The 72,089-nt window shown below is 39.6% G+C and overlaps 2 long non-coding RNA genes across 4 annotated transcripts; both read right to left on the minus strand.

Moving 5' to 3' along the window:
- Nucleotides 1-6,788: 6,788 nt before the first annotated feature.
- Nucleotides 6,789-38,939, minus strand: LOC145660226 (uncharacterized). Its single transcript, XR_014126445.1, has 4 exons — nucleotides 38,770-38,939; nucleotides 9,950-10,256; nucleotides 8,957-9,080; nucleotides 6,789-7,280 (listed from the first exon to the last, which is right to left on the minus strand). It is a non-coding gene; the product is annotated as an uncharacterized LOC145660226 (long non-coding RNA).
- LOC145660225 (uncharacterized) lies at nucleotides 26,586-31,214 on the minus strand. 3 transcript variants are annotated; one of them, XR_014126441.1, is made up of 5 exons: nucleotides 31,109-31,214; nucleotides 30,967-31,034; nucleotides 30,778-30,810; nucleotides 27,430-27,528; nucleotides 26,586-26,639 (listed from the first exon to the last, which is right to left on the minus strand). It is a non-coding gene; the product is annotated as an uncharacterized LOC145660225 (long non-coding RNA). The 3 variants fall into 3 exon arrangements; XR_014126439.1 differs by lacking the exon at nucleotides 26,586-26,639 and having other exon boundaries at nucleotides 27,181-27,528; XR_014126440.1 differs by lacking the exons at nucleotides 26,586-26,639; nucleotides 30,778-30,810 and having other exon boundaries at nucleotides 27,181-27,528.
- Nucleotides 38,940-72,089: the final 33,150 nt, after the last annotated feature.

Raw genomic sequence — 72,089 nt, forward strand, 5'->3', positions numbered from 1 at the left:
CCTGCCTCCTAGAGTCCAGAATATGGCGCACTTCATAGATCGGGGCACAGTCAGAGCTGTGGAGGAGTGGCCTCAGGAGAGAATCACAGGCTTCAGAAGGACCAAATGAAACGACCTTGAAACACAAAAGTGAGCAGGTAAGTTGAGTTGATATGTGACTTAATTCATGTGCTTTGTAATTTAATTCAGACCTATAAATTTGGGACCCAGCTTGCGACATGACCCTGGCTTGCGGAAGTCACGCGTAGAGCCACACTCTGCCACCAGGTTGGTACAGCAGGGTCTCCCTCCCATGTCTGTCCACCACCTCCTTATATCTACGGTTCTGTTCGATACACAGGTGTGTCTCCTCCCATACTTTTTCAACTACAGTGAGGACCGTAGTGTTACCTTCAGAACATGGGAGGTCTGTAAGGAAATCTAAAGCAATGTGAGACCAAGGTCTGTCTGGTATGAGAAGTGGCATGAGCTTTCCTGTGGGTAGGGTCTTAGGTGTTTTACTCTGAACACGAAGAAACATATTTATGAACATCGCCGGTCATGGTCTCCCACCAGTACCAGTTAGCCAGAAGCCGTCGAGTACATGTCTTCCCAGCATGCCCTGAAACCAGCGAGGAATGAGCCCACGTCAATAGGCGGTCACGGCACGAGGTAGGAACATATTGTTTCCCTGACGGACACACCTTTGGGATGACTGTGTCTTGCATGGCCTGTTCTGTTTCATCATCTATTTCCCATTGTATAGATGACAGGTGTTTGCAGCTAGGAAGGATGGTTTCCATCTCCTGTCTCCTCCAAGAAAACACAGGATAAGGCATCAGCTTTAGTATTACAGGTCCCAGGATGGTATACGATCTTAAAATCAAATCTTGAAAAGAACAGAGTTGTTTAGCTGTAGGCAGGTATTCCAGATTCCTGTGGTCGGTGATAACAAGAAAGGGATGATTTGCCCCCTCTAACCAATACCTTCACTCTTCTAAGGCCAGTTTAATGGCCAACAGTTCACGTTTTCCTATTCCGTAATTACGTTCCACTGGTGATAACTTACGGGAACAATAAGATACTGGGTGTAACTTGGACTTATCTTGTCCTTGTGAAAGTACAGCTCCTACCCCGATGTTAGAAGCATCAACCTCCACGACAAAGGGAACGGAAGCATCTGGATGCCTAAGTATAGGAGCCGTGGTAAAAGCTTCTTTCAGTTTTCTGAATACTTGGTCAGCCTCCTGATTCCACAATAACTTGGTTGTTGCTCCCTTCAGGAGGGCTGTGAGAGGGGCTGCAATACTATTAAGTTCCGTATGAATCGTCAGTAAAAGTTTGCAAACCCCAAGAAACTCTGGAGCTTTTTAACGGTGACCGGAACGGGCCACTGAATGAAAACTTCGATCGTCTTGTCATCCATGGTGATTCCACTATGGCTAATCACATATCCTAAAAAAGTCGCGGTTGGAAGGTGGAATTCACATTTCTCTCCCTTGACATATAACACGTTATCCAGAGGAGTCTTCAATACTTTTCGTACGTGTTGGCTTTTAATGGGTGAATAGATTAGGATGTCATCAATATAAGCGATAACGAATTTTCCGATGCATTCACAGAGGATATCATTGATAAAAGCCTGAAAGACAGATGGAGCCACACTGAGACCATATGGCATGACTTTGTACTCATAGTAACCTCTGGTGGTGATAAAGGCAATTTTTCATTCATCACCTTTCTTGATCTTTATCAAATTAAATGCATTACGGAGGTCTAATTGGGTGAAGAGCTTGGCTTCTTGTAGTAGTTCCAGAGTGACGGGAATGAGAGGTAACGGGTATGAATATTTCTTGAAAATGTGATTTCAGTGGTCAATACAGGGACGAAGACCTCCGTCCTTCTTTTTTACAAAGAAAAATCCTGATACCATGGGGGAAGTGGATTGCTGAATAAAGCCTTGACTTAATACTTCATCTATATATTCCTCCTTGATCCTCTCTTCTTCTTGGGAGAGAGGATAAATACGAGCCTTGGGAAACACGGCTACCTCCAGGAGCTCAATAGCACAGTCGTAGGGAAGATGGGGAGGTAACAAGGTTGCTTTTTTCTTACTAAAGACCAAAGAGATATCCTGATATTACAGAGCGAGGGAAAAGGCTTGTGTATCAGCAGGGCTCTTAACAGTGGTGGAATATAACTGGACAACTGGTAATGTCAAACAATTTCTTAGGCATTGAGATGACCACTGAGTGATTTCCTTACGTGACCATGATATAATTGGGTCATGTTGTTCTAGCCAATGTAGACCTAAAATGACTGGAAATGAGGCATCTTCTATGATGAGAAATGAGATGATCTCTGAGTGGATTGCGCTTGTGGTAAGTTTTATGGGAGTAGTGTGGAGCGTAATGGAACTGGCTCCTACTGGTGATCTGTCCAGAGCCACCAGGTGAAGAGGCTTGGGTAATAGCTGCGATGTCCAATTCCCATATAAGACGTGCGTGTATGAAGCTTCCCTCGGCTCCTGAATCAACTAAGGCTGTAAACATAGAAGATGTGTAGGAGCCCAACATAAACAAAAAAAAAATGTCTTAGCGATCATCTTTCTTGATGGCAAGATCTCTACCTTGTTTTCTGATGTGGGTGGCCTGATCCGTCTATGGCTCAGTGATGCTGGATTAGGTCGAAGACAACAATCCCTGATAACATGTTTTGAGGATCTACAATAAAAACAGAGACCATCTTGGAATCGATGCCACCTCTCCTCTTCAGTCAAGCGTGAAGAATCACAATGCAATGGTTCCACTGTCTGCTCTCGTCTGAGCTCTGGTCTATAACTGGGAGAGGGATAGGTATGGCGAGAACTACTAGTTCTACATGGTTTTCGTTCCTGGATGAAACGATCCAGACGTATAGAAAGAGCTATAAGCCGATTCAAATCTTGGCAAGCCAGTTCATGTAAAACCTCTACATCGAGACCATTCTGGAAAGTGACGTTCAACGCCTCCTCATTCCAGCCACTGCCAGCAGTGACTGTATGGAAATCTTGTGCGTAGTCAGCCACAGAATGATTGCCTTGGTGTAATTTAAGTATCGCCCCACTGGCTCTTCCATCATGCGGGTGATCGGACACAGCCTTGAATTGCTCAATAAAATCGTTATAAGACGTCAGTTGTACGTTAGCCCAGATGGCAGTCACCCAATCAAGAGCTTTGTCAGTTAGACGAGAGGTAATGAAGGTAATTTTATCTTGATTGGAACAGGTTGGAAGGCTATTGAAATACAATGAATATTGCAACAAAAAACGTTGACACTTGGGTAGCCATCATATTTTTCAGGTTTCTCACAGGGAGGGTTGGTTGGATACTGCTCATGGCGGTAGTAGGTGCAGGCGTGGGACTGAACTGAGAAGGAGTAGTCATCATTTGTAGCTGGGATGTAAGTTCTCTGAGACTTTGTCCTAGTTCCAACATTTAAGTTTGTTGGTCTGCTTGTTGCTTGCCTATAGTATCCATTGACTGTGTGAAACCCTCAAGCAACTGGTGGTGTTGGTGGATTAGTTGACCCTGGTTGGTCAAAGCATCCTTCAAAGCATCTGAGGCTGCAGTCTGCATGGAGGCGAAGTATTCTGTTTTATGCGGAGCAGGCAAAATCAGACGCTCACGGATAAACAAGTAACAGGTAATGGAAACAGTCACAAAAAAATTACTAACTCAAAAGTAGGGAAAACAGCCCGTGTCAAAAAACCATAAAGACCATCAAATAATCCAGGCATCAGACTCCAAAAGGGGCAGGCAAAAATCAGAAATGGGAATCATTAAGTCAAGGTTCAGTACACAGAAAAACAATCCACAAGAGCATTCAGTATGCATAGGACTCTAGACGCAATACTTCGCAGTGTCCTAATGTTCGAGACAGGCTTAAATAATCAAGTACACAGGGGAGTTCAATATTCCGGTGATGACGATCTGACGTGAAGTTCATGATTGGTGGAGTCCTGGGTTGGGTGACGAACAGCCTGCTGAGTGTTATAGTGTGATGAGGAATCAGGCGATATGACACATATGGGCTGAATGCTGGAATGTAAATAATGACCAAAGCAGATATTAACACACAATGGTGCTTTTGCCAATGCAAAGATGGTGCAGATAAGTGTGAAAAGGTAATGAAGAGCTCAGACTGGAGAGACGACATTTCACTGAGGCATAAGAAAATAAAAAATGGCGTCCTTGGAGGGTGACACTCTATTTTGGTGGTGGTGGAGGCAACTCCTTTGTTGTAAACCATACTGGTGTCAATAAATACATCTGTTTTTATCTACCAGCCTGAACACTGACTCTCATTGCCTGTTTCAGTGCTTTGATGTTTTGCATGACTCATCAGCTCTGTAAATATCTGAGCATCAAAGTTTCACATCCGCTATTACCATCAGTCATCAAGCATAGTGGAAATCACAGACTACATGATCAAAAATCTGCTAGCTGCAGTTCTTTGTGAAATGCATATGATTCCTAGTGCAACCACAAAAGTGTCCCCTTTCAAAGTTTTGATGGGAAGACCATTTGAGCCAACCTCCTGCTAGCTGTTTGGCACACTCTGATCAGGTTGTGCCCTCATTAAGAGCCACCAACTCTGCCCCATAAACCAACTCCTAACCGACACTGAGGAAAACATGGAGGAGCAATGCAATACACCAAGTGCCCCGGTGTGGTTTTGTCTGCAGCCACAACTCGCACAACCCACCAATGAGAATTTCAACATGTAACCTGTGACTGTCAGGTTGATCAGGGGTGAGGCACCCTGACAGACGTAACACACGTGTGTCACAACAAGACTTTTTTAAGAGGGGCTTTTGTGAAGCTGATATGTAGGGTGATGCCACCTGAAGAAGATCAGGCTAACCAACCTTGATTAGCTCCCGGCTTGTGGCTTCGCTCTGGTAGCCGTGAAGTGCCGTTGCAAGCCACCCGTTACTTAACCAACATCACCTCAATTAACAACACTGGAGGATGCCACAACCGTTCAATGAACAGGTAGGTATTTCCATGACTTTTCAATGCTAAGCTGCACACCCTTGTCGGTACTCTTCAAATATCCTCTGACAAATGATTCCAGTGTCCTGTGTGCAGCTCAGGACTTCTCTCCAGGCACCTGAGGTTCACAAAGATGAAACCGGACTCCTCACTGAGGGTTGACCATCCAGATGCTTAACAAACTGCTTTGAGGGTAATAAGAATGCTCTGAAATTAAAATGCTCCTTAACATCTGTTCAACACTTTTTAAAAGTCTCAGGTAGCCAATTCTTTAGCTGCTTTAATTCCACCTGCTATTTTCATTAATAAGAAGAAAATATCCCTTTGAACTGATAGTGAAATGAACTGACCAAACAGGGTAGTAAAAATATTTGGTGTGTCTGTTGGGGTTAGAAGTTCGTCAAAATTTCATTTGAATACACTTCCTCTCCACTGTAAGTGTAGAACACTCAGTAGACTATATTTCTAAAGAGTGCGCATGTTACTGTGGGTTATTATGGAGGTCAAGGCCTGTTTAATACTCAAAAAGGATGGCAGAGGCCCTCATCCTGGCAATTTTGAACTGTTTCCATCGGGTGTTTTTCACAGACTGCACATTAACTGGGGGAACCAAAAGGGTCATGTGGGAGGGTCTGTTCTACTGACCTGCTTGATGTCATCAACATCACCCACATCCATGCTGCCAGAGTCAGTGACTGACTGATTAAAATATGAAGTTTATACCTGGATCACAGGAGAACCTAAAGCCCACAAAACCATGGGGGTGGGGGGTATCACTATGTACATTTAGGGTGTGTGTAAAATGATGTTTTTCTCCAGGTCCTTCAAATGTGGGTCTGGCCATCCTGAAGCAGCTGTGTGTGTGTGTGTATGTTTTTGTTTGTATGAATGTGCATGGATGCAGGTGCATGTGTTTTTATGTGTGTGGCTTGGCCACCTCCTGTCACGTCTCTGTTGTACTGGGACTGTCATGACCTTTCATTGTTACCCTACCAATGCCAGTGTCTGTCTTTGTCTGTCCCCATTACTGTCTGTGTAACTGTCCCAATTACAGTTGTGGTTCCAGTTCCTGTTGTCCCGCCCCTGTCCAGCCCATCTCCCATTCTGATCCTGTAGAGGTTCCTGCACCTCCTCTCAGACGACCTCCAGTCCATCCCACTGTCCAGCCTGGAATCCTGTCCTCTTCTGTCCCTGAGTCCTGGTGTCAGTTTCCTGTCCAGCCTGCTGTCAGGTTTCTAGTTGCAGCACAGGGTCCTGTTTCCACCCCTCACCCAACAGACTTTTTTTCTCTTTATCCAGATGTCCCTGTCAAGGTTTCTGTCCCCAGCCCAGACCCTGCCATGTTACACTGGCCTCGGGTTCGCTTGTCAGCTGGTACGCACGTCAGGAGCTGCACGTTGGGGTGGGGGCTACTGTAACACCCCTTCACCACCATCACACAGGGGTCCTGTGTCTCCCCTTTCACTTAGCTGCCCATAGGGTCTAGTCTCACCCTCATTATTTCCCATATAAAGCCTGAACCTTTCCAACCACTAATGTCAATTATTTTGCATTAATCGCATGTATTACTCTGTGTATGCAACGTTCACACCGTATGTTCACGTGTGCTTTCATTTTCATTAAAAACCACATCAAAGATAACTCACACTTGCATCCTACCCCACACTCGTTAAACCAATGCATGTTACCTCCATTGCTAGATGATGGACTGTTGTGGAATTTTGAACAAACAGCAAGTCAGACGTGATTAAGAGAGTAATTTAATTAGAAAAAGAATAAAATAAATGTTTGGCTCGCCTCAGATAGGGAGCCCCGAGTATACAAAAGCGTGGCTAGTTATACTACTCCTGTGCTGTCTTTAACCAATCATCTTTTCTTAAGCAGCTCTTCTTCCCTTTGTTGCTGTGGCTATAAGCCAATCAGCTCTCGGCTTGGTTTTTCCCACAAAGCAACCCAAACTGACTCCAAACAGTGTGGGTTGTATGTCGAGTTGACCTTGATGTTAACAGTTCCTGATACATGTTCAACTTAATCAGCAACAGGCGGATACAAATGTGCAAACAACATTATTAATTTAAGAACAAAAGGATCAGTGTGATTTTATATGAATCACATAATACATAGTTCCGTATCATTTTCCATCACATGGACTAAATGTCTTCTAACCTGTTGGAGACGTCATTGTAGTAGCAGGTTTAGTTGAAGCTGTTGGACTTGTTGTGTCAGCGTCCACTGGAGGAGGATTTACAGGTTTATATGGAGCCTCTGCAAGAATAGAAAAGTGTGATCAGTTATAAGTAATGAGGGTTCAGGGCTGTTATGTATTTAACAAGTTTAGATTTTGTACTACAGAACTGATGTATGTACAGTTTGGCCAAGCAGACGTGTTCAGTTGTCTGTGTGTCAGTGGTGGTGATACGTTGGCTACGTCTGAAGCTGCAGGGCTCTGTAGGTGCAGTGTGTCCTTCTGTCGTTTTCTGTGAGTGAATGAATTAGGGGCTCCTGGGTCGGGTCTCTCTCTCTCTCTCTCAGTGCATTTCAGTTCAGTAAGCTTTACTGACATGACCATATACAACTATAGTATTGCCAAAGTAGTATTACAACATGAACATTACACAACATTACAACCTTTGCAGTTATGGAAATTAAGAATTCTGTTATGATAAAGAACTTGAAGAGAAACTGTAATTGGTCTGAAATAATAATAATTGGAAAAAGTAAAAGGGAAGAAGTGAAAAGAAAGGGAAGTAATAAATAGTTAATAATAATAAATAAGTAACTTTTATATACTGGGTAATATAGTCTGTGTGTGTGTGTGTGTGTGTGTGTGTGTGTTTGGGTGGGTTAATCACTGTCCCTCATCTTACGGCAGGCAGATATGCATCACCCAGCTAAAGCGCTGCTTTCCTTCTTTTCGCCCAGTAGGATGGGCAGTTTGTCAGTGTTAGACAGACACTTAAAGTTGGGGTGGATCATCTCAAATTTTGTAAAGTAAATTTGCCATATTTGGATGAATTTTTCACATTCAATGAGGAAGTGCAGCTCTGTCTCTACAGTGTCATATTTACATTGCTGACAGAGTCTCTGTTCTCTGGGCAGCCATGACATTTATATCGGCTGGTCTGGACGGCCAGGCTGTGTTCTCTGAGTCAACGTGGTTCTGTGTTTAATGTCAGTCACTGTGTACAGGTCGTCTGCTACAGTGTACTGACGTTTTAGGGCCAGATAACGTTGCATTTTGCTTTGTGCTTGTGTTTGTGTTCCAGTGGGTGATGTAGTTTAGTTTGTGAAGTGTAATAATTTGTTTTGGTCTGATTGTTTGTACTTCAGACTGGTCCTAATGTGTTAGTGTTAGTGTGTGTTAATGAACTCAGTGTCATCACCAGCTGTGAGAGGAGACTCTTTTCTCTGCTCTTATTTTTTCTTTTTCTCTCTCTCCCCCTCTCTCTCTCTTTCTCTCTCTCTCTCACACGCATACTTATTACAACTCAAGGAGACGCGTTGACGTTCACCGCCTTGTTTTATTGTGAAAAGGAAGCGCAACGCTCCCCCTGCTGGTAGACAATTAAATCTATTTTGTTTCATAAAGTCAAACGTTTTTACCCCCATTCTTTATCTTTTTTTCTTTTCTTTTTCTTTCTATTTCTCCCTCTCTTCGACCCTCCTTCCTTCTCTCTCTCCATCTCTCGATCCCTCCCTCCCTCCCTCTATCTATCTATATACTGTATATATAACAGGGCAGCAGACAAGAGTCATTAACTAGAGGCATGAAATACAAATACAAACAGAAGATGTAACTAGAAACAGACAGAAGTAGAACTGCAGATCCTGCCGCTGGATAGATTTTTTGTTTTATGTAGTACAGTAGTTATTGGTACAGACCAGTCACTATATGCAGTCAGCCACATTTCATACATTAAATACACAAGAGGTTGGTTTACCTGTTACTTGAAGTTGGACCGCTATAAGATGATGAATGCTGATGCTACACCTGTACTGTCAGCAGGACAGACCCTCCCACAAATCCACTCAGCACTGTGGGAGGATTCACAACATCCTCACAGACTAGAGAAAGCAGAAACACTGACATGTTACACTACTGTTATGAAATAACCTGTACAACCAGTGACATTCATCTGTGAACCATCATATGAAGACAAAACAAATCCATTTGTGAAATGTTTATGCCCTCTGTCACATGCATTAAAATATAAATGGATTAGAAAAATCTTGTAGAGTCATTGGTTCTAGCCCATCTGCTGTAATACACAGTTAGTGTAAGCCATCCTCCAACTCCAGTCATGATCAGTGTCTGACCAGTAAACGACTGCTGGCTGGATATCTTTCACTGGCAGAACACTCTCAACCGACCAGTAGTACTGAATCCAGCAACACTGCTGTACGTGAACCACTCACATCAGTACAACACCCACTACCAAGCCTCCAGCACTGTAGTGGGACTGACGTGTGGAGAATGGTTCAGTATTCACATATACTGGGACATCTGTGGTCAGAAACTGACCAGTGATGTCCTGGGTGCAGGATGACACACAAACTGTGTAAGATACCAGGTGAACATAGTCTGTAATTATACCTACACATTCACTTATTAGAGGTACTGAACGTGTTCAGTGAGGGCAGGTGAAATGTATGTCAGTTGTGTTTGACTCTTCTAGACTGGTGACAGAGGGTGTCTGGTGACTAATATCTGAGGATAATGTCGTCCACATGTTAGATACATAAATATGTAATGGTGTTTCTCTATTTGTAAATGTCCTGTTTAGTGTCCTGTTAGTAATATGTGATGTTGTTTCTTATAAAGTGTGTGGTGCATGTATTTATATTACATTTATTTGTAAAGTTCATGGTGGACATGTACCAGGTGAAATCTACTTGTGAAATTTTAATTTGTGTGTTTCTGAATAATATATTACCTGAAACAAAGTTTGACGTCTTTGTGTGTATTCCCTTTAGTTTGACACCTGTAATCTCCCTCATCCTCCACAGTCAGGTGTAATATGAGTAGAGAGAGATTTCCTGGAGAGTGAACAGTACCCAGCTGAATCCTGTTTCTGTACTGTTCACTCTCACTGGAGATCACAGTGCTACTGGAGTCTTGGAATTTCTCCCAGGTGAAACTCTCAGGTCTGGTGTGTGGGTCAATACAGGAACAGGGCAGCAGTACTGAGTCTCCTGCATATGCAGTGATCTCTGTGATCTTGTGATGTTCCAGTGTACAGCCTGCAGAAACACACCAGTAGAAGACCTTCACTATCAATCCCCTCCTGTGCATGTACCAAAAATTGAATTTCATCTTTGGTTTTCTTTTTAACATGGCTTAACTGTCTCAAGCACACAGTGATTTGCTTTAAACATATTACTGTAAGTAGAAAGTGTAATTATCTTTTACACACTTGTAAGTTGCACTGAAATGTTACTTCCTACAACTACTAGAGTGATTGTTCAGAGTAACATTTACTATACAACCATGTACTGATTACTTACTTTACTCTGATTATTATGCTCTAGTCTGAGCACTGAATCAGATATACATGGGTTATATGTAATTAGATTTAACTGCACCACAATGATACATTGAGTTCAAGGTTTGGTTTATGACTGAAAGCAGCCTAATAACCAAATCTTAAATTCTACCTTACATGTTCAGATATAATATATAATACAAATCTCTTCTTGGGCTTGTGCGTGCTCATTCTCTCTCTCTCTCTCTCTCTCTCTCTCTCTCTCTCTCTCTCTCTCTCTCTCTGGTAACATTTAGAAAGTACTGTTGTATTTCTGTAACATATCATTTATTTAGTTTCATTATAATATCTATTCTATTCTAATGTATAACTAATTGTCTTGTATTATGTTAATTAACCCTTTGCTACATTGAACTCATATGAAGCTCAGCTCTTCATATAGTATTTGTAATCAGATTGATGGAGTCCAGATGTTCGCAGATGACATTAAGAACTCAAATTATTAAGAGGGGAACATCCACTGCACTGGTGGACTGCGACTGATGGGAGGCGTAGTCTGGGGCAGCGAGCATGACAGTATTAAATGCAGATATTTAAGTACTGACTGCAGTGAAGAACCAGCTGTATTTTTGTAGAGTGCTGACACTAGTTTCCTATAAAGTATCCAATCTCTGCACTGCACGTTTAGTAGATCAAATCCTATGTTAGGCTGGCTGAACCTCTGACAAAGCAGGATGTATTAAGATTGAGGAATTTTAGAAAGGTGGTTATGCATATTCTCATAACATGTTAGGCTATGCAGTAGAGTACTCTCTTCAGAATATAAATTGTAATTACAGGCATTATTTGGATTCAGATACATTTTATAAGTTTTATGTGCATTAGACCTTTGCCTGCACCTCTGCTGTTGGCTGTAGGTAAGTGGCACAGGGGTAAATAATTACAGTAACAGAAACTCCAAATATATCACTTGTAATATCAAATTGACATCAACATTGACTAAATCAACTTTTATGACTGTTTGTTTATGCCCATTTGCAACTTGTCATAGCAAAGCCTTGCTTCTTATTTTAGATGTTTCAAACCAAAAAGCTAAAATAAGAACACATTAGTGATTTTGGTCCAACTGGTGCACCAACATTAATGATCTGCACACTGTGCAGTTTTAAGAACAATAATGTAACGCGGAGGCAGACTGGACTTGACGCACATGTGTAAACGAAAATTCTTTATTTCCAAAACTGGTAGACAATGACGTCAGAAGTAACAAAATGATGCAAACTGACTAAATGGAACACCAAAAAAGAGACAAACAAGCTTCACAAGAACTTCAGAAAAAAAAAGTGTGATGTAACGTTTGATACTAAGACATCGAAGCTCGTATCACAGTGTCCCGAAAATTGTATCAAAGTTATTATTACCACTAATATTACCACTAAAGTTACTAATAACACGTGACTAATGGTGGTGGAAACTAAAAACTTCACCGAAGCACAGGATGAGAGTGAGACTGTTTCATAAGTTTGGCACTATCCTATAACTTGGAAACTATATATTTTTACTAAAAATTGGAAATGTGGAAAATATAGAATCCAAAAGGGAGAATAAATGTTTCACAATGTTAACCTGTCTCCCTGAATAGTTTGCAACATTTTACTGTACTAAGTTTTCACATAAAACGGGAAAAATGATTTTAAGCAAATTATTGCAGAACTAATGTTTAAGCAGCATTACTGATAATCCAAAAAATATTTCTTCTTTTTTTTTTATTAAATATGAAGGCGGTGCAGTGTTGTATTGTTTATAGTGCTGCGCACTTTTGAATCTATGGCTGCTATAATTTATGAGAACCACCAGGTGTCGCTGTTTTGTCACCAGCTTTCAATGCTCCAATGCTTCGAATCCTTTAGCAGTACAATAAGGAAGAACCTCAAACGCTTCACAGGACTTCGTCTGCACATCATTACCAAAAAGGAAGTAAACACACATCTGCAGATAAAAACACACCTGCATTCCACAACACACTACACACAGCTACAGCAGTAACGCTGCTACACATCTTATACACTCTACAAAACTACAGTGTACTGAACACTGAAAACTGCACCCCAGACTACAGTCTGTCTGTGGGAATCACCACACAACTATGACCTGGAACTCTACAACTCTCTCAGTAGAACTTCACTTAAATTCACCACCCACTAATATCCACAATAGAGGGGAAGTGTGTTCAAGTGCAAAATAAATTATTCCTCCACTTCTTTCTCTCTCACATACAGACTAAATCTAACAGTGAAACAGTGTCTTTCTAGTGTCATCACTTCCTCCTGAGCTGCCCAGTGTTCAGACCCCATCCTCAGTAAAGTGATCCTGCAGTAAGAAGTAGTGCTACACAGTGATCCCCCTCAGCACTGTTTGGTCACATCATTTCACTCCTGCACTTAGTGATCAGAGGACCAAACTGAATGTGTAGCTTAGCAAATATTAGACAGATCAGACAGGAAGAGCTCTAGACTACATGCTGATCAAAATAAACATTGATCATTTAATCAGGTAAACATGAGGATTGTCCGATAACATTCATATTATTCATAAAGTACAGGTGGAATGCAGCAGTCTATGATCATGTTGTAGTTTTCATACTATCAAGAAAAAACTACTTAAGTGAAGCTGTGAAATTCACCCACTGATACAGAACCACTAAAGGAGTCACCAAAGAAAAGATCACTTTGGATGTAAACAGTACAACGTCATCACAACCCAGTTATCACAGGAAGTAGAAACATTTTCTCTCCTTTTCTCTTTGTTACTTTGTTCTTTTTGTTGTTAAAGCTGTCAAAAGCTGTTTAACAACTGTTTGCTAAATGGTGAATATCTGTAAAGTAACTAATTGAGGCTGTAGGCTAGTGTGCACTGCACTGTAACAAGACAAATAAAATAAAATAAAAACTTAAAGACAAAAACCCCAAAAAACAAAAATAGTAATAAAAAATGTATAAATGCTAAATGGTGAATATCTGTAAAGTAACTAATTGAGGCTGTAGGCTAGTGTGCACTGTGCTGTCACAACAACAACAACAACAACAACAACAAATCATAACTAAAAAGACAACCCCCCCCCAAAAAAAAGCAAAAATAGTAATAAAAAATGTATAAATATAAGAACTGAGAACAGCAATAGAGAGAGTGGGTTTCCTTGCCTAGTACCTCTATGCACATTTTGTGATGTTATTACATTAATACTGACTGTGGCCTTAGGTGTGGTGTTACAGATAAAATGTGAGGAGAAAAACTTCCAGTTTTTTTATTGAAGGCCTTCTCTGCATAGGAGTTTCTAATATGTGGAGTGAGGTGTAACGTATTTGTCACGGTTGGCCGGGCAGCCAGAGGGAGGGACACACCCACTCCTGCTAGGGATCACACTAAACACCTGCCTCATTCCCAGTCTCCTGCCTACTAATCACCTCCACCTGTTCCTTGTTCGTTCTCTCTATTTAAACTCACAGGTCAAGAGAGAGTGCAGCACATTAGTGGCCCGTCGGACTGCTCACTCCCAACGTGTACATCGCTACAAGGACTATTGGAACAGAGTAGTGTTTGTCGTTAGTAGTGGTATCGTCACATATTGACAATTGAAAATAAGGAGCACTTTGGCGCAACCTTGCCTCTCGCTCCCTCTGAACTGCCACCGTCACAGTATTAGGTTAAGTAGTCTACCCTGTTAATGGTTGAGTGTCTCCTTTGATGAAACCAGTTTGATCAGTGATGGAATAATATGTTCTAATCTAATGGCTAATGCTTTGCTATTTTTTTTCCCCATTTTTTATTTCAGTGATTCCAAGAGATGATAGTTTTACTTAGAGATGGGGATTGTACTTGGATATGTAGATTTCATTAAAAGGACCATATAAGGACAGACTTTAATAAAATATGTGCAGAGTAGACCAATACCACAGACCAAACATCTTTCATCTCCAAGGCAGCCTGACTGCTGTCCAAGGTGCTGAAACTGCACTCTTCAGCCAAGTTCAGAACCTGTGCTGTACACAGCTGCTCTGCATATGGCTGCCCAGTGGGACCCAGACAGAAGCCCCTGGTGCTTCCTCAGCTGTAGTTGTAGCCACTCACCTTCCCACCTCACCAAATACACCAAAAGGTCTTTAGAGGTCGCATATCCTACATTTTTCCTTTATTTTAGAGTTTTCTTAGGTGTCTTCTTACAATGTTTTTGTGCCGTTATCTTCCAAAAAGAGTCATAATTCAATTTTACACAACTATTTTCCATCCTCTCTTTATCCCTTGGAATTAAACAGGCAGTTTCTGTAGCTGTTCCTTTAAGATGTAAGATAAATGAGCTCTGTTCTGATTGGCTGCCCTGTATTGTGCTTCATTTAAAAAGCACTAAGAGCTGAAATATGTCTGAGAACTGCAATGTAGGTGTTGGGGGTTAAACTGCTGTAGGCCAAAGAGGCAGAGATAAGTAAATGAGCTGGTTCTCATGACATCAGAGAAACAGTGATTTCAAAACAGGCTATTTTTACAGATTATATTCTATATATAGACTGTAAGGAATTGGAGAGTAAACAATGTGTTTTGAAAATGTAACAATATTTACATATTACTTAAAATTTTTTTATTTCAATAAAGTGAGTGACATTCAGTTTTTCATGGTAGGGGCCCAGATATGACTTTGGCAAAACCAATAAGCAGAGTCAGTCTGCACTGTTTGTATTCGGTATCTTTTGTGGTGCTGTGGTTGTTAAGGTGCAGTTCCATCTCTGAATCAGCGTCTCACCTACTTCCCCTTCAGTCTTGTTGCGACATTTGTATTCCACATTATGTTTGATTTACTGTTTCTTTTCAAGAACACAGAAGGGAAACGTGTGCTACAGTTTACAAACTTGATGCAAATTCCTGAACACTATACAAATTCAGAAAACACTTTATTCAAAATGCCATGTGTGCTATATTTTGGAAATGCGAGGCAACTTCAGAAAACACTTCCATTGTATTGTGACTGAGTTTGCAGCATTTCTGAAGTTGCACTGCATTTCAGAACAGTAGCACACGTGTTTCCATTCTAATGAATTTGTTTTTTTTAATTTATGCATTTTCTGCACAATGGGTCTTCACACCCACCGTAGAGCTGGACATGGATACCTCAGTTGTCTTGCCAAATGTATTTATTCATCACTAGTCCAACTCTTTATCCTGTAGGTAGTGAGCTCTGCCCCTCCTCAGGTCTCCATGGTAACACAGAGTAGTATCGTCTTGGATATGATGAGCTTGTCAGAATTCATGAGATCAGAACTCACTGTAGCCTCTCCCTGAAACCCACCCCCACGCCCCACTTAGTAAAACACACACAAGCACCAAACACATACATCATACACCACATGTAAAGGACAGTACCACATATACAATCAACCACAATGAGGTGTGACCTCTGTCACAGGCAGCTGGATACAGAAGTGGGTAGTGGACAAGAGCTGCATCATAAACAGAATGAACAACTGAGGAAAAAATAGTACTAACAGAAACAGTGTGTGTTTTGTGTGTGTGTGTGCAGCAGTAGCATGGGATGTCCAAGCCTCCTGACCAATTGATGAACAAATGAGCAATAAATAACACAACCAGAAATAAACAAGTGAGCACATTTCACACGTAGCACCCAGAGCACCCAGATTAGCAATACACATGTGAGGGGGAAGCGGTGCATGCTGGGAATTCTCACATCTGTAAACTGGTAGCTATGACTATGGTGACATCAGAATAACTTGGGACTAAATAAGAAAAGTCTTTAAACTGGAGTCACTGGAATGAATTTATGCTGCCAGAGTCAGTGATTGACTGATTAAACCATGAGGTTCAGAGCTGAATCTGTCACTGATGAGGATTTGGAGACTGTTTTACAGTCTTCATGGGTGAGTGAAAGAAGTAAACATGTCATTCACGCACCACTCAGAGGAACAGCACAGCAGATTTTTAAGATCACAAATCCAAAAAGGAAGCATGCGCATATGCATGTCTGTGTGTGTGTTATTTATGTATTGCTAAAGTGCACCAAGTTTAGCAATACATATGTGAGGAGGAAGAGGTGCATGCTGTACTGTACTTTATGTTTATTTATTTTTTCTTATTTGTTCATTTTTTATTTGTAAATTTTTCTAAGCCTCTAAGATAAGAGGAACAACATAGGAGAACTTGAAGCCCAAACACCCAACAAGAAGAGAGAGAGAGAGAGAGAGAGAGAGAGAGAGAGAGTGTGTGTGTGTGTGAGAGAGAGAGAGAGCAGGGCAGGAAGGTGTATTTGCATCTACAAGTATCCCTTTGAATGTACATTTACTATGTGTGTAAAATTGTCTTTCTCCAAGTCCTTCAGATGTGGGTCTGGCCATCCTGCAGCAGCTGTGCATGTTTTTGTGTGTGTGTATACGTGTCTGTGTGTGTGTGAGAGAGAGAGTGTTAGTTATTTAGTTATGTATTGTTAAATTGTTAAACAGTGCTCCAAGTTTGCTAGGAGGAAGAGGTGCTTGCTGGGAAACTGTACTGTTTTTGTAAGACAGAAAAACGGGGACATGTGACAATAATTGAAACCACTAACTCATGTAGCCCATCTCCTGACCTGTTATACTAAACCAAAAGCACCTTCCCTGATTTACACTCATTTTGTATTTCTAAAACACATTTTTTTCAATACGCTAAGCACAATTCTCTATATTGGACACATCATTCAACAGAAATACGTGTTTCTTATGGAAAACCCTCAAATGTAAATGACACTTGACAAATTTTACTAATGACACTTAGAAATCAGAGCCTGAGCACTATAAAGAGGCCACAGGCTCGATGTCTTGGTTGGGTATCAATGGAGGTCAGTATTGGAGAGCGAGGATGAGGGCGAGGAAGAGCAACCATCACGGATGAGATCTGGGCCACTTTGGTTGACCATGTGGTTAAGCATGGGTTGTGTTTCAGAAATCCTGAGCAGGGGTCCAGCCTAATCTGGGTCACTACACTGTAGGAAGTGTCAGCAAGTACTATAGTCAGTGTCCCTGAGCAACATGGGGGTAAACCATATAAATAGGCTAAAACAAACAAACAAACACACACTGTCTTCACAGTGGGAGACAGCTGTCTGGCTGAAACCCTCTGGGAAGTCCTGATAGCTGAGACCTCCTGATTGAAATGGATTTATTCAGTACCAGTCCAGCTCTTTAACCTGCAGGTAGTGAGCTCTGCCCCTCCTCTGGTCTCCACAGTAAAATGGTATTACTCTATCTTGTTTGACTGCTAGCTCAATAAGGGATATTATGGGTACGTCAAAATTCATGAGATCAGAATTCTCTTTAGTCTCTCCCCCAAACCCACACCCACTCCCCACTTGGGCAAACACACAGAAGCACCAAACACATACATCACACACCACATGTACAGGTAGTGAGCTCTGCCCCTCCTCTGGTCTCCATGGTAATATAGAGTAGTACTGTCTTGTTTGACTGCTAGCTCAATAAGAGATATGATGGGCATGTCAAAATTCATGAGATCCAAAACCTCTGTACTCTTTCCCCCAAACCCACCCACACTCGGGAAAACACACAGAAGCACCAAACACAAACATCATACACCACATGTACAGGACTGTACCACATATACAATCAACCACAATGAGGTGTGACCTCTGTCAGAGGCAGCTGGATACAGAAGTGGGTAGTAGACAAGAACTGCATCATACACAGAATGAACAAGTGAGGAATAAATAACAGAAATAAACAAGTGAGCACATTTCACATACCACACCATAATAAAAAACATTTTTTATAAATGTGCAGATTTATAGAGCAAAATGATCCTTGTAAGAGTCACATTACTCAAGTACTCTTCCTGTTTCTTAATTCTATCAGTCTTACTAAAGTCCCTACAATTCCTACCTTATGCTGGTCTGAAGTAACTAATCAGCAATTAGCAAGTAATTAGCAGCGGTTCCTCTCTACTGGACCGAACCACAGCGCAGATTTCAGTGCCACTTAACGGAACAAGTCGGCGAAGAATCAAATTTACTTTATTCTCCCTTAACTCGGGTGGACAAGACATGCTTGGAGTCCATATTTCGCTCCTTTAGAACAAAACGCTGCTAATATTGCTAACAAACACTGGAAGCCAACAGCAACGATAGCTAATAGGATTTGTAAATAAGTCAGATATCGAGCTACATGTCCTCAAACCTCATCCAGGTCGCTTCCCGGTGACGTGTTTCTTCACTTGTCTAGTTCACAGTGAGTTATACGACACACCGACTAGTCTGGGAGACATTTATTAACACTTGGATGCGGTTTGACCGGCTTGAGAGAAGTTTGTGGGTATCTATTTACGAAGACTATATTTGAGTTTCTGCTGACCTCCAGTGTTTGTTAGCATTTAACAGCTTTTGTTCTAAAATAAAGAGGCAAAATTTGGACTTCAAACATTTCTTGGTCGATAGACAGAATCTGGGATAAGTGGTGAGCTGCTGCTCTCTGCTGCTCCCAGATATAAATGCCTTTGTGCAAATGAATGTATGAGGATGACAACACCTGTAGAGAGAAGGTAACACTCACCATCAGCAGCGTGGAGCACAAGGAGCAGATAAACACACACCTGCATTCTTACTGAGTTACACACACACTACACACAGCTACAGCAGGACTGCTGATACACACCGTACACACTCTTCAATACGGTCTACTGAATGACTTCACAGCTACACTTATAGTGGAGAGGAAGTGTATTCAGATGAAACTCTGACAAACTAAGCTCAACACAACACACACCAAATATAGAGATGTGGTAGGTTTTGTAAGATGTCATGTGGTACGTCCTCTTTCTTCCTTATCAGTCAGTGATCTATCAGATATTCTCACATTGTCAGTGAGGACGGTCTCATTCTTAGTTAAGTGGCTCCGTCCTTTGTTATAGAGACACGATGTAGAAGCTCAGGGGGTGAGACCCAACATAACCTCCCTCACTGCTGTTTGGTCATTTCATTTCACTACGACACCCAAAGTACTTCAAAGGCTTATTAATGAAAACAGTGTAACGCTTCTTACCTGGAGTGAGGAACAGGTGCTACGGGGTAACCGCGATGCGTGGAGTTAACATGGAGTGACACACACACTGCTGTGGACAATCTGAAAGACTTTTATTCTCTCCTGGACCACTTCAAGCCAGATCACACGGCTACCATCACTGTATTTATACGTAAAGAAAACAGTAAAAAGCACCGTACAGCGTTACCAAAGAAAAAGGAGTGTTGAGAAGGCGAGCAGAAAGGTGATGGCTCTCTCAATCTACATAACCATAAACCTCCCTCTTAAAGGCGCAGTACAACTGTGTCTGTTACAACAGCAGGTGGAATTACGGCAGCCACAGAACTGGCTACCTGAGACTTTAAAAAAGTTTGACCAGATGTTTAAAGGAGTATTTAATTTGAAAACATTATTTTTATACATAATGCAGTGCATGAAACATAAGTCAGGGTGTATTTTTAATTGCACATGTTCAGTTTGAGTAGTGTGGTTCAGTTTCAAATTTGATATGGAATTTGTTTGCAGGAGTAACTTGTTTGTTGGCCAAAAAACTGGTCCTCACTCTGTAAGAATGTCACTCCACCACTAGAGATGAGAACTCTACTCACACCACAAATGTACTGTTGCTTTCAGCTTCTACATATCAAAAGCCTTTTCTAGGTCTGTACAATAATGCACAGGTTAAAGGTATGAATTATGTAAGTCAATAAAAAAATACATCAATCTTATAGAAGGAAAATTGGACTTTTTAAAAATAAATGATATCAGTCTTAATAAGAAATTTGTCATTTTATAATCCCGGTGTTGCCATATGATTTACGTAAAATTGTAGCATGGGTCCACCTAGTGGCAACACGTTAGATTGCAGTTTTACTGGATTGCCAAGGGCAACAGTTGCTAGAAAAATCTCCCAAGAGGAAGAAGTAAGAGGAAGAAACTTTGAGAGGAACCAAAACTCAAAAGGGGGCCCATCCTCCTCTGGCCAACAATGGTCACCACTATAATAACAATTTAAAAAGAAAAATGAATTTAATAAGTGAAAAAATAAGCAATTAATGTCTAGTCCAACTTTCTAGAGGTCCTGTTCTTGTCCCGAGGTGTGCATTCCCGGTGTGTTGTCTTGTATGTTGATTCACTATGATGATCTGATCACAGCAGTTGGTGCAACATCCAGGCCCCTTTGAGTCTGTCAGGGTTCAAAATCAGATTTATCACCTCTGGTTTGGTGTCAGATAAAGTAATAAGAATCACAGTAACACTGCTACTAAGCCAGTAAGTGGAGGGGCCATAATTGTAAAAATATGTATACAGTTCTGGTTTAACCATTTGAGCAGTAACTGAGTCAGAAATCAGACTTCAAAATGCTGTTCTCAATTTAAAGAATGTACAATGTATGGTAGCTAGGTCTGACATTGAGGATTTTAGAGGGGATCTAATTTTTTTAATGTTTGTGCATTAGAGAGTAAGAATTTTAGTTCTTTTTCCAAATATATTTGATTTTATATGACTTAATGTCTGTACTGGATCTGAAAATCCCCTTGTCCTGTAACAGATAACTTTATTATATATCTCTAGGATTAGGTAAAACCATGCATATTAAAAGTAATATGTTTCAAACCATTTTATTCTTAGATTTAGTGCTTAGATTTTTACCAAGGCCCAATCCCCTCTCATTTTTCCTCCTACCCCTTGTTTTCAAGTGTCATCTTGCTCCTTCGGACTGAGTTACAAAGGCTAGTGGTTAAAATCTTCCCCCTTGCTTCTGTTTCCATTTTTTCAATGATTCACAAGGGATTCTGAGAAACACTCAGTTTGGAGTGGGACTATGAAAACCTTCAGTTTGGAGGGCCATTTAGCACTAACAGTGCACCCTAGCCCTCTATCGGACACCCAACCCTTACTTATGAACACCGCATATGGAGGGCCAGGGCTAAGTGGTAGGGTCAAGGGGTGAAATGTGATTGGGCCCAAGTGAAGGTGTATGAGGCACAGGAACATGATAAATAATGATGTTGCAGGGGGCCACAATGACTGGATTTAAACCTCTGTGCTACCTGGGCTGTTTTTAAAAAGAAACACACATGGTCTGAGCGAGCTGTTAGTCGTGCTTTTAGTCCTTGTGGTTTTAACCAGCAGTTTTTAGTATTAAGTGTAATGGCTCATAGCAAAGGCAGAGTCTAATTATAACTGATCACACAGGCTCTGTATAACTGGCTTGTCAAATAGCTGTCAAATACATAATAAATAGAATAATACAAATATTTACACTTTATTACAAGAAAAAAGGATTTGTGGTGGAGGAGACATAAACATACATATTTTGAAACACCATTCATTACCAAAAAACAACCCGCTCTATTGCTGATTTTATGTATTTATGCTGTATGATGTTTGCTGTATTTATGCATTTTATGTTTATAAAGTGTCATGACTATACTATAAGTAGCGTATGCAGTATTTGTCCACCAGTAAACTGGCTGTGTTACATGGCTGCTTTAACGGCAAGTTGTCAACAAGGAGGCTTTTTCAGCCTTCTGGTGGTTTCTCAAGCCTCCTCTTTCTTCCCCCACAGACACCCCCACACTGAAACCACAACAAGCATGTCTGGTTCACAGCGGCACCAGGGGCCCTGTGGGCTCTGTGAAACTACACAATGAAAAAACAGACCTCAGGTGTTCTCAGGACTCAAAAGACACCACAATACTGTAGTGAAGTCCTTGTGGACCTCAGTGAAGTACAGCTGAGAGAGTTCTGGACTGAGATCTGGAGTCAGTGTGTGTCCACAGTAGTAGTGGAGTTCTGGGTGTAGAGTTGTATAAATACCCTAATGCTAATATCTGCATTCATGGACAGTGTATGACCCTACTTTCATGTAAATACTTGTGTCATGAAATAACTCAGCTCAGTGAATACATCAAATATAACATGCAGGCTCCACTTTTACAGCAGTGTTCTTAATCTATTAGTGGTGTGAGAAAAATATGGTTTGTGGACTAAATTGTGGTAGAAAAGTATTTGATATGTGTATGGCATCTTAAAGTAAGTATGTGCAGTTTTTAAAGTCAATAAACATTTTGCTCTCAAAACACCTTATGAACGCCCCAGAAGAAGGAGGAGACTGTTCTGGTCTGAGAGCTTAGGATGTCTGACGTCTGCTGTTGTTTCTTTTCTCACAGTTCCAACCATTGGGCAGCGGATACCAGATCAGAATCTAAAGCCCATTTTAGACCAGAAGTGACAACCGTGCTGCTTTGACACCTCTGCAGCTGAACTGTGGTCACACACTCACAAGCTCAGTTCCCTTCTAGTCTATTTCTTGCCCTATGCCATGACAGGCTTATCAGTGGTTTCTAGCTAGAAATAGTACAAAATACTACATTTATTCTGTAAAGTGTAGTTTACTAATCAAAACAGCACAACACTGACTGCTGGGTCTATTCTAATGTGAAATTGGGATAAAGGATGATGTTTTAAACAAAGACTAAAACTAGACTAGGTTCTCAATGGCAGGTCCAGTTTGAATTTAATTTAGTACAAAACAGGTTTAGTATGAGTAGGACTGGTATGGTTACTGATAATTTGGGTAATATTGTGTACTGTGAGGAGAGATGTCAGTATTTCACTGAGAAAAGGGACTGCTCATGTACTACCCAAACCATGTCCATGTTCAACGGCTGATTAATAGAGTTTATAAAAGTTCAAATAGGTTCTTATTTTGAGTAATGCAGGTTTTTGTTGTTTGTTTTTGACTCATTCAGTAAATCCAGAACTTCATATTACTCACAAAAAATCTTAAAGAACCTTTCTGCATAAGCAATGGTCCACAACAAATTATTGTGATGTGGAAACTGAAAAAGCAAACAAAAAGCAGGTCCTCTCACTATCTAGAAATTCTTTAATGTGTGTGTGTGTGTGTGTGTGTGTGTGGATGTTTGCATGCTTATAGACTCTGGAGACATAGAGCAGACAGCATTCAGTAGTCACTGTGTATAAGAGTTCAAAGCATATTTATCAATAAAACATAAATGATACAATGATTAAAAGATTAAATACACAGGACATCATAAGACAGTGCAAACATGAAATATCTCATGCCATGAAAAAGTAATGCAAAAATGTGTATGTGCACAAGCTTTGAGGTGATTAACTCTATAAACTGCATTTTAAAACTATAAACTTAGAAAGAGGAGTTTGAGAATAAGAGTGAGGGGATAGTATGTCTGTTTGTTTCTCTCCTCTACATCAGACTCCACCCCCTTTGCTTTATATTGAGCATGTGTGTCTCCTATATGGTTTCACAGATGCAGCATCATGGTCAGTGTGGGGTTGTGGGATACATTACAAAGGAAGAAACAACCAGAGTCCTCACAGGTCAAAGGACATGATGGCACTGTGTGTGGTTTTGTATGTCTCCGTAAAGCTGGTGATGTGAACTTGAAAAGAAACATAAGAGCTCTGGCCAAGTTCATTTGTTCCCAGTTCCTCTCTGCTGGGTGGACATTAGGGTCTGGAGTACTGAAGTAATGCTGTGAGAGTTCTGGAGTCAGTGTGTGTCCACAGTGGTAGTGGAGATCTGGGTGTAGAGTTATCAGTGTGTGCTGGGAGGTCAATGGTGTTTCCATAGAGACAAGGATGCTCAGTTTGTGTTTTCCCTTTACTGTACTTCCTCTCACTAAAGGTGAGTGTGAAATTCTCTCTTAATGCTGAGTGACATGAAACTGTACATATATGTGCTAATCTAAAAATGTTATTAAAGTGAGTTGAATCATTCAAGATTTATTTGGCTGAATTAGAATCATAACCTGGCTGGTCTTAGAATGAAAAAATATGATTAAATGGTCCAGAATGCAAACAGACTATATCTTTGCATGAATTAAAGTTTATTAATCAAAAATAAATCAAAAAGTCAAAAGATGTTATTTCAGAAAATGAAAAGACAGGTTGGGGAAAATGAAGGGAAAAAAGAAATACAAAATAAATTGGTAAAAAGAGCTGGGAAAAGTTAAAGAGTAGGGCTAATTTTGTTGGAGCGCTTGGCACAGGACAAGGTGCTTTTTATAGCCTGCCATGCTCGTCTGAAGAAGATGCGTACTCTCTTCAACCTCTTGCATTCTGAGCCTTTATATTTGAAATAAAAGTAGAATTTTTAAACTGGTGTCCATGGAGTGGATGTATGTAAACTCTGATTATTGATGTGGTGCTTTGATGCTACTCACCAGCTGGGGTGTTCTCCACTTTGACTGCCTCTGTAATCGATTCCCCTACTCCACCCAGATCCTCTCTTACATCTACAGATGTTTATTTTTCCCAAAAATCAATACAAATGCAATTACATAATAAAGTACAGGCACATATTTAAAGTGAACAAAGATCATATCCTACTGTGTGTTCTTAATGGAAAGCTAGATTTATGCAAGAAAGTACATCTGCACCTTCTACATGGGCGCTGTGGTCCAAAGAGCAAATCTCTTCCGTTGACTCTATGATCATAAAGTGTTCAGCAGTTCTGCTCCGGATGGTACGAACCTCCTTACAGTCCTGCTGTTTCTTGGGTGAGAAATGAGAAATAATCAGTGATGAATTGTAAAGGAAATGAATCATCCATTGACCCCACCTGGGCAGTGGAAACTCCACTAATGGACAGCATATTTTGGATTGCCATCTGTACAAGTCAGGGAAATGTGAAGGCAAAATAAATAAAACTGTGGATGCATTAAAAAGATGTAGACACTTACACTTTCTCCCAAACTGGCACAGTAATGTTGCTTAAACCAAGCAATGGGAGCAGGGTATCTATAACTCTTCTGGCTTCTGGTGATAATATTAGTAATTAAGTTGTCCCTTGGCATCTAGAAAGGGCAGAAGAAAGCTCTATTGTCACTGAACGATAATAAAGCTGTTTACTTTCTTTTAAAAAGTTTGCATGTGTTTTTGGACATTAAAAAAAAACTTTAATTTTTAAGAATTAAAGATTTATTCCTAATAAGTAATTGAATTTGAAATGAAAATTAGGCTTTGATTACAACACAATTTTCTATAAAACAAGGCTTATTTTACATGCATTTGTGCACAGGATTACCTTTGTACCCCAGTTTCATATCTCTATATGGAAATGAAAAATCAGAGCCTGTAGACTTTATATACAGTTATTATGTAACAGAACAAATGACCACCTGTAGCTCAATTTCTTCTACAAATGTTAATAAATGTGAAACAAAGGTTGTCTGTTGTGCGACAGTGCATAATGGCCACACTCGTGGTCTTACAGAGGCTTTTCTAAAACAAGCCCATAAGTCACTTTCCCTTGTCTCAGTCAACGTATTTCATCTAATGGAGTTCGGTTACCCGAATATTTTCAGCTACGTCCCCTTTTATTTATCAAGGTTTCCTTTTGTTAGTTCACTCTCTACTCACTTATTCCGCATTTGAAAATATTTGTGCGGTCCGTGAAATTAAACAGCTGTGACGGCCCGAGTGCCGCAGGTCCCACAAACTCGCTTGACGTAGACAGACGTTTATTAGACGAACACGAATAACAAACACAGTGGCGCTCACACGAAACAGGCAAGATGAACATGTGAAGCATTGAACACAGCTTACAAACATAAAGTGCACCACGTACGTGAACATTAGCGAACACAGACCGACAAGGATGCACACACCAACCGGGGTTTAAACACACACAGACATTAGGAGAATAACCCGCTGCAGACGTGTGTGACTACATAGTCGTGGTTTCACACAAGACCATGAACTCCAACTGCAGGCGGCGGGCCGTACCACGTGACTAGTGGGGCGGGGAGCTCACTATCAGCCCACTAATTAGTTCTCCGTTCAGTCAAAAGTTCTCCAACATTAAAATGTGTGTTCTCATTTTAAATTCGCATATTGGCTACTTGTTTATAATACGATTCCGTTATCAAATATTTAGTATCTGCCTTTGTAGATAAAATTAAATTCTACTTACGTTTTGTTTTCGTTTCTCAGTACCTCTTACGCGTGAAGAATTGTTTGTAGTCTCTGTTGATGTTTTGTCTAAAATGATCGTCATCGGCAAATCCACTCAATAAACTGATCTGGGGTCAGAAATAGAATGACACACATTATGACATAATCGAGCGCTAAATTCTGTTCAGTGGTTGTTTAGAACAATGACAGAAGTGCAGCTGAAATGACATTATAGTCTCATATTAAAAATCACATTTTAAATTCATTTCCCCCTCTTTACGCTATCATTTTGTTATCAGGCTCAGATTAAAAAATCTAAATAAAGTAAATATAACCTATACATGTAAACTATATATTAATTAATTAGTAATCATTCCACATAGGTACAGTTCACTCACTCTGTATTCGTTATAATCCAAAGTCATTTGAACACTCATTAAGGATCAAAATGCAACCTAAACAACAACAATAATACATTCTTAAGAAATTATACAATTTTAACTGAAAATTAGGCTAATTGATCACAATACAATGTTCAACAAAAACAAGGCTTATCTTTACTCGGGTGTTTCAGTACCAAAGCTACACAGTTATGCAAACACTTTCTTGCATAATATATGCTTATATTATGAAATTGAGCAACTGGAGAAACAGAATTAAATGCTCCATTCATTACCGCTTCAAATGGTTTATTATTTTTTAAAAATATATTTTTTAAAAGTGCAGGATTGTAGCCCCAAAATATATCCTATATGAAGTGACCTGCATTAAGAAATTAATTGTTGATGTCACTTACTATTATTATTGTTATAGTAGTAGTATTTAGTGGGGAATCATTTTATGGTGTTGATTGGAGAATACTATTAAACAAATTAATCTTACCATCAGTAGTAGTTGATGAAATTAATAACTTCTAACCATTTGGAGGTGTCATTGTTGTAGTAGGTTTAGTTGAAGCTGTTGGACTTGATGTGTCAGTGTCTACTGGAGTAAGATTTACAGGTTTATATGGAGCCTCTGCAAGAATAGAAAAGTGTGGTCAGTTCTAAGTATGAACTCTGTTTCTGTACTGTTCACTCTCACTGGAGATCACTTCCCATGTGTTTCTGTTTGTGTTGTATTTATACCAGGTGAAGCTCTCAGCTCTGGTGTGTATATCAGTGCAGGAACAGGGCAGCAGCCTGAGTGCTGCAGCTGATATGCATGAGATTTAACTGCACCACAATAATACATTGATTTCAAGATTTGGTTTTATGACTGATGGCAGTCTAAAAAGCAAATTGTAATTGTTCAAATTCTACCTTATATGTTCAGATAACATGGAGTGCCTCTTATACATTATCAGAAATATATGACATGTCGTCTCTAACTGGACTCCTACTAGATGTTTTCAGTGTTTCTTATAAAGTAGCTACTGAGAAGATATTTGATGATCTACAGATGTAGAGAGAAAGTCAACTTACCATCAGCAGCAATGAGCAGATAAACACACACCTGCATTCTTACTGAGTTCCACACACTACACACGGCTACAGCAGGACTGCTGATACACACCATACACACTCTTCAATACAGTCTACTGAATGTTCTGATAACTACAGTTACAGTGGAGATGAAGTGTATTCAAATGAAGCTTTGACAAACTTCTATCCCCAACACACACAACAAATATAGGGAGGCAGTAGGGTTTTATAAGTTTTTAAAAGTCATTTGGTGTGTCCTCTTTCTTCCTTAACAGTCTCACATTATAAGTGAAAATGTCATCATTCTTACTTAAGTTGGCTCGGTCCGTTGTCACAGAGATGTGGCGGCCCAGTGGGACAGACCCAAAATGACTCCCTAAGTGCTGTTAGTTCAGTCTAGCACACCTGCCCCTTTGTAGATGCATCATTTATGAACGTATTTAAATCCCTCTGTCACTGGAGTGGTTGTCGGTCTTTGTTCGTACTCAGGTTGGTGTTAATGGTCGTTTAATAAATGCATGTCTTCGTCAAGAGACGTCTGTGCTTCCTGCGCCTTGCCTTGCGGCACTTGGGCCATCACAACAAACAAAATATTTGTATTTTCTTATACCTGTGTGCGGGGGGTGGCATAACGTGAATAAGTGAATAAATCATATAAAAGCAGACATTGTGTTCACTTTGTTTTCAGTAGGCTACACCAAAAGTGAGGAGAAGGCCTTCAGTATTTTGAGGAGTTCCCTTCAGTATTCTGGGAAGAGTCTCATATATAGTCAGGGCCATTGGACCTGGACTTCACCATCTCTCACACCAATCTTATTCCCATTTCCTTAAAAAAGAGAGAAGCCTGCAGCCAAGGGATCAGTTAAGATGAGGCAAAAAAGCAAAAGAAAAAATAATGTATATGTAACATGCTGCAACCGTCCCTGATCTGGGCTGAGTTGCAACATCTGACTTGCAACATCTGACTTCTTCTATTCAAATAAATAAGTGGATGTCATGTGTAATCATTTAGCATTTTTTCTTCACAAACTAAAATATTTACTGTATAAACTGAAAAATCTTTAGGATTTAGCATTGTTGTAAATCACTAAACTAATATTTAGTTGTATAACTACTGTTTCTGAGAACTGCTTCACATCTGTGTTGCATGGAGTCGACCAACTTCTGGCTGCTGTAAACAGGTATTCCAGCCCAGGATGCTTTCCACAGTTCCTCTCCATTTCTTGGTTTTGCCTCAGAAACAGAATTTTTTATGTCCCCCTCAAGTTTTCTATCGGATTAAAGTCCGGGGATTGGGCTGGCCACTCTGTAACTTTAATTTTGTTGGTCTGGAACCAAGATGCTGCTCGCTTACTGGTGTGTTTTGGGTCGTTGTCTTGTTGAAACCTCCATTTCAAGGGCATTTCCTCTTCAGCATAAGGCAACATGACCTCTTCAAGTATTTTGATATATGCAAACTGATCCATGATCCCTGGTATGCGATAAATAGGCCCGACACCATAATAAGAGAAACATCCCCATATCATGATGCGTGCACCACCATGCTTCACTGTCTTTAGAGTGTACTGTGGCTTGAATTCAGTGTTTGCGGGTCATCTGACAAACTGTCTGCGGCTCTTGGATCCAAAAAGAACAATCTTACTTTCATCAGTCCACAAAACGTTTCTTCATTTCTCTTTAGGCCAGTCCATGTGTTCTTTGGCAAATTGTAACCTCTTCAGCACATGTCTTCTTTTTAACAGTGGGACTTTGCGGGGGCTTCTTGCTGATAGATTAGCTTCACACAGGCGTCTTCTAATTGTCACAGTACTCACAGGTAACTTCAGACTGTCTTTGATCACCCTGGAGCTGATCATTGGCTGAGTCTTTGCCATACTGGCTATTCTTCAATCCATTCAAATGGTAGTCTTCCATTTTCTTCCACATCTCTCTGGTTTTGTTTTCTATTTTAAAGCATTGGGGATCATTTTAGCTGAGCAGCCTATCATTTTCTTTATATCATTTTCACTTCTTTATATGTTTTCCCCTCTCCAATCAAAGTTTTAGTCAAAGTATGTTGTTCTTCTGAACAATGTCTGGAACGACCCATTTTTCTCAGATTTTCAGAGAGAAATGCATGTACATGTGTTGGCTTCATCTTTAAATAAAGGCCACCTGATTGACATCTGTTTTTTCACAGAAGGAATGACCTCACTAATTGAACTCCACAGTTATTATTTTGAACACACCCATTTCAATTAATTATTCAATTACACAAACTCAGGAGCATGCATATCATGAATGTTGGGTCTGATGGTTTTCTATGACTCTGCTACACCTACTGGTAAATTATTTACCATGTAGTAATATAATTTCTACCAAAAACAGTGATTGATATGATTAGTCATGTTGGACTGCTATTATTTCATCTTCCTTTGTAACTCAGTACAGTAAGTGATGTGGAGTCTGAGCTTCCTAGACACCACCATCTCCAATGATTTCAAACTAGAGATCACAACAGCCATAATCAAAAACTTTCATCAGTGTATCAGGAGCTGCTTTGTATCAGAAACTCACCATGGACCCCACACAACTAGGGAACGCCACACACTATCTGTATAAAACCCTCTGCTCAGGTATTTGTTACTGCTTCAACAAAACCTGAACTTCACAACTTGTGTTTCCCAAAGATGGTTTTCCTTTAAAAAAAATTTAAAACCATAAAAAAGTGCTGTATGTGATATATGTGATCCTTTATTTTAACTATACTGTACTAATTGTATTGTATCATCTGAACCCCCCTCAGATACAAAGTAGCACTCACTTGAACATGTGAACGAAGCACAGCAATACAATCCTGTAAACAAACACACACACACACACACACACACACACACACACACACACACACACACACACACACAATGGAAGATTTGACCTTGAAGGACATGTGCCAGTAATGATGTGGAGGTTGTTTTTCTTATGTTACAGTGGATGGTATGTGAGCATTCACCTGTGTCTCCTGCTCTCTCTTCTCTTCTGTTTGCCCCTTTCTTAGCCTCGTTTGTCCATGTCTCCGGACTACATTAGAAAACCAGACAGTGTGACCCACAACTTGTATGCATGCATGCATGCGTGTGTGTGTGTGTGTGTACCTTTGTATCTCCAGCACAAGACCCCCACGAGACCCAGCAGCAGGAGGAGGACAGCTCCCACAGCAGTAGTCATGAGGATATATAATAGATCACCAGCAGGGTTTTGGACATCTGAAGGCAAACGTTATACAAATGTTATGTGTATTTGTGTGCGTGTTAGTGTTTGTGTTTTTACACAGCATGCATTTTAATTGCTTTTTAAGATATTAGGAGACCATGTTGATATGCAGTAAATGCATGTTACCGTCAGTCAGAGTCTTTGCACTGTCAGTAGTGGAAGCGTCAGCTGGAGCCTTTGCACTTGTTTTGCCATCAAATCTTGATGTAAATTCTGTTGTTGAGATTCCTGGAGAGGGAGATGTGTTTGTTAGCATAAGATGGTGTACTGCTTTAGTACTAGCAGTACTAGGGTAGCAGTACTGAGTCTCCTGTGTGTGCAGTGATGTGTTTTGTCTCCCTTTTGTTTTTTAATTGCTCAATTTAATACTGATTTAATACTCAACCTGTAGAAACACACCCTACTGTCATACTCCACCACATTTGCTTGTTAAATTAATAAATATTTACTCTAATATTATATGATTTTTAGCTTTGTTCTAATAACATTCACTATCCTTATAACAATGATAGTTATAAGGTGTAACTGAGCAAATTGGTTGCTCCATTTAGGTAATAATTTGAGCTTTGTTTGATATTAAGTACCAATTTAACAATTTTTTAATATTTGATCAGAATCTACATTTCAAATTTACTAACATGTTTGTTAAGAGTGGTCTTCATAAGTCCTTCATAACAGCTAACACAAACCTAAATACACTTTTATAAAGGCTGATTCTGACAGACAGCTGTCATACAGTCTTCTCTTCATAACACAATACTATCCGTTGATTAGTTGACATAACACTTCATTCAAGGGCTATAGGTTGTTGTTTTTTAAGTTTTAAATATGTTTCCAGTTAAAATAACATAACGGGACCCCCCAGCAGACAGAGTCGGCTGAGAATGAGGATGGCCACTATAGCCCCCCCAATACCCCCAGAGAAAAATCGGGTCTGATGACCAATACCGTTTGTTCATCTTATGTAGCCCAGTTCTGTGTTGTTCCCGTTTGTCTGTCTTTATGCTCACTGTTATGTTTTATTATTGTTGTTCTCCGTTAGTCTTCCCTTAATGTTGTATTCCCTTGTTGCTCATTTCTTGCCCTCACCCTGTTATCATATTATTATTATTCTGTTAGCCTGTTTGTTCTTCATTCTATAATGTGTTGTTAGTCTTTGTCGAATATTAAACTTATTATTTATTTATTCTATGCAATCAGTTTGGTTCGTTACGGCGTCGTCACTTCACACGAGTGTTCACTCTCCACCCCTCCCGCGTTACAATTAGTTGTTGCTTACCAAGTGAGGGGTGACATCTTAGAACAGGCCAGACGCTTGTGGACAGCCGAGTTTTATTTGTAGCGGAATAAGCAACAATTGTAAAGTGAAACAGGCGAGAGTAATGGCCAGATATACACACACCAGGGAATTGCTCAGTACATGCTGATAGACCAGCGATAATACTTTGCAGGGAGTGAACGAAACCAGAGAGAATAAATAGTGTAGCAAAGATGAGACACATGTGGCACTAGTAAACAGGTGATGAGGATCTGGTAAGGTTGTGCCGGGGAAGACGGGAGTTGCAATCACGGACTGAGGGCGGTTGCGGGACATGAGGATACTAGGAAAACTGAGCAGATGTGAACACCTCAAACCACGTAGTACCTTCCTGTTCTTGACACTGGCTGGAGAGGCTGAAATGAAAACTCCCATATGACTGTTATAAATGAACGCTTTGACAATGATTGTCATGACACTCAATTGAAAGTGTTCTGGCCTGGTCTATAAATAAGGTGTTTTATTTTGTTACTAATAAAATGTAGGTTGATCTCTAATGCCACGCCATTCTACCAGTCACAGAAAGATCAGACAATATATGTATAACTCTGTGATAGAGCATCAGTGTGGAAGCACTAGAAATCTTAATATCAAGCCAAGTGCCACATACAACACATGCTACTGATCACATTCTTGAACTACCAAGTTGCCACTGTTGGGCCCCTGAACAACGCCCTTAACCCTAAATCGCTCAAGTTATACTCAGTCATAATTATAAGTCGCATTGGATAAAATCAATTTGTTATTTTAGCATTCTGTTTCTAATGTTTGATCATTCATGATCACATATGTAATTTTTACATTAGGCTACTTATGTTTATCACAGTAAAGGATCCAATACTGCCTCTTGCATTGTGATTTTAACACTGCCAGAATGCAATGTAGACAGAATAGGTGGGTTACATAAAGGATCCAATCTCTGCACCGCACATTTAGTAGGTTAAACCCAAAGTTAGGCTAAGAGAATGGTAAAGCCCTGAGAAAGCAGGATACATTATAACTAAGGAAGGTTCCTTAGTTATAATATGAAAGCAGGATATATTATAACTAAGGAAACTGACATCAACATGGACTAAATCAACTTTTATGACTGTTTGTTTTACGCCTATTTGCAACTTATCATAGCAAAGCATTACCTCTTATTTTAATGTTTTAAATCTAAAATAAGAACACATTAATGATTTTGATCCAGCTGATCCACCTACATTAATGATCTGCATACTGCAGTTTTCAGAACGATAATTTAAAGCGGAGGCAGACAGGGCTTGACGCACATGTGTAAACAAAAGTTCTTCATTTCCAAAACTGGTAGACAACTTCAGAAGTAACAAAATGATGCAAACTAAACACTGACTAAACAGAACACCAAAAAAGGGAGAAGAACGATACAGGAACTGTGCAGAAACAATAAAATTGTGATGGAACGTTTGCTACTAAGACATCGAAGCTCACATCACACAGTGTACTGAAGCTTGTATCAGTGACTATTACCACTAATATTACCAGTAAACTTACTAATAACAAATGACTAATGATGTTTGAAGCTTCAAAGGTCACCGAAACACAGGATGAGGGTGTTTCACAAGTTTGGCACTGTCCTATAAAGTATATTTTTACTAAAAAATTGGAAATGTGCTAATTATAGAAGTCAAAAGTGAGAGTAAATGTTTCATAACGCCAACCTGTTGTCTCCCAGTATAGTTTTGTATCAAGTTTTCACATAAAAAGGGAAACAATGATTTTAAACAAATTATTGCAGAATTGAATTACTAAACATCATTACTGATCATCCATTTTTTTTAATGACATGAAGGTGGTGGAGTGTTGTATTGTTTACAATGCTGTGCAGTTTTGAATCTAAAGCAGCTATAATTTCTGAAAACCACCAGGTGTCGCTGTTTTGTCACCAGCTTTCAATGCTCCAAAGCTTCGAATCCTTTAGCAGTATAATAAGGAAGAACCCCAATGGCTTCACAGGACTTCGTCTGCACATCATTACCAAAACGGAAGTAAAGACACATCTGCAGATAAAAAAACAGCTGCATTCCACAACACACTACACACAGCTCCAGCAGTAACGCTGCTACACATCTTATACACTCTACAAAACCACAGTGTACTGAACGCTCCGAAAACTGCAGCCCAGACTACAGTCTGCCTGTGGGAATCACCACACAACTATGACCTGGAACTCTACAACTCTCTCAGTAGAACTCCACTGAAATTCTCCACCCACTAATGTCCACAGTAGAGGGGAAGTGTATTCAAGTGCAAAATAAATTATTCCTCCCCATCTTTCTCTCTCACATACAGACTAAATATAACAGTGAAACAGTGTCTTATATTTTTCCTTTATTTTATAATTTTCTTTGGTGTCCTCTTACAATGTTTTTGTGGCGTTATCTTCCAAAAAGAGTCATAATTCAGTTTTACACAGCTATTTTCCAACCTCTCTTTATCCCTTGGAATTAAACAGGCAGTTTCTGTAGCTGTTCCTTTAAGATGTAAGATAAATGAGCTCTGTTCTGATTGGCTGCCCTGTATTGTGCTTCATTTAAAAAGCACTAAGAGCTGAAATATGTCTGAGAACTGCAATGTAGGTGTTAGGGGTTAAACTGCTGTAGGCCAAAGAGGCAGAGATAAGTAAATGAGCTGGTTCTCATGACATCAGAGAAACAGTGATTTCAAAACAGGCTATTTTTACAGATTAGATTCCATATATGGACTGTAAGGAATAGGAGAGTAAACAATGTGTTTTGAAAATGTAACAATATTTACATATTACTTAAAAACTATTTATTTCAATAAAGTGAGTGACATTCAGTTTTTCATGGTAGGGGCCCAGATATGACTTTGGCAAAACCAATAAGCAGAGTCAGTCTGCACTGTTTGTATTTGGTATCTTTTGTGGTTCTGTGGTTGTTAAGGTGCAGTTCCATCTCTGAATCAGTGTCTCACCTACTTCCCCTTCAGTCTTGTTGCGACACTTGTATTCCACATTATGTTTATTTCTTTTCAAGAACACAGAAGGTAAACACACATGCTACAGATTACAAACGTGATCCAAATTCATGAACGCTATACAAATTCAGAAAACACTTTTCCAAAATATAGCACACGTCATTTTGAATAATGTGATGCAACTTCAGAAAACAGTTCCATTGTGTTGTGACTGAGTTTGCAGCATTTCTGAAGTTGCACTGCATTTCGGAACTGTAGCACACGCGTTTCCATTCTAATGAATTTGCTTTTTTTTAAATTTTTGCATTTTCTGCACAATGGGTCTTCACACCCATCATAAAGCTGGACCTGGATACCTCACTTGTCTTGCCAAATGTATTTATTCATCACTAGTCCAGCTCTTTATCGTGTAGGTAGTGAGTTCTGCCCCTCCTCAGGTCTCCATGGTAACACAGAGTAGTATCGTCTTGGATATGATGAGCTTGTCAGAATTCATGAGATCAGAACTCACTGTAGCCTCTCCCTGAAACCCACCCCCACTCCCCACTTAGTAAAACACACAGAAGCACCAAACACATACATCATACACCACACGTAAAGGACTGTACCACATATACAATCAACCACAATGAGGTGTGACCTCTGTCACAGGCAGCTGGATACAGAAGTGGGTAGTGGACAAGAGCTGCATCATACACAGAATGAACAAGTGAGGAAAAAATAACACTAACAGAAACAGTGTGTGTTTTGTGTGTGTGTGTGCAGCAGTAGCATGGGATGTCCAAGCCTCCTGACCAATTGATGAACAAATGAGCAATAAATAACACAACCAGAAATAAACAAGTGAGCACATTTCACACGTAGCACCCAGTGCACCCAGATTAGCAGTACATATGTGAGGAGGAAGCGGTGCATGCTGGGAATTCTCACATCTGTAAACTGGTAGCTATGACTATGGTGACATCAGAATAACTTGGGACTAAATAAGAAAACAGTCACTGGAGTGAATTTATGCTGCCAGAGTAAGTTAGTGAGTGACTGATTAAACCATGAAGTTCAGAGCTGGATCACTGTCACTGATGAGGATTTGGAGACTGTTTGACAGTCTTCATGGGTGAGTGAAAGAAGTAAACATGTCGTTCACACACCACTCAGAGGAACAGCACAGCAGAATTTTAAGCTCACGAACCCAAAAAGGAAGCATTCGCATATGCATGTCTGTGTGTGTGTGTGTGTGTGTGTGTGTGTGTGTTATTTATGTATTGCTAAAGTGCACCAAGTTTAGCAATACATATGTGAGGAGGAAGAGGTGCATGCTGTACTGTACTTTATGGTTTTCTTTTTTTCTTACTTGTTCATTTTTTATTTGTAATTTTTTCTAAACCTCTAAGATAAGAGGAACAACATAGGAGAACTTGAAGCCCAAACACCAAACAAGAAGAGAGAGAGAGAGAGAGAGAGAGAGAGAGAGCAGGGCAGAGCAGGGAGGTGTTTTTACATCTACAATATCCCTTTGAATGTACATTTACTGTGTGTGTAAAATTGTCTTTCTCCAAGTCCTTCAGATGTGGGTCTGGCCATCCTGCAGCAGCTGTGCATGTTTGTGTATGTGTGTATATGTGTGTGTGAGAGAGAGAGAGTTAGTTACATATTGTTAAATTGTTAAAAAGTGCTTCAAATTTGCTAGGAGGAAGAGGTGCTTGCTGGGAAACTGTACTGTTTTTGTAATATTACAGTTTTTTGCAAGACACAAAAATGGGGACATGTGACAATAATTGAAACCACTAACTCATGTAGCCCATCTCCTGACCTGTTATACTAAACCAAAAGCACCTTCTCTGATTTAAACTAATTTTGTAGTTCTAAAACACATTTTTTTCAATACGCTAAACACAATTCTCTATATTGGACACATCATTCAACAGAAATACGTGCGTTTCTTATGGAAAACCCTCAAATGTAAATGACACTTGACAAATTTTACTAATGACACTTAGAAATCAGAACCTGAACACTAGAAAGAGGCCACAGGCTCGATATCTTGGTTGGATATCAATGGAGGTCAGTATTGGAGAGCGAGGATGAGGAAGATGATGAGGGGGAGGAAGAGCAACCATGACGGATGAGATCTGGGCCACTTTGGTTGACCATGTAGTTAAGCATGGGTTGTGTTTCAGAAAACCTGAGCAGGACTCTAGCCTAATTGGAGTCACTACACTGTAGGAAGTGTCAGCAAGTACTATAGTCAGTGTCCCTGAGCAGCACGGGGGTAAACCATAATAAACAGGTAAAAAACTGTCTTCACAGTGGGAGACAGCTGTCTGGCTGAAACCCTCTGGGAAGTCCTGATAGCGGAGACCTCCTAATGGAAATGGATTTATTCAGTACCAGTCCAACTCTTTAACCTGCAGGTAGTGAGCTCTGCCCCTCCTCTGGTCTCCACAGTAAAATGGTATTACTCTATCTTGTTTGACTGCTAGCTCAATAAGGGATATTATGGGTACGTCAAAATTCATGAGATCAGAATTCTCTTTAGTCTCTCCCCCAAACCCACACCCACTCCCCACTTGGGCAAACACACAGAAGCACCAAACACATACATCACACACCACATGTACAGGACTGCACCACATACACAATCAACCACAATGAGGTGTGACCTCTGTCACAGGCAGCTGGATACAGAAGTGGGTAGTGGACAAGAGCTGCATTATACACAGAATGAACAAGTGAGGAATAAATAACACAAACAGAAATAAACAAGTGAGCACATTTCACATACCACACCATGATAAAAAAACAAACAAATTGTTTTTGTAAATGTACAGACTTATAGGACAAAATGATGCTTGTAAGAGTCACAATACTCTTAATTTCATCAGTCTTAGTAATGTCCCTACAATTCCTATCGTATGCTGGTCTGAAGTAACTAATTAGCAAGTAATTAGCACCGGTTCCTCTCTACCGGACCGAACCACAGCGCAGATTTCAGTGCCACTTAACAAATAAAGTCAACAGAATTTACTTCATTCTCCCTTAACCCAGGTGGACAAGATATGTTTGGTGTCCATATTTTGCTCCTTTAGTTTAGAACAAAAGTTGCTAACATTTCTAACAAACACTGGAAGCCAACAGCAACGATAGGTAATAGGATTTGTAAATAAGTCAGATATCGAGCTACATGTCCTCAAACCTCATCCAGGTCGCTTCCCGGTGACGTGTTTCTTCACTTGTCTACACCTGTAGAGAGAAGGTAACACTCACCATCAGCAGCGTGAAGCACAAGGAGCAGATAAACACACACCTGCATTCTTACTGAGTTACACACACACTACACACAGCTACAGCAGGACTGCTGATACACACCGTACACACTCTTCAATACAGTCTACTGAATGACTTCACAGCTACACTTATAGTGGAGAGGAAGTGTATTCAGATGAAACTCTGACGAACTTTTATTCGCATCTCTCTCACACTCACATTCACACACACACACAGATATATTTGGTACATCCTCTTGGTACTGTTGCTTTCAGCATCTGCATAACAAAATCCTTTTCTTACCTGCAATAATGTGCTGGTTAAAAGTATGAATGTCTTTATCTCAATAAAATATACATCAATCTTATAAAAGGAATGCTTGCCTTTTTACTTTTTAGAAATTATATCAGTCTTATCTACCGTTTTTTTTTTTGTTTTTTTTAATTCGTGTTTCCATATAATTTAAGTGTAGTATAGGTCCACCTAGTGGATTGCGGTTTTGACAGGATTTTATAAGTGTAAAATGCACTTGGAAAAAATACCTGCCAGTATGTTAAACTGAATAAGTTTTGGTTTGACATTTTAATTACACGTAAACTCATAAGAGTTTACTGAGTTGTTCACCCAGTCACACGTCCACACCGTCACGGAACGCTCCGCCCCCCACGAGTCACGTGTGTTTTGTAACCACGCCCTCCGGGACTGCACACACCTGCGCAGGGTTTACTGTTTGTCTATTTAAACCTGTGAGTATGTGCACCGCTGTTGGTTATTGTCGCTACATGTGTGTTAATTTCGAGCTCTGTAGCCGCAACGTTAGTTTGTGTAGTCACATGTTAATGTATATCTGTTCATTGTTTAATGTTAAGTGTAGAGTCATGTTTATTGTGTTATGTGTGAGTGCTTCCTGTGTCGTATGTGTTTAATGTTAATAAATGTCTTGCACCGTCAAGGAAGTCTGTACGTCCTGCTGCACTCGGGACAGCAACATTACACACACACACACACACAGGTCTGCAGTGCATGTGTATATTTGCCTTGAGTACCCCCACACACACTCGTCTGTTGTACGTGTGTGTGTGTTGTGTGCTGTCCTCCTCTATCCTCTTTAGTGCTCATCTGTGACTGTCTTACTGTACGTGTGATCTCCCTGCAGCAGGAGTGAGACATCACTGACTACATGAAGAACTATCTGACTGCTCCTCAACGAAGCCCAACATACCTAAACACACTATTTTTAGGACTGTGGGGTGTGAGTGTTTGAGCATGTGAGAACTGAAACCATGACAAATACTTCAGCTCACACACACGTCTCTCTTTCTACTTTTAGTTGTTCATATTTGTCCTCCCTCCCTCCTTTGGTCTGTGGTATTCTGACTTGTTCCTGCATACAGATTGTCACCAGGCTGAATATTCATGTTCACAGGAGCAAATAAGCAAAATGAATTCATGCAGAATCTAAACTCTAAACAATGAATTACAAATTTTCAGTTGTATATATTTCAAGTGCTTGTGTGTGTGTGTTAATCTGATACTAACGTGTTGTGTTTTATCTGCATGAGCGATCTACAATGGACAGTAAAGTACATTACATCATCTTGTTGTCACACGATACCAACATACACGTCTCCAACTTCCTAACAGACAGATCACAATCAGTACGGGTGGGCAACTGTGTCTCATCCACCCTCACCCTCAGCACTGGAGCTCCCCAGGGTTGTGTCCTAAGCCCCCTGCTCTACTCACTCTACACATAAGACTGCGTGGCCACTTCCAGCTCTACCATCATTGCCAAGTTTGCTGGCGATACCGTCGTCATGGTTCTGATCTCGCACAACAACGAGAGGGCCTACCTGGAGAACTGGTGCCAGGAAAATAATCTCCTCCTGAACATCAGCAAGACAAAGGAGCTGCAGCAAGAAGCAGGAGTGGCACTACCAGCCTGTTAGGATTAATGGAACCACGGTGGAGAGAGTAGACAGTCCTGGTCCCGCCACACCAACTCCCTGGCAAAGAAGGCTCGTCAGCGTCTTTACCGCCTCAAACACCTAAGAGACTTCAGACCGCCCTCCAAGGTGCTGCGAACCTTCTACACATGCACTATTGAGAGCATCCTCACAGGAAACATCACAGTCTGGTTTGGGAACTGCACCAAGCAGGAGAGACAAGCACTCCAGAGCATGGTGCGTTGAGCAGAGCGGAACTTCATATGGAACTTCTTGACCTGCAGACCACCTACTACAAGTGTTGCCAGACCAAGGCCAGGGGGATTGTGAAGGACTATCCCAACAATAGGCCACCTATCCCAACAATAGGCTCTTCTCTCTGTTGAGGTAAGGGAAGCGCTTTTGCTCCCTGAAGACCAACACGGAGAGACTGAAGAGGAGCTTCTTCTCGCAGGCCATTTGGGCCCTGAATCAGGCCAACTGATGGAACTGAAGGGACTACTCTTTGTATGATGTCCACAAACATCATAAAAAAATAATAAAAAAAAACAAAAAACTGTGAATTTTAAATTGTTAAAACTGGAAATTGTACATTGTATATATGCATAGTATACATCCTGTCTTCATTCATCATAACATATTTATTTATTCATTAAACCACTCTCCATTACCCTGTATCTCTCCTCAGCCATGGACAGAGCAGTTACATAAAGCATTTCACTGCCAGTTATAGCATGTATGACTATGTACGTGACAAAGAAACTTTGAAATTTGACAGAGTCTGAGGCCTCTGCTACCAGGCCAGTGTTGAGAGGTCATTCCTGAGCCCCCCCCCCCCCCCCAATTAAATTAAATAAATAAACATATTTAATAAGGCCATATGTGCAGAGCATGACTAACCTGACTGTGTACTGCTTTCCCAGTGGGTTTTTGCATTACACACACATACTTACACACTCACACAGTGACTATGTTTTCACTGGCTTTTCGTCAAGGGAAAAAGGATGTGAGTTTTGCCTGCCACATGCCCAATGTCTCCATCGAGGGTTGGCCAGATAACCTCAGATAACCTCAACCAAAGCCCTAGTACCACGCTATTCTTAATCAGTTCAATAGCAGTGTTTTTATGAGGAACTCCATTCTTAAAAATTATATTGTAGCCTTGCATTATTCAATTCCATAGAAATGTATTTGTATAATGCGCTTCTCAGCAGGTGTTATCACAAGGCAACATTACATAAATTAGCTTTAAGAGATCAAGAATCCAGGCTCATCCTCTTCTGTTCGACACGGGATGGTATGCATATTATACTTCCCTAATTTACACACCCTTGTACGTGGACATGCCTAATAATTTAGTCTCTCTTTCTGCTGAGGTTCACCTATCCCTGATGTCATGATGTTACTGAGCCTACACCCGCCTCATCTGCCATGGCTCCTCCCTCCACCCCCTGATGTACCCTGCTGTAGCCCAAACAAACAAACAAACAAACAAACAAACAAAAACCCCACATGCACTCTAGTTTTATATTGTGTCAGTCTTAGTAATGTCCCTATAAGTCCTACTTTATGTTAGTATCTAATTAGCAGTTAGCAGGTAATTAGCACCGGTTCCTCTCTACCGGACCAAACCACAGCGCAGATTTCAGTGCCACTTAACGGGACAGGTCGGCAAAGAATCAAATTTACTTTATTTTCCCTTAACCCGGGTGGACGAGACATGTTTGGAGTCTAAACTAAAGGAGCACATTTTGGTCCTTTAATTTAGAACAAAAGCTGTTAATGTTGCTAACAGACCATGCTTTTACTCAATATATGTACAAAATTTCATTTTAGACATTTATTATATATTTCAATATTACTTTATTCATGTATTGCACTACTGTGAACCACAGAATTTGGTAAACCTATTTCAAACACCAAAACAGTTCCCAATTAGTAAAGGGATTTTTTTCACATGAGATGAAAAATGTCCATATTCCATAATATTACTTTATACAGTGATCTATGTCAGATTCTACCTTATTAGGAAGATAGCTGAGATTGTTCTGAACACTATGATATCAAACATGTTATTACCTTTAAGGTGAATTTAGGAATATATGCAGAAACAGACATTGCTCTGAGCCATCAGATGTTTAAATGATGGTGCTACACCAAAATCTGTGACCACTGAATTCTGTCACTGTAGAACCTGCAGCACACATATCACCATTTCTGACAGCTGTGACCGCACTGTACCGTCATAATAAATAAGTTTAACACCAATCAGAATGTTTTTTAGGTGTTGTGATTTCTGATGGCTGGGTGCTGCTGCTCTCTGCTGATCAAAAAAATTAATTGTGTTTTATTATTACGTTTATGTATTTTTCCCAAGGAATCATTTTTCTGCATTTTATGTGTATATCTCTGTTGAAGGATTTTTTGATATTTGACCTTTAAATAGCAGCATATTTTTTCTGTTATTAATCATGTCTTTTAAGGTCAAATGCCAACCGTTGTCTGTATGCATCACTTCCACTGTTAGAGTCTATTGCTGTTTCATAACTAAAGAGCCAAAGCAGGACAGAGAGTTGTGGTTTCTGTTTATACCCACTGATAACCAAGAACATCATGAAGGTGTGTGGTGCAGTTTGACAGCAGAATGTGTGTAGAGTGCAGTTCACTGACAGCAGTTGGATGCCACTGTCTGTTGGACATCACTATCTGTGATGTGTCTAGCTGGGGGGAATTGGCACACACACATACATACACACACATAAAAACACATGCACCCACACCCATGCACATTCATTCATACATACATACATACATACATACATACACATACACACACACACACACACACACACACACACGCACACACACAGACACACACACACGCGCACACACACACACGCACACACACACACACGAGAAACATGCACCCACACCCATGCACATTCATTCATACATACATACATACATACATACATACACACACACACACACACACACCCACACACACCCACACACAGACACACGGCTGCTTCAGGATGAACAGACCCACATTGAAGGACCTGGAGAAAAAACATAATTTTTCACACACCCTAAATATACAAAGTGATACACAACTACTACCCCACCCACACACCCACACCCACACTCACAAATACATGCACGCTCCTGTATACGCATATATGCGTATATAGCTACCAGTTGACAGATGTGAAAATTCCCAGCATGCATCTCTTCTTCCTCACGTATGCTTCCTCCTCACATATGCTCCTCCAATGCTGATGCACACAAACACATACACACATTCATGCCTATTCTAACACAGTCATGCATGCTTGCACACACACACACACACACACACACACACACACACACACACACATGTCCATGCTTCTTTTCTGGTTTTGTGGGCTTTAGGTTCTGTTGTGATCCAGCTATGAACTTTGTGTTTTAATCAATCAATCACTAACTGTCTCAGGCAGTATGGTTTCTGTCACATTCACTCCAGTTTAAAGTTTTCTTAAGCAGTCTTATTTTTTTTTCTTTTGTCTCTGTTTTCAAAGCAATGAGTTTACAAATGTGAAAATTCCCAGCATGCATGTCTTTCACCTCCCATAAGTATTGCCACAGCAATTGGTCAACAACTCTGAACATGTTTTACTAAAGGCCATCCTTATTCAGTCCTTTTACTGATATCTACATCTCAAGGTGCAAACTTCATGATTAAACCTCCATGTCATCTCTTGGAAAGACTGAAACAAAAACACTGAATGAATGATGGAACTTTAAAAAAAAAATGTTATTCTCTATACATTTGTCCCAGTCAAAAAGTCATCTGCACAGAATATAACACAAAGAAGTAGGAATTAGACATGTTGAGACGGTACAGTGTAGTAGAGTTTGTGGAGAAGCATCATCCATCTCGGTTCTCCAAGTCAGTTTCTCCCACAGGATGGCAGTGCCGTCCTGGAGTGATAAAGGCAACATGAGTCAGAGGGAAACACCTGATAGCCAGAGTCCAGTCAGTGGGAGGAAGTGGACTGCAGTGTTTACACAGGTATGGTGGACACTCCCCCATCCTCCTCAGTCGGGGGTGATATGAGTAGAGAGAGATTTCCTGGAGTATCTTTAAGATGCTGAACTCTGCCTGTGTAACCCTGAGTCTGGTCAGTGAGGTAGATTTCTTCCTCTCTGAAGATCCATTTAAGAGTGTGTGGTATGTGACGTTCAGTCCAGGAGCAGGTCAGTAGAACAGACCCTCCCACATGACCCTTTTGGTTTCCCCAGTTAATGTGCAGTCTGTGAAAATCACCTCATGGAAACAGTTCAAATTTCCCAGGATGAGGACCTCTGCCATCCTTTTTGAGTATCAAACAGGCCTTGACCTCCATAGTAACCTACAGTAACATACACACTCTTTAGAAACATAGTCTACTGAATGTTCTACACTTACAGTGGAAAGGAAGTGTATTCAAATGAAATTTTGACAAACTTCTAACCCCAACACGCACACCAAATATTTTTACCACCCTGTTTTGTCATTTCATTTCACTATCGGTTCAAAGGCATCTTTTCTTCTTATTAATGAAAATAGCACATGAAATTAGAACAGCTAAAGAATTGGCTTCCTGAGACTTTTAAAAAGTGTTGAACAGATGTTAAGGAGCATTTTAAATACAGAGCATTCTTATTACCCGCAATGCAGTGTGTTAAGCATTTGGATGGTCAACCCTCAGTGAGGAGTCCGGTTTCATCTTTGTGAACCTCAGGTGCCTGGTGAGAAGTCCTGAGTTGCACACAGGACACTGAGTCAGCAAGCACTCAGAAGTGCTCCAGCTTATTGTCACACAGGGCTTAGAATATATAGACAGCATGAGTGACAAAAAAGAGGAAGAATGTAGTTTTGGCAGACAACAAACATAGAAAACCTGCTTGGCAACATTATAAAGTAACTAAAATGTCTATAGAATCTCTGCTTGGCAACAGAGCAAAGATAAATGATTTAAAAATAGCTATTATACTGTTTTTAAATGGAACGATTTGTCAGAGGATATTTGAAGATCCTGACAACGGTGTGCAGCCTAGCATTGAAAAGTCATGGGAATACCAACCTGTTCATTGAACAGTTGTGGCATCCTCCAGTGTTGTTAATTGATGTGATGTTGGTTAAGTAACAGGTGGCTCGCCAGTTCACAGCTACCAGAGGGAGGCCACAAGCCGGGAGCTAATCAGGGTTTGTTAGCCGGATCTCCTTCGGGTGGCATCACCCTACATAACAGCTTCACAAAGGCCCCTCTTAGAAAAGTCTTGTTGTGACACACGTATGTTACATCTGTCAGGGTGCCTCACCCCTGATCAACCTGACCGTCACAGGTTACATATTGAAATTGTGATTGGTGGGTTGTGGGAGTTGTGCATGCAGACAAAACCACACCGAGGCACATGGTGCATTGCATTGCTCCTCCATGTTTTCCTCAGTGTCGGTTGGCAGTTGGTTTATGGGGCAGAGTTGGTGGCTCTTAATGAGGGTACAACCTAATCAGAGTGTGCCAAACAGCTAGCAGGAGGCCTGGTTGGCTCAAATGGTCTTCCCATCAAAACTTCGAAAGGGGCCACTTTTGTGGTTGCACTAGGAGTCATATGCATTTCACATAGAACTGCAGCTAGCAGTTTTTTGATCATGTAGTCTGTTCATTCCACTATGCCTGACGACCGAGGGTAATAGCGGATGTGAAACTTTGATGCTCAGATATTTACAGAGCTGATGAGTCATGCAAAACATCAAAGCATTCAAACAGGCAACGTTCAGGATGGTAGAGAAAAACAGAAGATGTATTTATTGACACCAGTATGGTTTACAACAAAGGAGTTGCCTCGAGAACAACTGCAGACCTTACATTTGGGATCTTCTTTTATCCTTCTTCATCCCCCCCGACCAAAGTAGAGTGTCACCCTCCAAGGACGCCATTTCTTATTGTCTTATGTCTCAGTGAAATGTTGTCTCTCCAGTCTTAGCCCTCCATTACTTTTTCACACTTATCTGTACCATCTTTGCATTAGAAAAATCATCGTTGTGTGTTAATATCTGCTTTGGTCATTATTTATATTCCAGCATTCAGCCCATATGTGTCATTTCGCCCGATTCCTCCTCACAGTACAGCACCCAGCAGGCTGTTTGTCACCCAACCCAGGGCTCCACCAATCATGAACTTCACGTCAGATCGTCATTACCGGAATATTGAACTCCCCTGTGTACTTGATTATTTAAGCCTGTCTCCAACATTAGGACACTGTGAAGTATTGCCTCTAGAGTCCTATGCATACCGAACGTTCTTTGGATTGTTTTTCTGTGTACCGACCCTTGACTTTCTAACAATGTTATGGCCATCTGGTGGTGCTACCACTGCAGTAGGACTACAAGTTCAAATGTAGCCAGTTGTGCTGTTTTGAGTCTGGGCCTACACTGCACTATGTAGTACTGTGCACAGTGGCTTGGTGGTTAGCATGTCTGCGTTTCAGAATTGGTGTCTCAGGAGTTTCTGCATGTCTGCGTAGGTTTCCTCTTTGTTTCCTGGGTGCTTTCTCCCACACGCCAAAAACATGGAGGTTAGGTTGATTGGTTACTCTAGAATGTCCTGGTGTTAATGACTGCGAACTCAGTGGTGGATGGTGCACTGTCCTGGGTGTTGTCCTCTCTCTCCCCTTCCTGTACATGATGCAGTCCCCCGGGGGGCTGTGGTTTCCAGTTGACTGAAGATTGGGCACAATTGACTGCCGATTGCTCTTGTGTACTGAGAAAGGCGCTATATAAGGGTAAAGTCATATCATAGAAAACTCTAGCAATAAATAGACTTGAAACAAAAAAACTTGTGTGTGACCACTGCTTCACCACAGCAGTGCAGAAACAGTTGCTGTTTCTGGTCTAAAATGGGCTTTAGACTCTGATCTGGTGGACGCCCACTGCGTGAAACCTTGAGAAATGAAACCACAACAGACGTCAGACACCTTGATCTCTCAGACCAGAACAGACACACTTTATTCTGGGGCATTCACAAGATGCTTTGAGATCATCGTTAAACATGGGCGTCCAAACCACAAAAATTAAACATAGCATTTTGCGTTTTATATATAACAAATGACGTTTAGACTTCATTTGTCTAATGAGCTAGCACTGACACTGAAGCGTAGATTTTACCAGATTAAAGCCAGAGCCCTTTTTAGACCATAAGCAGCAACTGTTTCTGCACTGTTGGGGTGAAGCATTGATCACACACAGTTTTTTTTGTTTTGTTTCGAGTCTATTTATTGCTAGAGATTATTATTTTACCCTTATATAGTGCCTTTCTCAGTACCCAGGAATGCTTTACAATCAACACACTGCACCATGTTTTTATATCCTGTCAACACAATCAGCAGTCAATTGTGTACAGCATACTCTCAACTGGAAACCACAGCCCCCTGGGGGACTGCATCGTGTGCAGGAAGGGAAGAGAGAAGATAACACCCAAGACAAAGCACCATCCACCACTGAGCATGCAGTCATTAACACCTGGACAATCCAGAGTAACTTGCATAACTTGAATATGGTTTCACAGAAGCAGTCGTTTGGTCAGTGTGGGTGTTTGTATCATGAAGCATCGTGTCACAGAACAGGAAATGACAGCAAGAGTTCTCAGCAGTCAGAGGATGATGTAGCACCATGTGTGTTCGGGGAAGTCTAAAAAGAACCGCTAATGATAAAATGAAAAGAAGAAATAAGAGCTCTGGCCAAGTTCATTTGTTCTCAGTTCCTCTCTGCTGGGTGCACATTAGGGTCAGGTGGACTGAAGTACTGCTGAGAGACTGCTGGAGTCAGTGTGTGTCCACAGTGGTAGTGGAGTTCTGGGTGTAGAGTTGTCAGTGTGTGATGGGAGGTCAGTGGTGTTTCCATAGTGACAATGCTGCTGAGTTTGTGTCTTCTCTTCACTGAAGGTGAGTGTGAAATTCTCTTTTAATGCTGAATTGCATTAAATTGTACATTTATTTGTTAATATAAAATGTTATTTAAGCAAGCTGACTTTCTCAGGTAGAACTGGAAAAATATTTTGCTTAACAAATAATTATTAAATATTTCTGCATATCTTATGACTCCATCTTATGAAGTCTGTGTACTTTTTAATATAGTTAAAATATAATTGTCCTATATTTCCTGGTATACGTTTCTATAGGCTACACTGTAGTAAAGAGTAGAAGACAATTACATGTTATTGCCTTAGTACGTCTTTGTCTCCATGTGCTTTTGTATGTTTTAGTTTGTAGCTCCTCCTCTGCTCTGCCCCTTGACATGTGTCTCATGAGTTTTGTCTCTTACCCCTCCCAGTAATTGTTCCCAGATATTCCCTGTTTGTCTCCTGCTGTATAAATACACTAATGCTAATGTCTGCAGTCATGGTAGTGTATGACCCTACTTTCATGTAAATACTTGTCGTGAAATAACTCAGCTCAGTGAATACATCAAATATAACATCCAGGCTCCACTTTTACAGCAGTGTTCTTAATCTATTAGTGGTGTGAGAAAAATATGGTTTGTGGACTAAATTGTGGTAGAAAAGTATTAGATATGTGTATGCATTTTAATGTGGTCTGAGAGCTCAGGATGTCTGACGTCTGCTGCGGTTTCATTTCTCACAGTTCCAAGCAGTGGGTACCAGATCAGAGTCTAAAGTCAATTTTAGACCAGAAGTGACAACCGTGTTGCTTCTGTGCCTCTGCAGCTGAACTGTGGTCACACACTCACAAGCTTAGTTTCCTTCTAGTCTATTTCTTGCCTTATGCCATGACAGGCTTATCAGTGGTTTCTAGCTAGAAATAGTACAAAATACTACTTTTATTCGGTAAAGTGTAGTTTAATACTCAAAACAGCACAACTCTGACTGCTGGGTCTATTCTAACGTGAAATTGGGATAAAGGATGATGTTTTAAACAAAGACTAAAACTAGAACTAGGCTCCAGTGTGTTCTCAATGGCAGGTCTAGTTTGAATTTAATTTAGTACAAAACAGGTTTAGTATGTGTAGGACTGGTATGGTTACTGATAATTTGGGGAATATTGTGTACTGTGAGAAGAGATGTCAGTACTTCACTGAGAAAAGGGACTGCTCATGTACTACCCAAACCATGTCTATGTTCAAAAGCTGATTTACAGAGTTTATCAAAGTTTAAATAGGTTCTTATTGTGAGTAATGCAGGTTTTTGTTGTTTGTTTTTAACTCATTCAGTAAATTCAGAACTTCATATTACTCACAAAAAATCTTAAAGAACTTTTCTACATAAGCAATGGTCCACAAGAAATTATTGTGATGTGGAAACTGAAAAACCAAACAAAAAGCAGGTCCTCTCACTATATATAAATTCTTAAATGTGTGTGTGTGTGTGTGTGTGTGTGTTTGCATGCTTATAGACTCTGAAGACAAAGCACACAGCATTCTGTAGTGACAGTGCATAATAGTTCAAAGTATATTTACCAATAAAACAAATTTGATACAATGAATAAAATATTAAGTACACAGGACATCATAAGACAGTGCAAACCTACAATATATCAAGCTATGAAAAAGTAATGCAAAAATTTGTATGTGCGCAAGCTTTGAGGTGATTAACTCTATAAACTGCATTTTAAAACTATAAACTTAGAAAGAGGAGTTTGAGAATAAGAGCGATGGGATAATATGTCTGTTTGTTTCTCTCCTCTACATCAGACTCCACCCCCTTTGCTTTATAATGAGCATGTGTGTCTCCTATATGGTTTCACAGATGCAGCATCATGGTCAGTGTGGGGTTGTGGGATACATCACAAAAGAAGAAACAACCAGAGTCCTCACAGTCAAAGGACATGATGGCACTGTGTGTGGTTTTGTATGTCTCTGTAAAGCTGGTGATGTGAACTTGAAAAGAAACATAAGAGCTCTGGCCAAGTTCATTTGCTCCCAGTTCCTCTCTGCTGGGTGGACATTAGGGTCTGGAGTACTGAAGTAATGCTGTGAGAGTTCTGGAGTCAGTGTGTGTCCACAGTGGTAGTGGAGATCTGGGTGTAGAGTTATCAGTGTGTGCTGGGAGGTCAATGGTGTTTCCATAGAGACAAGGATGCTCAGTTTGTGTTTTCCCTTTACTGTACTTCCTCTCACTAAAGGTGAGTGACATGAAACTGTACATATATGTGCTAATCTAAAAATGTTATTAAAGTGAGTTGAATCATTCAATATTTATTTGGCTGAATTAGAAATATAACCTGGTTGGTCTTGGAATGAAAAATATGATTAAAAGGTCCAGAATGCAAACAGACAAAATCTTTGCATGAATAAAGTTTATTAATCAAAAATAAATCAAAAAGTCAAAAGATGTTATTTCAGAAAATGAAAAGACAGGTTGGGGAAAATGAAGGGAAAAAAGAAATACAAAATAAATTGGTAAAAAGAGCTGGGAAAAGTTAAAGAATAGGGCTAATTTTGTTGGAGCGCGTGGCACAGGACAAGGTGCTTTTTATAGCCTGCCATGCTCGTCTGAAGAAGATGCATACTCTCTTCAACTTCTTGCATTCTGAGCCTTTATATTTGAAATAAAAGTAGAATTTTTAAACTGGTGTCCATGGAGTGGATGTATGTAAACTCTGATTATTGATGTGGTGCTTTGATGCTACTCACCAGCTGGGGTGTTCTCCACTTTGACTGCCTCTGTAATAGATTCTGCTACTCCACCCAGATCCTCTCTTACATCTACAGATGTTTTTTTTTTCCCAACAATCAATACAAATGCAATTACATAATAAAGTACAGGCACATATTTAAAGTGAACAAAGATCATATCCTACTGTGTGTTCTTAATGGAAAGCTAGATTTATGCAAGAAAGTACATCTGCACCTTCTACATGGGCGCTGTGGTCTAAATAGCAAATCTCTTCCGTTGACTCTGTGATCATACAGTGTTCAGCAGTTCTGCTCCGGATGGTATGAACCTCCTTACAGTCCTCCTGTTTCTTGGGTGAGAAGTGATAAATAATCAGTGATGAATTGTAAAGGAAATTAATCATCCATTGACCCCACCTGGGCAGTGGAAACTCCACTAATGGACAGCATATTTTGGACTACCATCTGTACAAGTCAGGAAAGTGTGAAGGCTAAATAAATAAAACTGTGGATACAGTCTATATAAATCATTAAAATTATAGTATAAAATGATCTAGACACTTACACTTTCTCCCAGAGTGGCCGAGTAATGCTGCTTAAACCCAGCAATGGTAGCAGGGTCTCTATGACTCTTGTGTCTTCTGGTAATGATATTAATGAACTTGTACCTTGGCATCTAGAAAGGGCAGAAGAAATCTCTATTGTATTGAACAATAATAAAGCTGTTTCATTTCTTTTAAAAAGTCATAACAGTTTGCATGTGTTTTTGGACAACAACAAAAAAAAAAACTTTAATTTTTAAGAATTAAAGATTTATTTCTTAGAAGTAATTGAATTTGAAATGAAAATTAGGCTTTGATTACAACACAGTTTTCTACAAACAAGACTTATTTAACATGCTGCATTTGTGCGCAAGATTACTTTTGTACCCCAGTTTCATATCTCTATATAGAAATGAGAAATCAACGCCTGTAGACTTTGTTTTATATACAGTTATTATGTAACAGAACAAATGGCCACCCGTAGCTCAATTTCTTCTACAAATGTTAATAAATGTGAAACAAAGGTTGTCCGACAGTGCATAATGGCCACACTCGTGGTCTTACAGAGGCTTTTCTAAAACAAGCGCAGAAGTCACTTTCCCTTGTCTCAGTCAACGTATTTCATCTAATGGAGTTCGGTTACGCGAATATTTTCAGCTACTTCCCCTTTATTTAGTTCATTCTCTATTCACTTATTCCGCATTTATAAAATATTTATGCGGTCCGTTAAATTAAACAAACTCGCTTGACGTAGACAGATGTTTATTAGACGAACACGAATAACGAACACAGTGGCGCTCACACGAAACAGGCTAAATGAACATGAGCAACGTTGAACACAGCATACAAACAAAGTGGACCACGTACCTAAACATTAGCGACAACACAGACCGACAAGGATGCACACACCAACCGGGGGATAAACACACACAGACATTAGGAGAATAACCCGCTGCAGACGTGTGTGACTACATAGTCGTGGTTTCACACAAGACCATGAACTCCCACTGCAGGCGGCGGGCCGTACCACGTGACTATTGGGGCGGGGAGCTCACTATCAGCCCGCTAATTAGTTCTCCGTTCAGTCAAAAGTTCTCTATCATTAAAATGTGTGTTCTCATTTTAAATTCGCATATTGGCTACTTGTTTATAATACGATTCCGGTATCAAATATTTAGTATCCGCTTTTGTAGATAAAACTAAATTCTACTTACATTTTGTTTTCGTTCCTCAGTACCTCTTATGCGTGAAGAATTGTTTGTAGTCTCTGTTGATGTTTTGTCTAAAATGATCGTCATCGGCAAATCCACTCAATAAACTGATCTGGGGTCAAAAATAGAATGACACACATTATGACATAATCGAGCGCTAAATTCTGTTCAGTGGTTGTTTAGAACAATGACAGAAGTGCAGCTGAAGTGACATTATAGTCTCATATTATAAATCACATTTTAAAATCATTTCCTCCTCTTTATGCTATCATTTTGTTATCTGGCTCAGATTAAAAAAATCTCAATAAATAAAGTAAATATAACCTATACATGTAAACTATATATTAATTAATTAGTAATCCTTCCATGTAGGTACAATTCACTCGCTCTGTGTTCCTTATAATCCAAAGTTATTTGAACACTCATTAAGGATCAAAATGCAACCTAAACAACAACAACAACAATAATACATTCTTAAGAAATTATATAATTTTAACTGAAAATTAGGCTTATTGATCACAATACAATGTTCAACAAAACAGCTTATCTTTACTCTGTTGTTTTAGTACTAAAGCTATGCAGTTATACAAACACTTTCTTGCATATTATTTTTTTAATATATATTTTTTAAAAGTGCAGAATTGTAGCCCCAAAATAACCTGCATGTGGTTTTACAGGGGCTATTCCAATATGTGTTTTATAACAGAATGTTTTGATCGCCTCTTCACAAAGGTTACTTACTGCTGAAAAGAAATAAGGTTAGCATACATTTTTATAATTTTCTTATAGCCTATAAAGAACACCCAACCAAACAACCTAGCTACAAAGAGACAAGGATAAAAATGTCATTACATGTATTATATAGGCATACAGATTTGAAATTAATGTGGTAAATGCAGTGGACAGGATGGAGTCTAGAATTCATCATCTGTTGAAGTATCTGTGGTGACATCCTCATATGGCTCTTCAGTGTCTTCATCAGTTTCACCATAACATGCCACCATTAGGTGGTGTGTTTCTTTCACAGCTACCAGCTCTGTCTTCAGCTCCTCAAGCTTTGGGAATACAACACTGTGCAGGCCACGGTAAGCTTGAGCAGAAATTCCTGAAGGGTAGTTAAAAAAATAAATAAATCAAACTGGGTAATAAAAGCACCATGAAAAAAACAACACAAAACAATCTACAATCTAACAACCAAACATCACACCTCATCAAAAATAAACAAACAAGCTGTAAACACAACATGAATAATTAACTGATCATATTAATAGGGCTTTGAAAAGTAGGATCTAGTGTAGAATCAGGTATGAATGCTGGGAAGCATTTATAAATTATCTATGAGTATGGCTCTTTCTAGGAAAGATCATCTGTAAAGCAGTTCAAGAATGTATCTGTAACAAGAGACCGAACCCAGGACAGCTAAGTGATGACACCACTAGCCTACTGGGTGAGCAACCACACTAACAAGGGTGAATCCCTGTGCAGAAGAGTTAGATCTAGGATCAGGTAAAACAAAAGGAGAAAACTAAACTTTCCCAAACAAGACCAGAAAACAGGGAACAACTTGAATGGCTAAGGGAAGCCTTGGGAGAGAGACAGACTCGAGAGGGAAAACTGGAGAGGGGAGGTGTAAAAACACAAACACCCTCACAGATAAGAAGTGAGGTGTAGCAGGAAGGCTCACAGACCTCAATACCTGAAGTTACCAGCTCGGCGCTCAGCTCAAACGTTTAGCAAACACCCAGCACTGAATGACTGGGTCACTGGGCTTTTATTAGGTCTAACCCAGCTGTTGGGTGTTAAACCTGATTAGTGATGTGGTTGACTCGCCTCCCTCTGGTGGTGGGAGGGGCCTTGGCCTGGTGCCAACCCTTACAGTATCCTATATGAAGTGAACTGCATTAACAAACAAAGCTCAAATTGTTACCTAAATGGAGCAACCAAATTGCTCAGTTATAACTATCATTGTTATAAGGATAGTGAATGTCATTAGAACAATGCTAAAAATCATATAATATTAAAGTAAATATTTATTAATCTAACAAGCAAATGTGGTGGAGTCTGACAGTGGGGTGTGTTTCTACAGGTTGCGTATTGGAACACAACAGTGAGACAAAACACATCACTGCACACACAGGAGACTCAGTACTGCTACCCTGCAGTTGCATAGACTTGCTTGCCAAACCTGAGAGTATCACCTGGAAGAAATACCACCCAAAAAGAAAAACATGGGATGTGATCTCCAGTGAGAGTGAACAGTACAGAAACAGAGTTCAGCTAGGTACTGCTCACGCTCCAGGAAATCTCTCTCTACTCATATCACACCTGACGGATGAAGATGAGGGAGATTACGATTGTATGCATAAGGAATATGAACAACTATACATCAAACTCACTTGTAAAGATAAGTAACTTAGATCCGTATTCTTAGTGCCTTGATAATCTCATAAATAAACTGAACTTTAGCAAACTAGTGTTACATTATACCTGTAGCACCTGTTACACCTAAAGAGCACTCTTAGACCATCAAAGGCTGATATACTGGACATAGTATGAATGCTACAGATCACTGGAGTGGTGTTTTCTCACTGATGTGGCTTGGTAGGTGTTTGTTTGCAAAAGGACAGCTAAAACAAGTCCAGGGTAAATATACATTTCATCCATTTTTATAGGGGTGTATTTGTGGTTAAAGTGGTCTTGTACTTTAAAAATACTTGACTGGGATTTAAATTATGACTTAATCTTCTGGAAACAATCCATAATGTCACTGACCTTCATTTTGTCTTTCATGTTATTTCTAAAGTGTATAGTTGGACTATGACAGTATCAATAAACTGCCAGTGTAAAATTGTTTCCCAGGCACATACATCTTATACACCCAAAGTGACAGAAATGTCCTGTTTTTGATTCATTGCTTAGTACTAGATGTCTTCAGTTGTCCAAATAACTATTTTATCTATTTTACCTCATTGACATTTTGATTAAATAGTCATGTGTCCTAACTATGACCATCCACAAACAGTAAGTAGGAACCGTGTGAACTGAAACCTCAAACTACTGTGGTTGGGGAAATACTGTTTTGCACTGGCACTTTGATATTGTCATAGTCAGGACATACAATTTTGATGTAAAATGTTTTACTTCACAATACTTCACAAAATGACAGAAATCCACTGTTTTTGACTTATCACCTTGTACAAGATGTGCTCCCAGTTGTCCAAATGTTTTACCTAAAAATGTTATATTTTTTTATAAACTTTCATGAGTCCAAAATCATGTCTCCTAAGAAAATACCAGCATAAAACTGTTTCTCAGTCACACTAGTTTGACAAAGGCTTTACCCAAAATAATAGAAGTGATCTGTTTTTGACTCCTTACCTAGTACTAGATGTTTTCCCAATTGTCCAAAGACACATTTTACCTGAAAATGGCATTTTTCTTCATGTGTCCTGACTATGACACTGTCAATAAAATAATAAACTGTATTTCCCAACCACAGAAGTCTAATTACAGGCTATACACCCAAATTGACAGCTTTTGGTCAACATACACAACAAATTTAAAATATATATTTTAAATACTTTTAATACTTCATTGGGGATTTTATTTTGACATAATTTGATTTATTTTGTGGCCGTATCACGATGCTCAAGAGGGATAATTCCATTGCATTAGTGCTGACTCTAATAAAACATCATTACTTGGAAAGTCTTCATTATAAAATTCATTATAAAATTAGTTTTTAAATAAACTTTTAAACATGCACTGATGAGCTTGTTCACCTGCCCCCCACTCAGGTGCAGTCTACTAGTGTCACGAATGTAAACCATCCTGAATGTTCCTATACACATTTATAATGGGTCAGTACTGTAGCCAAACTTGCAAACACAAGTAGTACTAAAGCAGTACACCATCTTATGCTAACAAACACATCTCCCTCTCCAGGAATCTCAACAACAGAATTTACATCAAGATTTGATGGCAAAACAAGTGCAAAGGCTCCAGCTGACGCTTCCACTACTGACAGTGCAAAGACTCTGACTGACGGTAACATGCATTTACTGCATATCAACATGATCTCCTAATATCTTAAAAAGCAATTAAAATGCATGCTGTGTAAAAACACAAACACTAACACGCACACAAATACACATAACATTTGTATAACGTTTGCCTTCAGATGTCCAAAACCCTGCTGGTGATCTATTATATATCCTCATGACTACTGCTGTGGGAGCTGTCCTCCTCCTGCTGCTGGGTCTCGTGGGGGTCTTGTGCTGGAGATACAAAGGTACACACACACACACACACACACACACACGCATGCATGCATACAAGTTGTGGGTCACACTGTCTGGTTTTCTAATGTAGTCCAGAGACATGGACAAAAGAGGCTAAGAAAGGGGCAAACAGAAGAGAAGAGAGAGCAGGAGACACAGGTGAATGCTCACATACCATCCACTGTAACATAAGAAAAACAACCTCCACATCATTACTGGCACACGTCCTTCAAGGTCAATTCTTCCATGGTGTGTGTGTGTGTATTTTTACAGGATTGTTCTGCTGTGCTTTGTTCACCTGTTCAAGTGAGTGCTACTTTGTATCTGAATACTGGATACTGGGGGGGGGTTCAGATGATACAATGCAATTAGTACCATACAGTTCAAATAAGGGATCACATATCACATACATTACATACATTACACACATCACATACAGCACTTTTTTCATTTTTTATTTTTTTTTAAGTTAAACCATCTTTGGGAAAACACAGGTTGTGAAGTTCAGGTTTTGTTGAAGCAGTACCAAATACCTGAGCAGAGGGTTTTATACAGATAGTGTGTGGGTTTCCCTAGTTGTGTGGGGTCCATGTTGAGTTTCTAATATAAAGAGCTCCTGATACACTGATGATTGTTTTTATGATGGCTGTTGTGATTTCCAGTTTGAAATCAGTGGAGATGGTGGTGTGTAGAAAGCTCAGACTCCACATCACTTACTGTACTGAGTTACAAAGGGAGATGGACAGTTGTCTTATTTCAGAAATGTATCATCCATCTCTACTGCTTTTTGCATGTTGACCTCCAAGTTGTGTTCAGTGCACCACAAAGCCAGACGAGCCACTTGACTCCACTAGCAGTCCCGTCAGTGTTGCTAACGAGTCCTGTTAGGGTCATTTGCTTGATGATAGCTGGAGATGCACTTGTTGGTGTAGCAGGAGAAGAGGAGGACTGAGAGTGTCCAGCCTTGAGGAACCCCAGTGCTGATGGATAGGGGCTCTGACAGATAAGGTTCCAGGCACACAAGCTACTTTCTATCTGACAGGTAGTTGAAAAATACCCTGACAGATACAGGGTTCCACTCTCAGTTGTGTTGAAAGCAGAGCTGAAGTCTACAAACATGACTCTGTTATAGGATCCTAGAAGGTCCAGATGAGTACAGACATAGCGTTGATTGTGACTGTGCATAGTGCAGATTGCTCTGTATGCAAACTATATCAGTCCAAGGAGGTGAGAGTGATAGACTTGACGTAAAACAGAACCAGCTTCTCGAAGCATTTCATGACTACTGATGTTAAAGCTTCAGACCTGTAGGCATTAAGGCTGGTTATATTGTTCTCCTTTGGACAAGGATTATTTACCATTAAATTCTACCTGTGTTTCACTTCACCTGTGTCCTTATGGAGCACAGCTCTTATCACTGCATTCATATGAAAACGGGTCTTCTGGACATGTACCAGTGATTTCACACCACATATAGCATATTGTTGTTGCCTTTTGCATGATGGTCACAGGTGCATAAAGGTAATTGGTGCATTTGAATTGTGCATTTGTGTGTTTTGTAAATGTGTGTGTGTGTGTGTGTGTGTGTGTGTGTGTGTGTGTGTGTGTGTGTGTGTGTGTTATAACAATTGTTAATGTGTTATTCCTACAGGATGATGTCACTTACTCCACTGTAATACACAGTCAGAAAACCAAACCAGCATCCACTCCAATGGATAATGCAGATTATACAGAATATGCCAGCATCAAATTAAATTCAAATTAAGCACACATGCACACACACACACACACAAACAAATCCAATCAAGCAAATGGACAAAAAATAAACATACAAAAACATGTATGGTAGCCAGTAAATAGCATGTATTTTATTTGTTTCTTCACTGTAAATGCCTCATTAGGGGTTAATTCGCTGAAACATGATTTGAATACTTCTGTGAATTATTAGCGTTTTTGCATGTAATTTATTAGTAGTAGTGCTTTTGGCTTTAATGAAATAAAAAATGATGTGTAGATGTTCACGGTACCGCACCTCCTCCCAGACGTCTTTCTCTGTGTGTGTGTGTGTGTGTGTGTGTGTGTGTGTGTGTGTGTGTGTGTGTGTGTGTGTGTGTGTGTGTATGTGTGTGCGCACGCGTGTTTGTTCATATGGCCATGCCCTCTCTGTGTTTCACAGCTGCTCCTCATTTTGTGTCATTACTGTGCGTGAGTATAACTCTCCTGTTTAGTAGTGTATGTTGTCGGTGATTGACCATGTATTAGCCTATGTGCTACATTGTCTGTTGTCTGGTGTTAATAAACGTAACTTTTGTCGACTCATTCGTGCGTCCTGCCTAGCCTCCATCGTTACATAAATGTGCATATCATTTTATGTCAAGTGCTTTATTGTTGACTGTAGCCATTACTTCACTGTGAGAATTTATTTCTGTTTTAAAAATAAAGAGCAAAAGCCAGATGAGTGTGGTTTCTATTTTTACCTGCTTAAAATGACACATTACACCTTTATAGAGGTGAGGCACTAAAATGAGTTTAGACTGTGTACTGAGTTACCTGTCTATATGTAAACCTGCTCCATAGTTATGACTGTAGAATTAGTTTAGGCTATAAGACATGACACTGTTTCATGGGTTTCTACATCTCTGAAAGTGTAGGTGGGATGTTTTTCATCAAATTATCTAAATTATTGCAATATCCATCAGCATTAAAATGTCTTGCCACTGGAAATGACAAATCCTTAATTCTGATGGTCCAAAGGTGTTCAACAAAACAATCAGCAAACATTCTCTTGGTTCCTCCAATATACAGATGAATACATCTCTTGCAAAAGATAAAATAGACCACTACTGTAATAATGCATGAGGAGGAAGAGGTGATAAAAATAGATCTTTTTGTTCTAGTTATTTTATTGTCTTTGTTAATAAGGTTTTATGAAGCACATCTAGAGCAGGCTACAGTACCAGTTATTATTAATATTATTATTATTATTCAACGGGTCATTTACCTCAGTCTTTAAGGGCATGCCTGTTTGTTAGTTTACTAACTGTAGTGACATATATATATATATATATATATATATATATATATATATATATATATATATATATATATATAGAGAGAGAGAGAGAGAGAGAGAGAGAGAGAGAGAGAGAGAGAGATACAGAGAAATTTCAGACAGTGACCCTTTATTAGCTGTGCAAGCAAAGTGCTTAAGAAGTTGTATATTTTTCTGTAGATATCCACTTGACATCTTTACAGTACCTTGCAGCTGCTTCCCAAGAATCTTCAAGTGCACAAGTGCTTCAAATTTCCAGAATAAATGTTTATTAGAAGTATCTAGATAACACTTCCCCTTTGGTCAAACACACGTCACTTATGAAAAGCAAGACAATGTAATTTGGTACAACACCTTTCATACACAATAGCAATTCAAAGTGCTAATAAAAAGGACCCCGTATATACAAGGTACAGGATGGCAACACTGTCAGTGAAACGATAGATAGATAGATAGATAGATAGATAGATAGATAGATAGATAGATAGATAGATAGATAGATAGATAGATAGATAGATAGATAGATAGATAGATAGATAGATAGATAGATAGATAGATAGATAGACAGACAGACAGACTTTGGCAATAGTATTTGGAAAGAGCTGATTACATGTGACTGTGATGTATCACTTTAAGTAGTGTGTTAAACCGTCCAAAATGAGCTAAGCTTTAAAAATACATGATGCAATCGGGTTTATGAGAATACATTAGAATTATTTGGTTCAGTTAACCAACTGCTGTCAGGGAACACTCGCCTTCCCCGAGTCATGTGGTTGGGCCTGCAGCGTACAGTGGGACGGCTGTTCTATTTGTAACCACACATGCACACACCTGCACCTCATCTGTCTAAATGTATATAAACCTGTGGCAAAGAGTGCAAGGTGTTGGTTATTGCTGACGTAGCGTGTGGATGTAACGTGTTGATGTTTCGTGGTAATGTTACATGTTTTCGATATTGTTAACTGTGTTCATGTTTGTTTACTGTCAACTGTTTCATGTTTGTATTGACATTTGTAATGCTTGTGAGTGCCGTTATCATTCCGTGTCTATCTGTAAATAAATATACATCCCAGTCACTGGTGTGGAAATGATCTCCATTCAAAGTGAACAGCACAGAAACAGAGTTCAGCTGGGTACTGTTCATGCTCCAGGAAATCTCTCTCTCCTCATATCACAAACCTACCCCAAACTAGCATGGCCTCCTGTTGGGTCTACATGAGCTTATGGAGGGTGTCTGTGGTGGTTCACTCTGCAGTCTGGCAGGGAACGTGGAGATGGAGAACGTCACTGCTTACTCGGTCCTGCTGCCCTGCTCCTGACTCGGTCCTGCTGCCCTGCTCCTGCACTGACCCACACACCAGACCTGAGAGGTTACACTGTGCCATGCACAATTCAACCAGAAACACGTAGATTGAGAGTGAACAGTACAGAAACAGAATTCACCTGTACTGCACACTCTCTAAGAAATCTCTCTCTACTCATATCACACCTGACCAAGGAGGATGGCGGGCTGTACTTATGCAATCATAAAGGAGCTCAAAACAGATACATCAGGCTCAATGTACAATGTAAAACATTACATGATATATATCAGTGGGCTTGTATGTTTAAAAATGCCCATAAAAAGTATAACTTTTTAAACATAGCATAGCTTTTAAATAACGACTAGAGATAATGTGTGCAATATGGCTCAGGGACAACTGTCTCCTAAATGAGTAAAAGGATTATTTCATCTTCATTTTCAACATTCAGAGTGGTCTTTGTGCTGCACCACCCCTCACTCCTCACTGTTGTTACAGTCTCTCCTCAGACTCTGCCCTACATCCTCTTTGCTTTGGTCACCGTGATCTTCCACCACATCATCGTGGCTGTGGTCTACTGTACCAAGAGGACCAAAGATACAAACAACATAAACAAGCTGTTGTAGTATCACTACGCCTCCTGAAATTAAGAATTTATCATCCATTTTACCTCAGCATCAGTTCCTGCCACACTTATCAACTAAAAGCAAGGAATTATAGTATAGATAGGATAGGTGAATAGATGTTGCGAATAACCATCAAAATATCTCTAGAGATTGTATAGCCTGCACTGTATAGATGAACAACTGTTCAATTAATTTTTATTGAAATTTAAAGTTCAGTTACATTACATTGTAAAGCTATAAATGAGACATTGCAGTTCCTGAGGAGTATTATAATTATTAACATTTTTACCTTCTCTGGTAAAGTACTGTTTTGATAGTTCCTCTTTTGTTTATATACTGTTTATAAACTATGTTTAAACATGTATTAAGCATTGTTAGATTAATAGTCCATCAAAATGAAATTCTCTTTTAGTCCTCCAGATGGCACTGTTTCTGCGTGGTGAGGCCAAGGTTTCTGACAGAGTGTAGAGGACAACATAGTCACCTGGAACATACGGCCGCTTTAACTTTTTTCGGACAATTCAGTCTGTCGTTGTAGACATTTAGTTAGTAGTCTATAGACTGTCAACTTAGTCGTTTTAGCTTTGATTTTAGTGCTCGATGCACTGCTTATGGTGTGAAATGAGCTTAAGTTGTTGGCCTATGTTGTGGTAAAAATGTCTTTATTAGATCAACTTGATGCAAGTTCAGATGTAATACTTTGCAGATGTAAGTTCAGAGGTAATACTTTTAAAGTCTCTTAGCTCTTCAGAAAATCCTCCCCTTCCCCCCAGCAATGGTCAAAGTGCGTTTGGTTCAACTTATCTGAAGAAAAGTTTTACTTATCATAATAAACATAAGCACTCTTACCTGTGGACTTCAAGGACTTTTCCTAATGAATAGTGTTTCTCGTCATTTCTTGTCATAGCATGTACAGGTAGAATGAGATGAGTGCAACACTTTTTTCTCTCAGTTACTCAGAGACTCTTTGGACTAGACCAACCACTTCTTTACATATAAAGCTTACATCTGTCTTCTAATTAGTCATGCCATTTAAAAATGATTACACATGACATCCACTTATTTAGTTGAGTAGAAGAAGTCAGATGTTGCAACTGACCTCAACCCTGGGGACGGTCTCAGCACAGATCAGGGACGGTTGCAGCATGTTACATATACATTATTTTTACTTTTGCTTTTTGCCTCATCTTAACTGATCCCTTGGCTGCAGGCTTCTCTCTTTTTTTAGGAAGTGGGAATAAGATTGGTGTGAGAGACGGTGAAGTCCAGGTCCAGTGGCCCTGACTATATATGAGACTCTTCCCAGAATACTGAAGGGAACTCCTCAGAATACTGAAGGCCTCCTCCTCACTTTTGGTGTAGCCTACTGAAAACAAAGTGAACACAATGTCTGCTTTTATATGATTTATTCACTTAGTCACGTTATGCCACCCCCCACACGCAGGTATAAGAAAATACAAATATTTTGTTTGTTGTGACAGCCCAAGTGCCGCAAGGCAAGGAGCAGGAAGCACAGACGTCTCTTGACGAAGACATGCATTTATTAAATGACCATAAACGCCAACCTGAGCACAAACAAAGACCGACAACCACTCCAGTGACAGATGGGTTTAAATACGTTCATAAATGATGCATGTACAAAGGGGCAGGTGTGCTGGACTGAACTAACAGCACTTAGGGAGTCATTGTGGGTCCGTCCCACTGGGCCGCCACATCTCTGTGACAACAGACCAAGCCAACTTAAGTAAGAATGATGACATTCTCACTTATGATGTGAGACTGTTAAGGAAGAAAGAGGAAACACCAAATGACTTTTAAAAACTTATAAAACCCTACTGCCTCCCTATATTTGTTGTGTGTGCTGGGGATAGAAGTTTGTCAAAGCTTCATTTGAATACACTTCATCTCCACTGTAACTGTAGTTGTCAGAACATTCAGTAGACTGTATTGAAGAGTGTGTACGGTGTGTATCAGCAGTCCTGCTGTAGCCGTGTGTAGTGTGTGGAACTCAGTAAGAATGCAGAAGTGTGTGTTTATCTGCTCCTTGCTGCTGATGGTGAGTGTGACTTTCTCTCTACTTCTGTAGATCATCAAATATCTACTCAGTAGCTACTTTATAAGAAACATTGGAAACATCTAATAGGAGTCCAGTTAGAGACGACATGTCATATATTTCTGATAACGTATAAGAGGCACTCCATGTTATCTGAATATATAAGGTAGAGTTTGAACACTTACGATTTGCTTTTTAGACTGCCATCAGTCGTAAATCTTGAAATCAATGTATTATTGTGGTGCAGTTAAATCTCATGCATATCAGCTGCAGCAATCAGGCTAGAGTATAATAGAGCGAAGTAAGCAATCGTTATACTGTGATGGAGTAAATCTTACTCTCAACAATCCCTCTACTAGTTAAAGGAAGTAACAGTATAGTATAACTTACAAGTATGTAAAAGATAATTAGGCTTTCTGCATATAATAATGTGCTTAAAGCAATTCACTGTGTGCTTGAGATAGTTAAGCCATGTCAAAAAGAAAATCAATGTTGAATTTTTAATTTGAAACACACATGTGCTGACGACATTGATAGTGAAGGACTTCAACTGGTGTAGCTGAAGGCTGTACACTGGAACATCACAGGATCACAGAGATCACTGTATACGCAGGAGATCCAGTACTGCTGCCCTGTTCCTGCACTGATATACACACCAGAGCTGAGAGCTTCACCTGGTATAAATACAACACAGACAGAAAAACATGGGAAGTGATCTCCAGTGAGAGTGAACAGTACAGAAACAGAGTTCATACTTATAACTGACCACACTTTTCTATTCTTGCAGAGGCTCCATATAAACCTGTAAATCTTACTCCAGTGGACTCTGACACATCAAGTCCAACAGCTTCAACTAAACCTACTACTACAATGACGTCTCCAAATGGTTATAAGTTATTAATTTCATCAACTACTACTGATGGTAAGATTAATTTTTTTAATAGTATTCTCCAATCAACACCATAAAATGATTCCCCACGAAATACTACTACTACTAACAGTAATAATAGTAAGTGACATCAACAATATTTCTTAATGCAGGTCACTTCATATAGGATACTGTAAGGGTTGGCACCAGGCCAAGGCCCCTCCGGCCACCAGAAGGAGGCCTCAAGTCAACCACACCACTAATCAGGTTTAACACCCAACAGCTGGGTTAGACCTAATAAAAGCCCCATGACCCAGTCATTCAGTGCTGGTTGTTTACTAAATATTTGAGCCAAGCTCCTAGCTGGTAACTTCAGGTATTGAGGTCTGTGAGCCTTCCTGCTACACCTCACTTCTTATCTGTGAGGGTGTTTGTGTTTTTACACCTCCCCTCTCCAGTTTTCCCTCTCGAGTCTGTCTCTCTCCCAAGGCTTCCCTTAGCCATTCAAGTTGTTCCCTGTTTTCTGGTCTTGTTTGGGAAATTTTAGTTTGGTTTTCCTCAGTGCATTGGGGTTGCCATTTCTTCCCGTTACGTCCTTTGTTCTTCCTTTTTCCATGCTCGGCATGGTGTTTAGTTTTTTCCCTTTTGTTTTATCTGATCCAAGATCTAACTGTCTTGCACAGGGGCCCATCCTTGTTAGAGTGTGGTTGCTCACCCAGTAGGCTATTGGTGTCATCACTTAGCTGACCTGGGTTCAAGCCTGCTTTACATATTGTGGGGTTTCATAAATTAAATGAATGCTAAGCTTACACTAATAGAGAATAATGTGCAGAATGGAATAGGACTAATGCTTGAATTAATAAAAATATTTACTGTATGTCCAGACATAAAAGGAAATGCCCTAGACATGCATATGTGTGATTATGCAAGAAGACGTGTACGAGACGGTCAAACAGAGGTGATGGCTGAGATGGAAAAACACAAAAGCAGAAGTGGTGCAAGGTGAGAAAAACTATAAGTCTGTCTGTTGCAAAGTTATGCTTTAGATCTCACTCGCACTGCGTTGTGAAGTGACATCTCCAGAGCTCTGCATTAATAAAAGGCCACAGGGTAACGCACTGGTTCCTGTCTCTTCTTTCCTGCATCAACTTGACACGACAATATACGTTCTTGAATGGTGGCAGGTTATGGTGAAACTGATGAAGACACTGAAGAGCCATATGAGGATGTCACCACAGATGCTTCAACAGATGATGAATTCTAGACTCCATCCTGTCCACTGCATTTACCACATTAATTTCAAATCTGTATGCCTATATAATACATGTAATGACATTTTTATCCTTGTCTCTTTGTAGCTAGGTTGTTTGGTTGGGTGTTCTTTATAGGCTATAAGAAAATTAAAAAATGTATGCTAACCTTATTTCTTTTCAGCAGTAATTAACCTTTGTGAAGATGTGATCAAAACATTGTGTTATAAAGCACATATTGGAATAACCCCTGTAAAACCATGTGCAGGTTATTTTGAGGCTACAATCCTGCACTTTTAAAAAATATATTTTTTTTAAATAATAAATCATTTGAATCAGTAATGAACGGAGCATTTAATTCTGTTTGTCTAGTTGCTCAATTTCATAATATAAGCATATATTATGCAAGAAAGTGTTTGCATAACTGTGTAGCCTTGGTACTGAAACACCAGAGTAAAGATAAGCCGTTTCGTTGAACATTGTATTGTGATCAATAAGCCTAATTTTCAGTTAAAATTGTATAATTTCTTAAGAATTTATTATTATAGTTGTTGTTTAGGTTGCATTTTGATCCTTAATGAGTGTTCAAATGACTTTGGATTATAACGAATAGAGAGTGAGTGAATTGTACCTATGTGGAATGATTACTAATTAATTAATATATAGTTTACATGTATAGGTTATATTTACTTTATTTATTTAGATTTTTTAATCTGAGCCTGATAACAAAATGATAGCATAAAAAGGGGGAAATTATTTTAAAATGTGATAGTGTGATTTCTGATATGAAACTATAATGTCATTTCAGCTGCACTTCTGTCATTGTTCTAAACAACCACTGAACAGAATTTAGCGCTCGATTATGTCATAATTTGTGTCATTCTATTTCTGACCCCAGATCAGTTTATTGAGTGGATTTGCCGATGACGATCATTTTAGCCAAAACATCAACAGAGACTACAAACAATTCTTCACGCGTAAGCGGTACTGAGAAACGAAAACAAAACGTAAGTAGAATTTAATTTTATCTACAACGGCAGATACTAAATATTTGATAACGGAATCGTATTATAAACAAGTAGCCAATATGCGAATTTAAAATGAGAACACACATTTTAATGATGGAGAACTTTTGACTGAACGGAGAACTAATTAGTGGGCTGATAGTGAGCTCCCCGCCCCACTAGTCACGTGGTACGGCCCGCCGCCTGCAGTGGGAGTTCATGGTCTTGTGTGAAACCACGACTATGTAGTCACACACACCTGCACCGGGTTATTCTCCTAATGTCTGTGTGTGTTTAAACCCCGGTTGGTGTGTATATCCCTGTCGGTCTGTGTTCGCTAATGTTTACTTACGTGGTCCACTTTATGTTTGTAAGCTGTGTTCAACGTTGCTCATGTTCATCTTGCCCGTTTGGTGTGAGCGCCACTGTGTTCGTTATTCGTGTTCGTCTAATAAACATCTGTCTACGTCAAGCGAGTTTGTTTAATTTAACGGACCGCATAAATATTTTATAAATGCGGAATAAGTGAATAGAGAATGAACTAAATAAATGGGACGTAGCTGAAAATATTCGCGTAACCGAACTCCATTAGATGAAATACGTTGACTGAGACAAGGGAAAGTGACTTCTGCGCTTGTTTTAGAAAAGCCTCTGTAAGACCACGAGTGTGGCCATTATGCACTGTCGGACAACGGACAACCTTTGTTTCACATTTATTAACATTTGTAGAAGAAATTGAGCTACGGGTGGCCATTTGTTCTGTTACATAATAACTGTATATAAAACAATAAAGTCTACAGGCGTTGATTGCTCATTTCTATATAGAGATATGAAAATGGGGTACAAAAGTAATCTTGCGCACAAATGCAGCATGTTAAATAAGTCTTGTTTGTAGAAAACTGTGTTGTAATCAAAGCCTAATTTTCATTTCAAATTCAATTACTCCTTAGGAATAAAGCTTTAATTCTTAAAAATTAAGGGTTTTTTTTTTTTGTGTCCAAAAACACATGCAAACTGTTATGACTTTTTAAAAGAAATGAAACATCTTTATTATTGTTCAATACAATATAGATTTCTTCTGCCTTTTCTAGATGCCAAGGTACAAGTTCATTAATATCATTACCAGAAGACACAAGAGTCATAGAGACCCTGCTACCATTGCTGGGTTTAAGCAGCATTACTCGGCCACTCTGGGAGAAAGTGTAAGTGTCTAGATCATTTTATACTATAATTTTAATGATTTATATAGACTGTATCCACAGTTTTATTTATTTAGCCTTCACACTTTCCTGACTTGTACAGATGGTAGTCCAAAATATGCTGTCCATTAGTGGAGTTTCCACTGCCCAGGTGGGGTCAATGGATGATTCATTTCCTTTACAATTCATCACTGATTATTTATCACTTCTCACCCAAGAAACAGGAGGACTGTAAGGAGGTTCATACCATCCGGAGCAGAACTGCTGAACACTGTATGATCACAGAGTCAACGGAAGAGATTTGCTATTTAGACCACAGCGCCCATGTAGAAGGTGCAGATGTACTTTCTTGCATAAATCTAGCTTTCCATTAAGAACACACAGTAGGACATGATGTTTGTTCACTTTAAATATGTGCCTATACTTTATTATGTAATTTCATTTTTATTGATTGTTGGAAAAAAAAAAAAACATCTGTAGATGTAAGAGAGGATCTGGGTGGAGTAGCAGAATCTATTACAGAGGCAGTCAAAGTGGAGAACACCCCAGCTGGTGAGTAGCATCAAAGCACCACATCAATAATCAGAGTTTACATACATCCACTCCATGGACACCAGTTTAAAAATTCTACTTTTATTTCAAATATAAAGGCTCAGAATGCAAGAAGTTGAAGAGAGTACGCATCTTCTTCAGACGAGCATGGCAGGCTATAAAAAGCACCTTGTCCTGTGCCACGCGCTCCAACAAAATTAGCCCTACTCTTTAACTTTTCCCAGGTCTTTTTACCATTTTATTTTGTATTTCTTTTTTCCTTTCATTTTCCCCAACCTGTCTTTTCATTTTCTGAAATGACATCTTTTGACTTTTTGATTTATTTTTGATTAATAAACTTTATTCATGCAAAGATTTTGTCTGTTTGCATTCTGGACCTTTTAATCATATTTTTCATTCCAAGACCAACCAGGTTATAATTCTAATTCAGCCAAATAAATATTGAATGATTCAACTCACTTTAATAACATTTTTAGATTAGCACATATATGTACAGTTTCCTTTAGTGAGAGGAAGTACAGTAAAGGGAAAACACAAACGGAGCATCCTTGTCTCTATGGAAACACCACTGACCTCCCAGCACACACTGATAACTCTACACCCAGATCTCCACTACCACTGTGGACACACACTGACTCCAGAACTCTCACAGCATTACTTCAGTACTCCAGACCCTAATGTCCACCCAGCAGAGAGGAACTGGGAACAAATGAACTTGGCCAGAGCTCTTATGTTTCTTTTCAAGTTCACATCACCAGCTTTACGGAGACATACAAAACCACACACAGTGCCATCATGTCCTTTGACTGTGAGGACTCTGGTTGTTTCTTCTTTTGTGATGTATCCCACAACCCCACACTGACCATGATGCTGCATCTGTGAAACCATATAGGAGACACACATGCTCATTATAAAGCAAAGGGGGTGGAGTCTGATGTAGAGGAGAGAAACAAACAGACATATTATCCCCTCACTCTTATTCTCAAACTCCTCTTTCTAAGTTTATAGTTTTAAAATGCAGTTTATAGAGTTAATCACCTCAAAGCTTGCGCACATACACATTTTTGCATTACTTTTTCATAGCTTGATATATTTTAGGTTTGCACTGTCTTATGATGTCCTGTGTACTTAATATTTTATTCATTGTATCAAATTTGTTTTATTGGTAAATATACTTTGAACTATTATGCACTGTCACTACAGAATGCTGTGTGCTTTGTCTTCAGAGTCTATAAGCATGCAAACACACACACACACACACATTTAAGAATTTATAGATAGTGAGAGGACCTGCTTTTTGTTTGGTTTTTCAGTTTCCACATCACAATAATTTCTTGTGGACCATTGCTTATGTAGAAAAGTTCTTTAAGATTTTTTGTGAGTAATATGAAGTTCTGAATTTACTGAATGAGTCAAAAACAAACAACAAAAACCTGCATTACTCACAATATGAACCTATTTGAACTTTGATAAACTCTGTTAATCAGCCTTTGAACATAGACATGGTTTGGGTAGTACATGAGCAGTCCCTTTTCTCAGTGAAGTACTGACATCTCTTCTCACAGTACACAATATTCCCCAAATTATCAGTAACCATACCAGTCCTACATATACTAAACCTGTTTTGTACTAAATTAAATTCAAACTAGACCTGCCATTGAGAACACACTGGAGCCTAGTTCTAGTTTTAGTCATTGTTTAAAACATCATCCTTTATCCCAATTTCACGTTAGAATAGACCCAGCAGTCAGAGTTGTGCTGTTTTGATTATTAAACTACACTTTACCGAATAAAAGTAGTATTTTGTACTATTTCTAGCTAAAAACCACTGATAAGCCTGTCATGGCATAAGGCAAGAAATAGACTAGAAGGAAACTGAGCTTGTGAGTGTGTGACCACAGTTCAGCTGCAGAGGGACAGAAGCAACACGGTTGTCACTTCTGGTCTAAAATGGGCTTTAGACTCTGATCTGGTACCCACTGCCCACTGGTTGGAACTGTGAGAAATGAAACCGCAGCAGACGTCAGACATCCTGAGCTCTCAGACCACATTAAAATGCATACACAAATCTAATACTTTTCTACCACAATTTAGTCCACAAACCATTTTTCTCACACCACTAATAGATTAAGAACACTGCTGTAAAAGTGGAGCCTGTATGTTATATTTGATGTATTCACTGAGCTGAGTTATTTCATGACACAAGCATTTACATGAAAGTAGGGTCATACACTACCATGACTGCAGACATTAGCATTAGTGTATTTATACAGCAGGAGACAAACAGGGAATATCTGGGAACAATTACTGGGAGGGGTAAGAGACAAAACTCACATGAGACACATGTCAAGGGACAGAGCAGGGGAGGAGCTGCAAACTAAAACATACAAAAGCACATGGAGACAAAGACGTACTAAAGCAATAACATGTAATTGTCTTCTACTCTTTACTACAGTGTAGCCTATAGAAACGTATACCAGGAAATATAGGACAATTATATTTAAACTATATTAAAAAGTACACATATTTCATAAGATGGAATCATAAGATATGCAGAAATATTTAATAATTATTTGTTAAGCAAAAGAGTTTTCCAGTTCTACCTGAGAAAGTCAGCTTGCTTAAATAACATTTTATATTAACAAATAAATGTACAATTTAATGCAATTCAGCATTAAAAGAGAATTTCACACTCACCTTCAGTGAAGAGAAGACACAAACTCAGCAGCATTGTCACTATGGAAACACCACTGACCTCCCAGCACACACTGACAACTCT

Source organism: Electrophorus electricus, chromosome 2, assembly GCF_041902795.1.
Source record: "Electrophorus electricus isolate QZ-2024a chromosome 2, ASM4190279v1, whole genome shotgun sequence".
NCBI classification, from domain to species: Eukaryota; Metazoa; Chordata; class Actinopteri; order Gymnotiformes; family Gymnotidae; genus Electrophorus; species Electrophorus electricus.